This window comes from Myotis myotis, unplaced genomic scaffold (genome assembly GCF_014108235.1).
Source record: "Myotis myotis isolate mMyoMyo1 unplaced genomic scaffold, mMyoMyo1.p scaffold_m19_p_3, whole genome shotgun sequence".
In the NCBI taxonomy this organism is placed as follows: Eukaryota; Metazoa; Chordata; class Mammalia; order Chiroptera; family Vespertilionidae; genus Myotis; species Myotis myotis.
Genome location: NW_023416335.1, coordinates 161,872,188 through 161,940,550, shown reverse-complemented (window position 1 = coordinate 161,940,550; position 68,363 = coordinate 161,872,188). Strand labels below are relative to the sequence as shown.

The 68,363-nt window shown below is 50.3% G+C and overlaps 4 protein-coding genes across 5 annotated transcripts; all 4 read right to left on the bottom strand.

Moving 5' to 3' along the window:
• Nucleotides 1-9,756: 9,756 nt before the first annotated feature.
• KRT84 (keratin 84) lies at nt 9,757-17,571 on the bottom strand. Its single transcript, XM_036301023.1, has 9 exons — nt 17,083-17,571; nt 16,332-16,540; nt 15,654-15,714; nt 14,779-14,874; nt 13,671-13,835; nt 13,378-13,503; nt 12,653-12,873; nt 12,159-12,190; nt 9,757-10,895 (listed from the first exon to the last, which is right to left on the bottom strand). Exons 1-9 carry the CDS (start codon nt 17,563-17,565, stop codon nt 10,543-10,545), a joined length of 1,746 nt encoding a protein of 581 aa, XP_036156916.1. The 5' UTR covers nt 17,566-17,571; the 3' UTR covers nt 9,757-10,542.
• A 7,631-nt stretch (nt 17,572-25,202) lies between these two features.
• KRT82 (keratin 82) lies at nt 25,203-37,430 on the bottom strand. Its single transcript, XM_036301480.1, has 9 exons — nt 36,638-37,430; nt 34,645-34,853; nt 32,180-32,240; nt 31,406-31,501; nt 30,896-31,060; nt 28,644-28,769; nt 27,618-27,838; nt 27,358-27,389; nt 25,203-26,925 (listed from the first exon to the last, which is right to left on the bottom strand). The coding sequence occupies exons 1-9, from the start codon at nt 37,040-37,042 to the stop codon at nt 26,708-26,710; spliced, it is 1,533 nt and encodes a 510-aa protein (XP_036157373.1). The 5' UTR covers nt 37,043-37,430; the 3' UTR covers nt 25,203-26,707.
• A 1,464-nt stretch (nt 37,431-38,894) lies between these two features.
• Nucleotides 38,895-51,894, bottom strand: LOC118650886 (keratin, type II cytoskeletal 5-like). The gene is made up of 9 exons (XM_036299384.1): nt 51,392-51,894; nt 49,336-49,544; nt 47,042-47,102; nt 46,166-46,261; nt 44,276-44,440; nt 43,367-43,492; nt 42,666-42,886; nt 42,041-42,075; nt 38,895-40,807 (listed from the first exon to the last, which is right to left on the bottom strand). Exons 1-9 carry the CDS (start codon nt 51,860-51,862, stop codon nt 40,605-40,607), a joined length of 1,587 nt encoding a protein of 528 aa, XP_036155277.1. The 5' UTR covers nt 51,863-51,894; the 3' UTR covers nt 38,895-40,604.
• A 997-nt stretch (nt 51,895-52,891) lies between these two features.
• On the bottom strand, nt 52,892-64,052 carry LOC118650877 (keratin, type II cytoskeletal 75). 2 transcript variants are annotated; one of them, XM_036299370.1, is made up of 9 exons: nt 63,474-64,052; nt 62,685-62,899; nt 61,239-61,299; nt 60,797-60,892; nt 59,962-60,126; nt 57,931-58,056; nt 57,569-57,789; nt 56,174-56,208; nt 52,892-53,496 (listed from the first exon to the last, which is right to left on the bottom strand). In XM_036299370.1, exons 1-9 carry the CDS (start codon nt 63,957-63,959, stop codon nt 53,024-53,026), a joined length of 1,878 nt encoding a protein of 625 aa, XP_036155263.1. In that variant the 5' UTR covers nt 63,960-64,052; the 3' UTR covers nt 52,892-53,023. The 2 variants fall into 2 exon arrangements, with proteins under 2 accessions (XP_036155263.1, XP_036155264.1); XM_036299371.1 differs by having other exon boundaries at nt 53,354-54,044; nt 63,474-64,051.
• Between the last annotated feature and the right edge of the window lie 4,311 nt (nt 64,053-68,363).

Genomic DNA, 68,363 nt, shown 5'->3' with positions numbered 1-68,363 from the left:
CACTGGGCGATGGAATCAAAGTTGGAAAACCTGGTTCAAATTTGGACCCTTTCTAGTTGTGTGGCTTGGAGGAAATGCTGAACCTCTCTGAGCTTCTACTTGTTTTGGCCGTAATGTGGAATTCATCCTTACCTTCCAGGGTTGTCGGGAGGATTAAGTAGATAATAACACAAGAATGTGATTTGGGGACCAGAACATTCTGCATAAAATGAAAGGGACTCTTGCTTCCTGTCAGAAGGCCTCCCCCCAACCCCGCCCACTCCCACAGCCCCCTCACCCCTCCCTCAGCAGAGACTGGGCCTGTTCCGTGCTCCACCCACGACTTTCACCTCCTCTGCGTGTTTATGGCTTCTTTACCGTTCCAAGGCTGCCTTTCATGTTTTCTTTAACCTGATTTCATTAGTATAAAAATTTGAGGTGGAGTCTGGGGGCGGAGACAGGAAGCGATATTGAGGAGCACAGAGGATGGTTTCCCAGCCTCCACCCCTCAGCGGGGGCTGAGCTGGCCTTGGTCCAAGGGTGTATTTTGGTGCCTTGGACAGTGAGCTCACAGACAGTGTGTGGACCTGGAGCTGATGTGTGGGCCAAGAGGGATGCGGCCCTTTGAAAGTGGGGAGGAGGGTGGTGGCTGAGTGTGGGAAGGAGAGGAGGGGTGAGCTCTCTACTCAGCAGCCTCAAGAGCCCATAAAATCTCACCCTCTTCTCTTACCTGTGAGCGTCTGCTTCTTTCAGCGTATTGAAGAGGACAGAAGCAGACTATTTCTGCTGCTTCCTGGGGGCAGGAGGGAGTGAAGGCTTTTTTCTATAGGGTGGCTCATGTATCAGCTGCTCCCCTATGGGCCCGCCCTCCCCCTCCCCCCCCACACACAGATATCCCTCCCAAACCTCCACCCTGAATTGGACGTGGGCGCTGAGGATGGGAAAGAGGAGCTAGGGGACCAGGAGACCCAGGAAAGCCCCACTGCTTTCAGAAATAAGTTTTCCCATCCAGGACCAGCAGAACTATCCAGAACAATGGGCACCTGGGTAGGCATGGAGTAAGGGCAGGCCCAATCTGGCACAGGGATGCACTCATGGGCACTAGGTAAAGTTTGTGTCACTGCAGATGGCAGCTGAGGCCAGGCTGGGTGGGGCTTCCCAAGATGGCTGTCTGGATGGCACTTTGGATTGGAGGGGCTGTGCTGTTACCAGGTCACTCAGGGCAAATGAGAAACTCATAGGTCAGACCAGTCTGGCAGCTGCCCTGGACCCATGGCAGATAGGCCTTTGCCATATGGTTCACCCAAGGGAAGTATATAAAACCCATAGCTCCATGCCTCTCTCTGCCCATCACCCACTATCTGCTCAGTAGGACCAGATCCCAGTCCTGTGCTGTGATGGGAGTTGGTCCTCCGTTCCCTGGCCTCCTCCTCATTTCCTGCCCTATTTGCTCCCATACCCCAAGCATTCTCCCTGGTTACACTTTGCTGGGATGTCCCCGAACGGCCAGCCACCTCTTCCAGGAAGCCTTCTGAACTAGTCAGAGGGCGGCTGTGATTCCTCCCTCCCTGTCTCAGGAGGCAGCTCAAACAGTGCCCTTCCTGGGTAACTCCGATTATCCCCTTCCACACCCTTTGTCCTGGGTGTTGTCCTTCATCACCCTTTTGGTCTTGTACTCTCCTGTCCCCACACCTTTTGAAAGTCACACCCAGTGTCAGGAATCCCCACTCAAGAACCCATGTCCTCCCTGTAATTTAAAATGCTCCCAAGAAGTCACCCCTTCCAGGAAGCCTTCAAGAGTTAATTGGATGAGAGAGCTTGTTTACCCCACCCTGGAGCCCCAGGCAACTTCCCCCACTCCCTCTGAAGCTGCTTCCCTCCTGCGGTCCATTTCCTGGGGTTTCACCAGAGGCCTTTCCATTCCCATTGGATCCAGCTCGGATGAGTCATCCTCCTCCTGCATGTTACCTAGCTGTGATGCTTGTTGGGGGAATGCTTGCTCTTCCCGACTCTAGGGTTCACTATGTCCCTTCCCTTTTGCTGCCTCTACCTTGCTCTCCCCCACTCCCCCCCCCCCCCCCCCCACACACACACACCGGCTTGTAGAAATGCTTCTGGACTTGTCCAAAGATAAGGGAGCTCAGATACCTTCCTGTCCTGCCTGGTTGACCCTTGAGATTCTGTATTTGTATCTGCCAGGGTGCTCATGGATCATCTCACTGTCTTTGCTGGCTAGCTTTACGGAATAGACCCTATGGACAAGGCACGTCCTGAGCAGGGCCTTGGTGGCTGCCCAAATGGCTTATTCATGTCAGACATCGCCCATCATCTCTGCTGGTCTTCTCCTCACTTTTACTGTGTGTTTGAATCTGCACCACCTCCTGGTGCTGGGACACAGCTCTCAAAGAGCCTTCTAGTGCTGTGACACATTCTTTGGCTTTCATAAAACTTGGGCATGACTCAGAGACCCCATAAGACAGGAGTGAGGTTGGACCAATAGGAAGGAGCTGGATGAACCACTGGCCTATTCCCAACATAGCAGAAGCTGGGCCCCTCATCCAGTCGGCACAGCTGCTCCCTGGGAACTCAGAGGTTCTCTAGTCTCGCCCCAAAAGCAAGTCACACACCCTCCTGCAGGCTGCATTCCCAGTGGCTTTTCTGTTTCCTGTGACTACTTTGGGTCACATCAGGTGCTAAGTAAATCCAGAACCTCTAATTTCAGAAAGGGTCATACTAATGGTTTGAAAATTTTTTCTTCTTTTATTTTTAGCACTAGAATCATTTCCCTAAATCGTAGGATGAAAACGGCTATCTAAAACGGATGGTTGATGCTATCAGCTACTTGATGTGGAGTGGGGATGTTGTTTGAGCCAGACCCTCATGGCCCTGTGCTGGGAAGACACAGAGGGTCCATGTGGGACTCAGGCCCCCCAGATGTATGTCCTGGCCGTCAAAAAAAATCGGAAGTGTATACATTAAAGTAAAAACATTACAATAAGCTAAGTTCAATTTGTTATGGAAGAAAGAAAAGTCTTTTTGATAAACTTAGTGCAGCCTAAGTGTACAGTGTTTATGAAGTCTAAGTAGCATGCAGTAATGTCGCAGGCCCTCACATGCACTCACTCACTGCCTCACCCAGAGCAGCCTGCTGTCCTGCCAGCTCCATTCCAGGTGAGTGCCCTGTAGGGGTGCACTGTTTGTTGTCTTTTATCCTGTATTTTCACTGCTATGTTTAGATATGTATATCTACAGATACCATTGTGTTACAATTGCCTACAGTATTCAGCACAGTCCCATGCTGTATAGGCGTGTAGCCCAGGAGCCATAGGCTGCACCATATAGCCTAGGCGTGCAGTAGGCTGTACCATGTAGGTTTGTGCCAGTGCACTCTATGAGGTTCACACACCAATGAAATTGCCTAACAATGCATTTCTGAGAATGTATCCCTGTTGTTAAGTGACACAAGACTGTATATATAGTTATAAAAGCAGATAGGATTGAAACACTGGTCTCTGCTTGGCTTGGCTCCATCCACTCCATTATAAGCACTGGAGAGTGATCCCCTTAAAACATTAGGTTGGATTATGTCACTCCTCTGCTACAACACCCCAGTGATTCCCCATTTCACTAGGAAGAAAAGACAAATCCTAGCAGTGGCCAGCAAGGCCATGCACGCACTGGCTGCTCCTGCTGTCACCTCTCTCACCTCAGCTTCTTGCTCTTCTTGCAACCACACCGGCCTCCTGCTGCTCCTCAGACACACTGCACACTCCTGACTCAGGGCCTTTGCACTGGCTGTCCCTTCTGTCCAGAATGCTCTTCCCTCAGCCACACACCTTGCTCCATTGCCGCCTGTGGGTCTTTACTCAAAGACTGCCTCACGGAGGTCCCTGACCCTTCCTTTAAAAATGGCAACCTGCCCTTCCATTCCTAGGCATTCTCCATCAGGCTTATCTTGCTTGGGTCTTTCTCTATGTTCCATAGCACTTAACGCTCTAACACACTCTATAATTGACTTATTTATTGATTATAGTCAATCTTGCCTCTCACCCAAAAACAAACTCCATGGGAGAAGGGATTTCATGTGTTTTAGTCATTGATGGGCTTCAAGCACTTAGACCAGTGCTGGGAATATAGTAAGTGCTCAGTAAATATTTGTTGACTGATTGAATATATAAATGAGCGGATATCTTGAAAACTTTAGATATTTGATATTTGGCAGAAAATGCTACCTTGTGGGAAGCTCTGATGCTCAGGCCCCAAGGAGCACTCACTCCCAGTTTGAAAGCTGTGGGACTCAGAGCCCTCTGTGGGTTTTTCCTGCTTCGAGGCTGTGGTTTTCTGAGCACCTGTGGGAACAAAGACTGACGCAAACACAGAAAAGTGAAAACAGTGCTGTGCTGGGCTGCTGAGACAGGCCGTGGGTTTCTTTCTTAAAGTTGCTATTCATTGTTGTAGTGTTTGTGTCCTAAATACAATTTTGGAAGAAAAAATTGTTTTAAAAGATTCTAAGATCCCCTCCAACCCCATGTCAAATCGCCAAATACTTGGCTTTGGAAATCCCTGTGCATTGGCACCTTGGAAGTTGGCAGCCAGCAGAGGGCAGCAAACTCCCGGAGTTGGCTGGACAGAGGCTCAGCCTTGGCTACAGGAGTAGGAAAGGCCAGGCCTCTGCCTGCTTGCCTGTGACTCAAGGTTCAGGTACTTTGGATGCAGATGCTGGAAACAGTCATCTGACACTGCAGCCACCACCTGTGCTTGGCATTGTACTGGTTGAGCTGCTGAACAAAGCTATTCCCCATCTATACCAATAAAAGGGTAATATGCTAATTAGACTGGGAGACCTTCTAGGAGACCTTCCAGACGTCTTTCTGGACAAAGCCATGGTGGTGGGGCCAAGGCAGAGGTGGTTAGGGGCGATCAGGCCAGCAGGGGAGGGCAGTTGGGGGTGATCAGGCCGGCGGTGGGGGGGGGGAGGGGCAGTTGGAGGCAATCAGGCCAGCGGGGGGAGGGGGAGGGGCAGTTGGGGGCAATCAGGCCAGCAGCAGAGGTGGTTAGAGGTGATCAGGCAGGCAGGTGAACGGTTAGGAGCCAGCGGTCCCAGATTGCGAGAGGGATGTCCATCTGTCAGGCCCTGTGGGATTGGGCTTAAACTGGCAGTTGGACATCCTCCGAGGGGTCCCAGAATTGAGAGGATGCAGGCCGGGCTGAGGGACCACCCCCCCACCCCATGCACAAATTTCATGCACCGGACCACTAGTTAGTAATAAAACTAGAACCCCCCCCCCCCATCATCAAAACTATTGCAACCATTTATTGTGCACCCACTGTGTGCTAGACAAAGTGCCAAGAACTTTAATTATGCCATTGCATGTAATCTCCACAACAACTCTTTGACATTGAAAATATTTTTCCATTTTACAGAGAAGGCAAGAGGCTTATTGCTTCCCTCCAGTATTATTTTCCTTCATTCTGAAGAACTTCTGCCTTCTTTTTCGAGTAGGTAGGTCTTCAGGGTGCAGGTGACAGATTCTCTCAGTTTTCCTTCATCTGAGAATGTCTTTTTTTTTTTTTTTTTTGCATTCACTTCTGAAGGATATTTTTGCCAGACATAGAATTCTGGGTTGACATCACTTAAAAATGTCGTTCTAGCCGAAACCGGTTTGGCTCAGTGGATAGAGCGTCAGCCTGCGGACTGAAAGGTCCCAGGTTCGATTCCGGTCAAGGGCATGTACCTGGGTTGCGGGCACATCCCCAGTAGGAGATGTGCAGGAGGCAGCTGATTGATGTTTCTCTCTCATCGATGTTTCTAACTATCTCTCTCCCTTCTTCTCTGTAAAAAATCAATAAAACATATTTTAAAAAAAATGTCGTTCTATTCTCTTCTGTCTTTCAAGGTTTCTAGTGAGAAATCTGTGGTCATTTGACTTGTTGTTCTCCTATATGTAATATGTCATTTTATGTAGTTTACAAAATATTATTTTCTAATCTTCTTTTCTCTTTATTCTTCAGATTGGATACTTTTTATTACTATATTTTCAAGTTATTAACTCTCTTTTGTCCTCTCCTTTTTGCCATGGAGTGTATCAATGATTAAAAAAATTTTAATGTAGTATTTTTCAGTTGTAAAATTTCCATTTGGTTCTGTTTTTATAGTTTCTTCCAACATGTTTTCCGATATCTTCTGGAACAGAGTTATAATTGGCTTTAAGGTCTTTGTGTGATAATTCCAACATTGGTGTCATCTTGGTACTGACATCTGTTGATTTTCTTTCCCCTTCAGAATTGGTCACATTTTCCTGGTTCCTTGAATGTCAAAATAATTTTAGCTCATATCCTGGACATTTAAAATATTCTGATGTATAGACTCTTGGTCCTGCCAAACCCTCTGGAGGATTTTCAGTTGTGTTTTGTTTTAGTGGAGAATCAGCCTAGTTAGGTTCTGACTGCAAGTTCTGTCTCTCCTACATGGGAAATGGTTCCATACTTAGTTTAGTTTTCCAAGCCTTTGTTTACTGCTTTGTGTCTGTCCTGTGTATATGGTGCTCAGGGGTTTGCCTGAAACTGGGGCAGTGGTTTAACTCTTACCTCAGTTCTCTAAACCTTTGACCTGCTGCTTTGTGTCTCTTGTGTGTGCTGCTCAAGGGAGAGCCCAGGACTGGAGAGGACTTACACACAGAGGAATCCCTTCCTCCTCACCCCCCTTCCCCCTTTGCAGGGCCTCTTTTCCTGGTTCCCTCAGCCGGAAAGAGCAGGTTTCTCTTGGAGGTTTGCTGCCCAGGTCATTGCTGCTGCACAGCTCCACGACTGGGAGCTGCTCTTTGGGCAAAGCCGTGAGAGAAAAGAGAAACACATGAGCATTTCCCTTCCATATTTTCCAGCCCCAGGGGCCCCCTTTCCTGCTGTCTCTGGTTAGAAAGACGGGATTTCTATTGGAGAATTAGCTGGTCATACTGATGGTTCACAGCCCCACAGCTGGGGCCCACCCTCAGCTCAGAGCCACACGAGCAAAAGGGAAAACACACAGGCCACTTCTGCAAGCTTTGTGTTCCCGCCATGATCTACCTGCTTTTGTTCACTTTTTTGAGTCCTCTGAAAGTTTATTTTTAAACAATTTTATCCAGAGTTTTTTTTGCTGTTGTTGTTATTAGTGGGAGTGACAGGCTATCATAGGCTTACTCCATCATGGATGAACTGGAAGTCAACTTAGTTTTAACAGGATCACCTGGGCTGATTTTTTTGAGAATAGACTGAAGAAAGAGAGAGGAGTAGGGAGCCAGTTAGGAGGCTACTGCAGTTGTCCAGGCAAGAGTCATGGAAGCTCAGGCCTCAGTGGTCATCATGGAGGTGGGGGAAGCAGTTGGATTCTGGACATTATTTGAAGGTTAAGCTGATACAATTTGTGATGGACTAAATATGGGGATGCTAGAGAAATAGAGAGGTTAAAAATGATTCCAAGATTTTATTTATTTTTAATTTGTTTTTGCTTAAGCTACTGAATGCACTTGCCATTAATATGGAAGGAGCAGCACGGAGGGGAAGAAGGAAGATGAGGCGTTTGTTTTGGGACATGTTTAGTTTGAGATGCCCATTCGATATGCAAATGGAGATGTCAGAGCAACCTGTAAATACCAGCCTGTAGTGAACGGGAGGTCTGGGCTGGAGACATAAACTCAGGAGTTAATGGCATATGGATGGCATTTCAAGCCATGAGACTGGATGAGGGCACCTATGGGGTAGGATAGAGAGAGAAGAGGCCTGGTGGCTGGCGCCTGAGGAGCCCCAGTGCTGACTTGTTTGACTCGGGAGGTTGGAAGCAACGCCGTCCCAGTGGCATGTGTTAGTCAGGGTCCAATCGAGGGACCGTACCACGCTGTAACTTGAACAGAGGAAGTTCAATATAGACAGTGTTGGGGTGGGAGTCATGAGGAAAAAGAACTCAAAGACTATAGAAATGACTGATGTAAGGACTAGCAACTAGGGCTGTGATAGAGGCCCCAAGGAAAAGCCACGGCTGAGATCCAGACCTCTGGGGAGAGGGCACAGCCACTGCTCGCTGGGTTCCAGAGAAGTCACTGTGGTGCCCCACCAATGGGACTTGCTGGGAACCTTCCATCCAGAACCTACTAGTACACCCTTTAGGGTGCTGGGGAGAGCTTTCACAAGGAGGTGTCTTGCTGGAGGCACTTTGATATGTAATTGCCCAAGAAGGATGCTGAGGAAGCTCCTGGCTGCTGGCTGCTGTGCCAGGGGGCCTGATAGTATAGATGGTGTCTGCGCTGCAGGAATTTGCACTGGGGAAACGGCCGAGAGAGCACAGTGGAGGCAAAGTCCCCTACTTCTCAAGGTCTCACCAATGTTTATGGAAATGCCTACAGACAAGGCTTAACTTCATACCAATGGATCTAAGGGGATCAGCTCCATTTGCACAGAGTAGGGAATAAGGGTGAATCTGGAGCCGAGGCAATACATTGATAACTGGCACAGGTGAATGTGGGTCTGGCCTAGGAGAGGCACCAAGGCCAGATGGAGACAACCTTGATGTTGCTGTCACCTGAGGGGTGCATGTGATTTTACATGGGAGACGGGATGGGAAGTCAGGAGCCCCTGGAAGCAGGACAGGAGGTGGTTGGTGAGTCCTGGGTCAGGCAGGCCTTAGGCTGTGAGCAGAACAACCTGTATGTTCTCCGGTTGCTCAATGAAGTCTGAGCATATAAAGATGGAAGGTGTGCTTCCTGCTCCCTAAGGAGGAGCCTCCAGGTGAGACAGAGCGGCACCCAGTCCCTGCTGTGAGATATGCGCCCTAATGGGGCTCTGTCATGACTGCACTTTGGCTGACTCCGACCTGTAATACAGACAGATCTCCAAACTGGGCATGCTCTCTCCAGTCATGGCTTTTACACATGTTGTTGCCTACCTGGGGCACTTCTTCTTTGGTGTGGCTAACTCATCATGCTTCGCATCTCTGCCGGAATACTACATCTTCCAGGAAGCATTTAATGATGCCCAGTCTGGGCTGGGCCTCTCCTCTGTGTACTGTATCATCGATTCTACCCTTAACCCAGCATTTAGCATACCCAGCCACAAGTGCTTGTTTGCCTGTCCATCTATCAAGTGGGACTGTAAGCTCTCTGAGGATGAGGGCCAAATCTTGTTCATTGCTATTTCCCCAGCATTGGGCCTGGCAAGTAGTAAGCCCCTATCATATGTTGCATGAACAAATAAAGGTGGATAGGTTGAAAGCGGGGTACAAGAGAAGACGGAATGGCAGGGGGTGTATGAGCAGATCATTCAGGGATTGGATGCAATGTTAGGAAGTTTGAACTCTTTGGAAGGCAGTGAGGAGCCACTGAGGACTGTAAGCTGGGTCAGTTTTCTATATGAGAAAGACCTCTATAGCAGCCTCATAGTGAATGAGTTGGATGAGGGTAAGAGCTGGGACAGAAAAATGAGGATGCAGTGATGCCAGAGGAACAGGGTGTGGGGTTGGACCCAGAGAACAGATGGAAAGGTTCACCTTGGCCAGGAGAAGGGCACCTCTGGGTTGCAGGGCAATGCCTGGAGAGAAGTGGGATGTTTGGCACTTGCTTTCAGAGCCTCTGCTATAGGTCTTCTCTCCCTTGCTGAACTGTGAGCCCCTACAGGGGAGGGTCCGAGCCCTCTTTTCTCAGCACCCACTCTATACCCAGGATAGCCTCTGCCCAAGTCCCAGGATGGAGTCTAGGAGGAAATCTCTCCACGCCTAGCATGATCCAGAAGGAGAGGCCAGAGTCCTAGTGATGTTAGCTTGGCAAGTTTATTGAAAACCCAGGAACACAAAGAGCAGTACAAATAGGTCCCCCAACCCACCCCAGGCCTCCCTGGAGCTTGCAGAATAAACCCTCCTGCAGCGGACAGGGGTGGGCCTCCCTCACACCACCAACAGTTGTGTGGGGTGTAGCGGAGGTCACCCTCCTCATGAGCTCACATGCTGCAGAGTTAAACCAACAACCCAGGAAAAGAAGTAGCCAGGACGTCTGTCCCTGGAAGAAGAACCATCTCAGGGTACTAAGGGGTCCCCTTGGCCATCAAGTACTGTGGATCCTTGTGAGTCAGGAAACTAGGAAAACACCTTCTCCTGCCGGGGAAAGGAAGAGGAAGGAGGCCAAGGATGCTGGCCCAGCTGCACTATGGACAGTCAACTTCCCATTCTCCAAACTAGTCCAAAGCTGGGATGGTCATGGTGCCCAAAGACATTCTTTTTGGCTTTGGACTGTGTCTATTCTCCTCAGGCACAGATTTTTGTAATTGTATCAAATCTGAATTCTTGAAGCTGTTCAGATGGATGGTGAGGAGTGATCCAAAGGAAGGACATTGGGAGTCAGGGAGAAACCCATCTGGATGGGGCTGCGGATGGAGCATCCAGGCAGAGAAGAGTATCCCCGAGAGGACACAGGCCGGACAGAGCCCTGTCCCTTCCTGGTAGGAGGGGAAGCCCCCCGACCCCAGGGCCCAGGAGCCTTGGGGACAGAAGCAGGGGACACTGAGATGGTTCTTCCCAGGGCAGTGGCTGGCCATAGGCTCTCAGTACTTGGTCTGGCGGGAGGTGGTGGTGGTGGACACGAAGCGGACGCTGGAACCTTGGCTGCTGCGGCCCCCACTGCAGCTGCTGAAGCCGCCCTCGGTGGGCAGCGGGCAGGGGATGCTGGGGGCGCAGGGGGTGCAGGATTCTCTCATCAGCACCGAGCCTCCCCGGGAGCCTGTGCTGAGCAGGTCCCCGCTGCCCATGATGACCTGGGCCCCACCCAGACTGGAGCCACAGACGCCACCAGAACGGATGCTGCTGCCAGAGAAGGTGACTCTGCCGCGGGAGAGGGTAGAGCTGGAGACCAGGGGCTCAGGCCCACACACCAGGCCACCGCGGGAGCTGCTCACGGCTGCAGGAGGGAGAGATCATCAGTGAGGCTGCATGGCCTTCATGCCCCCTCTGTGGGGTGGGAGGCCAGGGCCCTGGGTGGAGGTGGTCCCTATTGTCTACACAGTCAATACCCACTTCTTCTCTTGTCTGGGTGACTCAAAGGCTGTGACTCTGCTAGTCAACATTCAGAGTAAATGGAAGGATTCAATCAATACCCCAGATGTTTGCGTAGAGCCATAGGTTGGTTCTCATTTATATCTGGCCAGTCACGCTGATTTTGTTGAGAGTATAGTGACCTGCATGATCCAGACAGTGGGAGCAGTAGGCTTTATAAATCACTAGGCTTCTGTCTTCCAATTACTCCCTGCCCCTCAGTGGTTCTCACATGGCCCCTCCAATAAGAGTCCCTTGTCATTTCTGTTCTGACCTCCGCTCAAGCCTGACTCCTGCAGAAAGCCATCCTGGCTGCCCACCCCTCTTGGCAGGCACTATCATCCAAGCACTTGCAGCTCTGACCTACCCAGGTTACACTCAGTTCAACCTCACATCTGTGTATATTTGTGCTTTTGGAGTCAGAGATCTGGTTTTGAATTCTGGTTGTGCCACTGACTAAATGACTTCTGGCAAACCACATATTTTCTCTGAGTGAGTGAAAGGTGGTTGCCAGTGCCTGTTCCTCCCCCCAGGGCTGCTTTGAGGGGTAGGCTGACAGTGGATAGGACTCATCTTCTCAAAAAGATTATAATTCTAGAGGCAGGGGCTAGGGCTCACCTTCTTTGTGCCTCCACCCTCCAGTGCCAAGCATAGTGCCCTGCAGTGCCAAGCATGGTGCCCTGCATGCTTTGGGTACAACCAATACTTTGTCTGGCAGCAGCAGCAGCAGCAGCAGCAGTAGGGGGACTTCCATTCAGCTTTGTCCCATCTCCTGCCATCAGGGGTGTAGGGAACTCCCTGGCAAATGTCTTTCATTCCTCCCCTGGCTTTTGTCCTTAAAGGACAAGGCCACTAAAAATGGAAGGGCTGCTGCTCTTCTGGAACCCTCTCCCACCCAGGAGGCTCTGAAAACCTTGGTGATTGCATACCCTGGGGAGGGTAGGCTCAGGGGAGATCTCAGACCTCTGCTAAGGGGATGCTCTAGCCCAGGGGCCAGATGGTCCCTGCTCCCCTGACTGTCCTGGTCAGCCCAGCCATGGGCTCCTGACCCAATGTGGGCCTGAGTTTAAAGGAAATTTGAAGGGCATCAGGAGAGAAATGTGTAGAGGAAAAGACTTCAGTTTCTTACATATGTTTACTGGTCCAACACCTTCGCAGAGCCTGGAGAGAGAAAGAAATAAGTCAGTTTACAAGTAGCGTTGTTCTCTGGAAACCCACTTGCTCTCAGAAGGGCTTTCCTGGCCGAGTAGACCAGTGGGCCAGTGGTTTTCACCCAGCTGCACAAGCATCCAGAGAGCTTTGAAAAGTGACATATTCCTAGACCTTACCCCAAAATGATTTAACAAGCTAACCAAATCTTTTAAACAAGCTAACCCCATCAAGCAAAACTCCGTTTCTGATGCAGCCTGTCTGCAAACTTGCATTTAGGAGGCACAGACTTAGAGTCGTCTTCTAATCCCTCGCCAGGGTCAACCCAACTAACATTTGCAGAAAAGGCTCTCTTACTTCTGGAGATGGCTATTTCAGCATTTCTTCATCTGGTCGCTGTCCCCTTCTCCCCCGCTAATTAGTCCAGATGTCCAAGTTCGACCTCATTCCCTCTTGTGCCCTGTGAGCACTCACCGGATCTCCTCGCCCTCCAGCAGGCGCCTGTAGGTGGCGATCTCAATGTCCAGGCCCAGCTTGACGTTCATCAGTTCCTGGTACTCACGCAGCTGCCTGGCCATGTCCTGCTTGGCCTGCTGCAGGGCGCCCTCCAGATCTGCCAGCTTGCATTTGGCATCCTTGAGGGCTGCCTCACCCCGCTGCTCCGCCTCAGCCACTGCGGCCTCCAGCTTGGCCCGCTGCAGGGAGGACAGTTTGTTGGTGGGTTTTGGCAGAGACTAGGGGATCCCGGATCCCCAGGTGGGGCTGGAAACACTGCCCCTTGTTAGTGGGGACACAGCCTGGTGCCAAGCCAGGGATGGAGCCCATGTGGCTGCTTTCTTAGGGACCGTGAACCTGCAGTTTGATGTCACCAGAGGCGAAGCATTGCTTTTTTTCAGTTTCTAATCCAGTGACTTTGCACTTCCTTATATCTGCTGCTCCAAGAGCCATGGGCTCCAGAGTAAAACTATTCTTTGCCCTCTACCTGCTCCTTCAAGTTGACCCTAAGCCTTTTCTTCTATATGGGAGATCCTCCTTTCCTTCCACATTTTCCTCTCCCAGGAAGTCTTTTTGTACTAATCCCTCCATTCCTCCATTTCTGGGTCCTGATGGTCTCCCCTATATCATCAGACTTGGAGCTCCCCAAATTCAGAGCCCTGCTTCTCCTTCCTCTGGGGCTTTCTCTATTTTCTTTTGCCCACCTGAGTCTTGGCGTGCTCGATCTCTGTCTTCAGCCTCTGGATCATGCGGGTCAGCTCATTGATCTCATTCCGTGTGTTGCGCAGGTTGTCACAGTGTTGGCCAGCTGTCACTCGCATCTCCTCATACTGTGGGGTGCGGTGGGGAGAGGGGGATGTTCTGAGGTCTCAAAGGTTGGATCAAGACCACAGCTTCAACTGAATTGGGGGTCTCGCACCTCCATGGGGCCCACTTTGTTGTACCTGAGTCTCACCCCAAGGCTACCTACACCCCTTCCCAGCCTGCCTTTGCCCACCTTGGTCTGGTACCAGGCCTCAGCATCAGCCCGGCTGCGCCTGGCAACCTCTTCATATTGGGCCTTGATTTCGGTGATGATGCCATCCAAGTCCAGGTCCCGGCTGTTGTCCATCTTCACAATGACCGAGGTCTCTGAGATGTGTGACTGTAGCAGCTGGATTTCCTGTGTTGGAGGATAAATAAGAGAGAGGGACTCAGAGTCCCATCAGTGACCAGGATGCTGCCACAGGGTCCCCAGGATGTAGTGTCAAGAGCAGAGAGTATTGCTTGTTTGTTCAGAGCAAAGCTATGGGGCAGGCCGTCCAAACCAAAGGTGAAGAAAAAGGCATGTCCAGAACCACTTCTGTTTGACTTTAAAGTCTTGTTATGTACTCAGAGACATCCCTTTACCACCCTAACTTTTGCTTAGGTGAATATTAAAACCATGGGAGCCTAGGCTTTAAGTGAAGAAGAGTGAGAGCTATACTAGGGATACACTTTTCTTTGGATTATCCTCAAAGTGGCTGTGCCATTCGTGGATTATTGAGAGCTGACAATATTTTAGAACATGATGGTCTAGGAATTATACACCTCAAGTCCTTAACAGAACCAGGGGACATGGAACTGGCCTGCGAGGTGAGGGCTCCAGAGGGAGCTTTCTTTAGGGTTCTCATTCAGAGCCAGACATTCAGCTCTGGCTGGGTCTGTATCAGACCAAACAGACCATTTATGAAGTAAAGGAAACCTAGTTCATTTGGCCAATTAGGTCAAACATGATTTTTTTTTTTTTTTTTTTTTTTTTACCTCTCCTAGCAAATCAGTTTTCCAGAGTCTTCTGATCAATAGATTGAAAGTGATATTCCTAGACCCAGATCTTTGGATTGGTCAACAAGGGGTTGTACCATGGATCCAAGAAGTTTATACGTAGATCTGAGTCAGGCTGCTGAGAAGCCTGCTTACCTAACCTTTTCCACTGGTAGATCTATTGACATATAGAGGATATAGATTTGAGTGGGAGGAAAGATGTATGATACCAAATATTAGAAAATGTGCCAGTTCAGGGGAAGCCCCCAGGGAGTCCAGGCTAAGCACTGATCTCATATGGCTGAGAGGGGATGAGCCCTTACCTCCATGTATAGGGTTTTCAGGAAGTCAATTTCCTGAGCTAGGGTTTCCACGTTGGCCTCTAGATCAGATTTATGTAAGAAATTTGAGTCCACATCCTGCATAAAAGAGAGAAGGATAAGATGCATATTACGTTGCACTGTTTAACCCCCGCACCTTGGCGGAGTCTGGGGATGGGTGGGAAGATCAGACCAGCCCCACAGGGCCAGGCCAGTCTGGGGATGGGTGGTAAAGTCACTGGGTGGAACTGCAGTTCAGTGACTGTGGCTCTTCTCCTGCTGCAGCATAAACACTCCCCTGGGGCTGCTGGATCTCTCCTGATGCTTATTTAGAGGCAAGGAGAATCTGGATAATCCCAGGCAAATAAATAATAAAAGGACATCTAAACAATTTAACCTGCCGTGGCTGGTTTGCTCAATGGTTAGAGTGTCGGCCCACGGACCGAAGGGTCGTGGGTTCAATTCCTGGTCAAGGGTGTGTGCCTCAGTTGTAGTCTGGCCCTGGTTGGGATGAGGGCAGGAGGCAGCTGATTGTGTCTCTCTCACATTGATGTCTCTCTCTCTCTCTCTCTCTCTCTCTCTCTCTCTCTCTCTTTCTCTCTCTCCCTCACTCTCTCTCTCTCTCCCACCCTCCCTCCCTTCCTCTTCTCTCTCTTCCACTCTGTCTAAATATCAATGGATTAAAAAAATAAATAAATAATCTAACCGATCTTAAATATTCTGAGACCAAATTAGAACTTCGAAGAGACCTTGTGTGACCTTAAGGGTTCCCCTCTGTGTGAGTGGTCAGAGACAGCACAGGGATGCCTGGGCAGTTTCCTGAGGGGTCTCAAGGACATTTGCCTGTCTGGAGAAGTTTACCTATTGCTTTCCCTTACCTTCTTCAGAGTCACAAACTCATTCTCAGCGTTGGCCCGGAATCCCACCTCTTCTTCGTACCTGGATGATTAGAATTAGGAGAGTGAGTTCTCATTCTGAACTGAGAGCCATTGACTTCCAACTTCCTAGTGAGCCTCTTAAGACCTCTCTGCTCCACCCAGGAGCGCAGCTTCCTGTTGTTACCTACAGGTTCTCAGCCATTCTGTCCTTTCTGTAAGACCTTACATGTACCAGTAGCCCTCAGTTTCTCCAAATCCCTTTAACATTCTCACATAGGATGTGGGGCCTGAAAACGTGGTCCATTTCTTTGCTCCTCTGCTAGAAAAGATTTAGAGTCATTGCACATGACCAGAGAGGAAGTAGGACCCAACTTGTTGCTGAATGTGGGCATGGTTCTCACAATCAGAGGGCTCTTTTTTCTGCGGCTAACTCACCCATTTCCACAGTGAGGATTAGGAAAAAAACATGCCCAATTCCAAGACTCCTTTTTCCTCAGGACCTATGGAGGGCCTCCTCCTGCTCCCTTACATATCACTGCCCCCACATCTGTCTACAGACTGGGTATAGAAACCAGCATTCAACCTTGACCCTTCCAGCTGCTCTCATCTGAGCTTGGTCACTGCTTTAGGGACCAGCCCATGCCTGTCCTTGGTCAGTGCGGTCCAGATGCCACTCACTTCTTCTTGAAACCTTCAAGGACATCCTGCATGTTGTTCCTCTCAGCCTCCAGACGGGCCCGGTCGCTGCTGGCTGCATCCAGCTGCCTCCGCAGGTTAGTGATGTAGCTCTCAAAGAGGGGCTCCAGGTTGCTCTTGGCACACTTCTGCTCTTGGAGGAAGTTCCACTTGGTCTCCAGAAGCTTGTTCTGCTGTTCCAAGAACCGCACCTAAACCCACAAGGGCACAGAAAGGAAAATTGAAGTGTTTGACAGAGTCACTTACATGCCCACCAGTTCTTCAGGTGGTCAGAAATGACTCTCGACACTGTGGTGACATTGTTCTCTCCTCTGTTGACATTAATTCCTGCTCTAATTCAGTAGAATATGGAAGAGCAGGCCCATGACCCCCTCTTCGGGCTCAGCCAGGCTCAGCTACAAACAGGCACTGTTCTAAGTGACTAGGTAGTAGGTCTAGTCACTAGGTAGTAGGTCTTAGTTTGTCCAGATGACCTCAGACTTGGCTGAAGGTTCCTCTTTCCTCCAAAAGATGCAACCTCTGTGTTAGTCTAGCCCTCCATGCTGCGCTCCTCAGGCCCATCCTTGCTCTACAGCAGAGTGATCCAGAAATCATACTGCAATACCTTTGGTTGACACCTAAAGGATCTTGGGGTCAAGGTCAATGCCCTAGGCCTGGGCTATTTCTTCTTAAGGGAAAGAACACCCAATGCATTTTAGCTCTTACCATCCCAGACCCAGGGATTGAACTATACCTTGTCAATGAAGGAAGCAAATTTGTTGTTGAGCGTCTTGATTTGCTCCTTCTCATCTCGCTTCACCCTCTGAGCATTAGGGTCAATCTCCAGGTTGAGAGGGGTCAGCAGGCTCTGGTTAACAGTCACTGCTGTGATAGACGGGGCTGCTGGGACTCCAATTCCTCCAACTCTGTAGCCAAAGCCATAGCCAAGGCAACTGCTGGCTCCAAACCCTAGACCAGCACCACACCCACCACCAGCACCAATGCCAATTCCACAGTGGATGGGACGAGAGCCTACAGCTGCTATCCGGGGTGAGCATGATCCATAGGTGATGACACTCCGACTACCAAAACTGCCAAGGCCTCGGAAGCTGGACCCACTCCTGCAGGAGACGGAGCTGGCTCGGAACCTGTTCAGGTTCTGCGGGGCCATTGCTGAGCAAGAGCTGAAGTTGCCCACACGGCGACCAGAGCTGACTCGGTAGGAGCGGCAAGACATGATGGCTTCCTGGATGAGAGCAAAGCAGCAATTGCAGAGTGTGGGGTGAGCTGGAGCTGGGAGTCCCTCTGAGGCTAGTGGATTCCTCTCACCCCTTTTATGTGTGTGGGGATCTGAGGATTGGCCCCATAAAAATGGAAAAAGCCATTTGGAGGCATTTATGAGCTTGGGTAGTTAGCAGAAATTCTTCATGCCTATAACCTCCTTGACAATGAGCTAATCTCAGGCACACCTATTCTCTTTGGGATTAGGGCTATAACATCAAACCTATAAATATTAAAAACGCATAAACACATAAACATTATGGTCCTATTTTTCCCACAAGTCCACCACAATTGCCATTATGGGGATATTAATTTGCTTTGGTCATAAATCCAATAGACTTTTGCATTGCAAATGTGGCTAACCACCAGAAAGTTAGGATGGTGGTAGCTCTAAAGTTAAGAGGCTCACAGGGATGCATCTATATAGACATATCCCTTTAAAGAGGTGAGATATGCAGAAAAGAGACAGGATCTGCAGAGCTCCAACTAAGAAATAATATGGCGCCCTGGCCGGTGTGGCTCAGTTGTTTGGGTGTTGTCCTGTGCACCAGAGGGTTGCCAGTTTGATTCCCGGTCAGGGCACATGCTCAGGTTTCATGCTTGAGTACCCAAAGGGGCCATGCAAGAGGCAGCCAATTGATGTTTCCCTCTCACATTGATGTTTCTCTCTCCCTCACTCTAAAAAGCAATAATACTATTTTTTTTAATAAAGAGAAAAAAAGAAATAATATGGCAAGAATACACTTTATTGCATTTCTGTAGGTGAATTAAATAGTCCAAAAACCTTTAGCGGTGCTTTATCTATCTTCTATGATCTGGTTTGGCTGTTTACATAGGAGTTCAATCTTCAGTAAAGCTGTTAGGGTAGATACATGCCTAATTTGAGACACTCAGAGGAGATTCATTCATTCATTCATTCACTTACTCACTCACTTAACAATTATCAGGTGCCTACTCTGTCCCAGTCAGTGTGCTTGGTACTGAAGGTAAAGAGATAAGAAAGATGGTCTTTGCCCTTTTGGTGGTGGTGGAAGATTAATCTTGAGGACTTCTGTTGCATAATTTGATGCCAAAGCACACCAATAATTTGGCCATTTATCTGTGTGGAAAGTCAGCCACATGATTTTGAGCCCCTCCATCCCCAATACACATGAGGGATTATTAATAGCTCTGTTTATTCAGGTTCTTTTAATTATTGATGAATTTTTGGTTAGGATAGTGAGACGCAAGCAATAAGTATCAATATAGAAAATGAAAAGTTCTAAGCAACTGGATATTGTTATCAATATTGCAGATATTTCAGGACCCAGAGGCAGGTGTTTACCTTTTTAATTCTAGCGGGTGACATGGTTGGTATCACCTGTCTTACCTGTGCCTGGAGGAACTTGTGCTTAACTGGACACTGGAATTTTGGGGGATACTTGGGATTCTACTTGGAAGAGGATGTGAGCTTTTGACTGGAACTCCTTTCTTCCTTCCTAATATTTATACCTTTTCTTCCCTTTTCTTGCCTTATTGCATTAGCTATGGTTCTAGTACGATGTTGAAAAGTAGTGGTGAGGGGACATCTTGCTTTATTCCTAATTTTAGTAGGAAAGTGTCAAGCTTCCCATCATGAAGCATGCTATTAGCTGTAGGTTTTGGGGTACATATTCTTTATCAAGTTGAGGAAGTGCTCCTCTATTCCTAGTTTACCACATTTTCCATAGGCCCAGTCACCAGGTGTATGTCTAATGGGAGAAGAAGAAGAAAAATAATAATGAGAATATTTCTTGTGAAGATTATTAATGACCTCCATGTTGCTAAATTCAGTGCTCTGTTCTCAGATCTCATTTAACCTGATTTATTAGCAAGTATTTGATATAGTGGATCATTCCTTTTCCTTGAAATACTTTCTTCTTTTGGTTTCCAGATAGCACAGTCTCCGATTTTCTTGCCATATTACTGGCTGCTTCTTTTTGGTCTCCTTAGCCAGTTCCTTTTCATGTCTTCAACCTGTAGACACACAGCACTCTTGGACTCAGCCCTTGTACCTTTTCTCATATTTATCCATGCTCATTCCCTTGGTGAGATCATTCAGCCTCATGACTTGAAATACTATCTATCCACTGATGACTGCCAAGGGCATATCTTTATCCTGGACTTCCTCTCTGTACTCCACATATATGCTCTGATCAATGTCTCTCTTTGGATATCAAATAAGCATCTCAACCTTAGTATCTCCAAAACTGTTCTCCCAAATGTTCATGCTAATATGTTCCAACTTGCTAGGCTCACCCCCCCTGCGGTAGCTCAGGCCACAAAATCCGAGAGCCATCCTTTATTCCTCTGTTTTCTCCATATTCCACATTCAATCCAGTGGCAAATCCCACCTTCATAACGTATCTGGACTCCTACCACCTCTCACTCTCCCCACTGCACCATGTGCGCCAGGCTTATCGCTTCTCACGGGGTGATTGACATAATCACCAGTCTGCCTCCCTGTGTCCTCCTTTGCCCCATCCAGTCTTTTCTTAACACCACAGTCAATCATCCATAAAAACATGTTAAATCATGTCATTTATATGCTCAAACCCTTCTAAGGGTTTCCCATCCGACTCAGAGTAAATGCGATATAAAATCTGCCCTCCCCTTTCATTGACCTTGCTGTCCTCAGCCACTCTGGCCTCCTGGTTGTCCATCAAACAGGCAGGAAAACTCCTGCCTCATATACGACACCCCCCCACCCCCCACGCCACCCCAATTGCTCTTTTCTCTGCTGGGAACTCTTTTTCCTCAAATGGCTACATGGTCAGGTCCCTCAATTCCTCCAGGCCTAGGATCATAGGTCACCCCCTATTTAAGCCCCTAAATCCCCCATGTGCTGCCTGTCTCCCCTCTCCACCCCCTTCTCTCCTCAGCAGCCCTCACCTCTGAGGTCCTCTCCTGGGTGGATTTGCTGGCTCAGAGTCTATCACCTTTGCTGGACTAAAGCTCCAGGAGACAGGCACCGTGTTTCCAGTGCTTAGTAGCGTGGGGCACATGATTGAATGAATGGATTACCCAAAGATTAAAAGCAGAGGAAAGGGGGAGACAGGAGCGGGGTGTAAAAGGAAGAGGGATTTAGGCATTTGGTGGTGCAGAAACTCAAGCGTTCACAAGGGAACCAACCCAGTTTGCCCTCCAGCTCCTGCCTCTTGGGGCTTAAATCTGGTGCTTGGAGGAAAGGGCATCCGACTCCTCTGGGGATCCAGGAGACTGGGGAGGGGACCCCTGTGGAGGAGAAAGGGAGAGGGGAGCTGGAGGGATGGCATAGAGAACACCAGCTAGTGTGCCAGGCCCAGGACAGAAGACTTGACCCAGCCCTTGGAGTTAGACGGACCGAGACACAGTCCCAGTGTGGCCACCTACCAGCAGTATGACCTTGGACAGGGTGCACCGAGGGCAGGGTGGTGGCAGGGTTCTGCTCTGGGGAGTAGGCAATAAGGAGTGCCTGACTATAGAGAACTTAAAATCAGTAATATAACCAACTAAAAGTTGATCCACTTTTTATTGTCACTGTGCACTGCTAGTCAGCAAACACGCTCCCTCAATGGTATACTAGTTACTTGGGGGGGATTATTTTACTTCTCTAAGCCTCAGTTTTCTTGTCTGTAAAATGGAATGATCCCTACTTCCCAGGATCTTGAGGATTAAATCTGAAAGCCTTTGAGTGTACACTGTGTGGTTCTTGTCATCCATTCACCCCCTGCTGTCTTTCCTTCCTCCTTCCCTCTTTTTCTTCTGGCCCTTCTCTCTCTTGCACAATCCTCCCTTCCCTTTGAAGCAGTCATCCTGTTCCAGCCCAGCACCCCACCCCCTTCCCGCTCCAGCAGGTGCTCATTACCCCATCAGCCATTCTGGGGCTGTCCCAGTGTGGGCTCAGCTTCCTTCAGCCCTGACCAGCCGGGCAGGGTGGTGGGTAATTGGGATCAGTCAAGCATAACCCCTGTTCTGGGATGAGCTGACACCATCAGCAGTTTATAGTTCTGAGGCATTATTTCGCCAGATCGTGCATAACACAAGCCTCAGTCATTTTTAGGGGGTGGCAGGTGGGGAGAGGCCGAGGAGTCACCCTGCCAACCCCAGGCTGAAGGTGTTGCTGCTCCCACAGTTTCTTCTTACTGCTGCCAGTCGGCCTGTAATGGAATCCTGAGATCTGCTGGTCGGGCCCAGCCACAGCACCTCACTTTGCTGCTGTGGTGTGGTTGCTGGCTCATCGCCGAGCTGTCTGTGCAGGGGGGAGGAGGGAAACTGCTGGGAGGGAAGAGAAGAGAGGAGGTGGAGGGAGGGGGCTAAGCCGGGTCTGGGGACCCTGGGCTCCCTGTGGCTGTGTGTGTGTGTGTACACACACGTACGCACTCGCATGGGAAGGAGAGTGACAGGGAAATCCCAGATGCTAAGAAGGCTTTGCTAAAAGCCACCTTCTTCAGAGTGTTTCCATTTTGCCCAGAGACAAGTTTGTGCTGGAGAGAGGCCCTCCCAGGAAGGTGTTCATGCTGAGACCTGCCCTGTGGGCAGGGAAGCTCTGGAGTCCCCTAGCAGGAGGAGGGGCCGGTAAGACAGGTTGAGCCCACCCCGGCCCTCTCTACCCCTCTGCCCTCTCAGACTGATGACCCTGAGATGGAATCTACACGCCTCCCAGGAGAGAGAAAGCACCCCTCTGGTTCGGGCCCATCCCCATTCTCCAGGTGGGATGATTTTTTTAGGTTTAATCCAAATTCCTCTCATTCACAGAGCTTCACCTGTCCAGGGTAAAAATATTGCATCTCATAGGCATAAGGTCAGTTTGCTTTAACAGACCTTTACTGGGCACTGATGTGTGCCCGGCATTGTGTTTAGGTGCTGGGATGGCTGGTGCCCAGCCCTCTTCCTCTGTCAGGCTCAGTGGTCCTATGTTTCCCTCCTCTGCTCTCAGTCCCATTCCTGAAACCAATCCAAGCTCTGGGTGGAGAGTGGCAGTAAAGGGTGCACCTGAGGCCACTGATGGGGCTGCGATGAGGAAGGGATCCTGGAGAAGTGCTTCTGGGCGCCAAGCAGAGAGCACCTGAGGGAGGGGCAGTGGGGGAAGGAAGGGTCTTGTCAGGGGAAGAGAGGCCCTGTGAGAAGGTAAGAAGAGGAACAAGGAAACGGGAGACCTTCTGGGAGACAGACACAGACACAAGGAGCTCTACCTGGATTCTCCCGCCCTCCACAGGCCTCGTTGGGTGGTTCCCCACCATTCCTCGCAGGGGCGCTCTGGGAGGCCTGCATTTGGGGTCCCAGGGGTGAAGAGAATATAGTGAGGCTTTAGCTTTACTCATCTGGGTCTCCTTTCCACCCCGGGGGAGGAGGAGGGGCCTGATCCTCCCTGTATCCCAGCACCTGGGAGTCTGGCCCAGGGAGAAAGAAGCCCAGGAGGTGTTTGCCCAGGTGATTGGAGTGTGAATCACTGGGCCACCACCAGGAGGCACTTTTCCCCACCTGCCTTGATTCATCCCCTGGGGAAGCAGGAAGGAGGGGGTCACTGCTGCACATCACTAAGGGGTTCCCCTAGTGGAAGTGCTGGAGGGGGTCTGCCCAGGCTCAGAGCTCACATCCAGGACTGAGCGAGGGCACCTTCACTATTGGGTGGAGTTGTGCCTCCCCTTCCCAGGGTCCTGGGCACTCAGAAATGGGAAGTTCCACATGGATGGTCCGCAGGCCCAAGCCCATCTCTCAGTGATGGTGGGGGAATGCACTCCTGCTCCTCCTTTATTCCAATGGGTGTTTCCTGGTTCCATACATAGTCATCTCTGGGATAGAGGTGGGTGGTCTATTGGGATCTCCTAGACTAGAGCTTTGAGTGATTAATCAGCAAGGAGCTTAGCTGGCTCTCAGGCCAGGTCCAGAGTGATGGGAATTCAAGTGGCAACTGAGGCTGTGTGGCCCCATTGTTCTGTCCCCTCCTTTCATGTGTCCCTGAATCTCAGACCTCACGGTGGGTGGTGTGCACCCCGGCTTCCCCTAAGCCCTGCTTGTCCTTCAGGATCCAGCTCACCTGCCCCTCCTCCTGGGCACCTTCCCAAGGCCCCTGACTAGGGTGGGACCCTCATATATGTTCCCCTTCACAATTCTCACATCTGTAATTTCCTGCTCCAGGTCTGAATTTCCTGCTATTTATCATTGAGATATATTTCACACAGCACATAACTCACTCATTTTATTTTATTTTATTTTTTAAAATATATTTTATTGACTTTTTACAGAGAGGAAGGGAGAGGGATAGAGAGTTAGAAACATCGATGAAAGAGAAACATTGATCAGCTGCCTCCTGCACACCTCCCACTGGGGATGTGCCCACAACCAAAGTACATGCCCTTGACCGGAATCGAACCTGGGACTTTTCAGTCCGCAGGCCGACGCTCTATCCACTGAGCCAAACCAGTTACGGCAACTCACTCATTTTAAGTGCACAATTCACTGATTTTAGTATATTCCTAGATATGTGCAATTATCATCACTGTCAATTTTAGAACCTTAAAAAAATCCTTTAGTTATCACCCCTATACTTTCCCCTCATCTCCTGTCTTCTCCTTCCTCCAGCCCTAAGCAACCACTAATCTGCTTCCTGTCTCTTAGATTTCTATATTCTGGACTTTCATATGAAAGGAATCATATACCACATGGTCTTTGTGACTTGCTTCTTTTACCTTCCATAATATTTCCAAGGTTCATCCATGTTGTAGCACGTGTCGCTCCATTCCTTTTATGACTGAACAATATTCCATTGTATGAATATACCACATTTTGATTATCCATTTGCCCATTAATGGATATTTGGGTTGTTTCCATCTTTTGGCCATTGTGAACGGTGCTGGTATAAACATCCACGTGCAAGTTTTGGTGTGGAAATGTGTTTTCCTTTCTCCTGGGTATATACCTAGGAGTGGAATTGCTGGGACATATGGTAACTCTGTGTTTAACATTTGAGGAACCACCAGACTGTTTTCCAAACTGCACCAGTTTACAGCCCCTATAATGGGCTCTAGGTGCTATGTCTACCAGGTGAGTTGGCCTGACTATGACTGTCTTGTTCACCACTGTGTCACCAGCCCCTCGGTGACCTGACTCAGCAGGTGCTTTGTAAATGCATATTGAGTGAAAGAAGTGAGTGGACGGGTTCTTTTGAATCTGCTGCCCATGGATAATGAACCTGAGACTTCCCTTCAGACTCTGCCCTTAGAATCTTCTCTGAATCTCTCTCTGATCCTCTTGCTGGGCACAATCTTGAGTTGCTCTTTCTCATAGCCTCACACTCCCTGGCTCTCCTCCTGTGTGACGCAGAGTCCCTCCAGGGTTCAGAGGGTCTTAGTCACCCCTGTACCACCAGCTCCTCATGCAGGGCTTGGCACAGAATAGATGCTCTGTGAGGGGAGCCACAGGGGGAATTTGTGGTGGGGGGTTGTTTTGGGTAATCAGTGAAGCAACAGGGAGAGTATCTGGCCCCACAGAGGGTGAAACTGTTGCTACCAAGTCTCATTTCCAGTCCTTGAGGCTCCCTAGAGAGGAAAAAGAGATGGAGGGCTCTCCTCCCTGGCTGGGCTGCCACTCATCTTCTGTGCTTTCCCCGGACCAGGAATGTCCTGCACAAAGACTGGTCCACGATGGGGAGGCAGAACCCAGGCTGGGAGCCTGATGAGAACAGACATTATAGGGGCCCCATGAACTTTCTCTAGGACACGTGCAGGGGGCCATGCGGTGAGGAGGCCTATCTACAACAGACACGTGGTTTTTTAATGTGGCAAGTGACTTGTACACTATTGGGGTGTGATGTGCAGTTTTTAAGTCTAATTTGTATGGGTCCACGTTTATTCCACAGGCCACTAGCAAATTGTTCATATGTAGTTTTCCCATTTACATAACCACCTACCTTTTCACCCCAAGTTCCCAAGTTCCCCAGCTTCCAGCCCCAAAGGCGGCTTATTTGTTCTCCCTCAAAGGAGGTTCCTCCTCTCAGACCCACAGAGCAGGTTGAATCATCCTGATTGCTGTAACCTGTGACCAGTTAGTTTATTGGGAACAGACAAGCCCAGAGGCTCTTTGGCAGAGACTTGGATCCCTGGGAGGGTGAGGCTTCTGTGGAAGCAGCCCTAGGGGCGGGGCCTCTGGAGGGATGGGGTCAGCCCAACACCTCCTCCTCCCTCAGCCCCTGAGCCAGAGCCTCAAGTTGGCCGGTCAGCCCCCCATCGCTGCAGCCAGGAAAACGCATTCATATCAGACCCAAAGCAAGAGGGAGTAAAGGGAGAGGTGGCTGTCTACAGAAGTGGGGGCGGGGCTTGACTTCTTTGAGCAAATAATGTCAGCTCTCAATTGTCCCTACATCAAGTGAAAATTCCATGTCCCCTTGCCTTTGTTCTAGGCGTATCTCCACCATCAACGGCCAATGGGAGCTCAGGGAAGAGACGCATTTTCATAGCGTGAGCTCAACATATTTGAGCAGGAAAACCTAGGGCTAAAGGCCACCTATGGATTCTGTGTTAACTGAGAGGGCCTGGATAGGTCCTGAGTGATCCCCAAATCCTGGCTTTGGAATTCAGAATGGGATTTTGGAATATCTCCTTTTGACATTTGCAATAGTGCATTTTTTAGGTGGGTGTTAAAAGAAGTTCACTTTTCTTAGGTGCATGAGAATCAGAGGTAAGGGAGGTGGGAACCTCCAGGGTTCGGGGGAGGCTGGCTTTGTGGGGAAACTTCCATGATTTAATCCGCAAAGCAGAACTGTGATGTGCGCAGTTGGCCTTCTCATCCGCAAGAGAAGTGGTCAGTGGCTGTTGCCATTCTCTTGGCCACACTAGGGACTGACTGTCAGCAGTCTAGGGGGCATAGCGATGCATTCTCTTTCCTTACATCCCACCGCCGCCCCCAGGGCCTACTTCAAGTCTGCACACAGATAAGTAAAAATGACTGATGTGATGGACCTGAGGAATGGCTCCCGGGGAAAACCTGATACAGGAAGGTGAGGTTTGGAATGTCCTGGTGTGCTGCCCTGGTAAGCGTGGGCGACATCCAGGCTGAGGGCTAGTGCCTTGCATCCTGGACTCCCAGCCTCTGAGGCAGTGCTAACACTTGTGGCAGGAGGAGCTGCCCCCAGTCCCTAGCTTCATGCTGGAGCAGTCCGGGCGCCCCTGTGGCTCACAGGGGATGTAGAGTTCACCGGTGCTCATGGCGCTGCAGCCCCCACTGCTCTTGAGGCCGCTGGTGCAGTATTCGGTCCTCAGCATGGGCGTGCTGACCACACATGGCTCGTACAAGACCGCACCTTTTGAGCTGCTCACAGCTGCGGGAATAGAAAAGATGCTCAAGGCCCCGCACTGCATGACTAAGGGCATTGCCCCGATCCCTTCAGTCAGGCCATGCCCCCCTCTTGCTGCCACCACCTGTAAGGAACCCTCCCCTCTCCCCACCCCCACCCCCAATTCCCACTCCAGCTACAAGTGCCTATAAGGTCCCCAACCATTCTCTATTCCCAGAGCCCTGACTTCTGTTTCACCCTCTCTGTTTCCACTTGTCTGAGCTGCTTCAAATCCTCTTTCTCCAGAAAAGCATCCCGTTGTCAGACCTGCTCCTCATTCTGACTCCCAAAGACTTAGTTGCCCTGCAGGAGAGCTTCTCCCTCTGACCAGAGGTCCCGGCAGGAGGCAAGCCGAGGTCTGGTCAGGAGGTTGATTAGCCCCCAAGACCCCAGAGCCCCAGAGATGCATCTACTCACAGATATTCACAGGCCCAGTGCCTTCACACAGCCTGGGGTGAGAGGAAAAAGACACAAAATCACTGTATAGAAGTAAACAAGACCAATAACTCTAGTGCTCCCCTCTCCCCCACTTCTTCTGTCCAAACCACAGACCACATCCATGAGAAGGACCCTCAGACTGTGAGCTGTTCTGGGTTTTCTATGACTGCGGGATGGGCTATAGCAACAGCAACCTGAGGACAGAGAGTATCCACACCTGGGGCCCACTGTTGACTAACCTGTGCTCCTCGCCCTCCAGCAGGCGCCTGTAGGTGGCGATCTCGATGTCCAGGCCCAGCTTGGAGTTCATCACCTCCTGGTACTCCTTGAGCAGGCAGGCCATGTCCTGCTTGGCCTTCTGTAGGGCGGCCTCCAGCCCGGCCAGCTTGCACTTGGCGTCATTGAGGGCTGCCTCACCCTGCTGCTCTGCCTGGGCCACAGCAGCTTCCAGATTGCAACGCTGGGGGAGAGGGCACAGAGGGCATTATTGGGGGGTTAGGGGCCCTGGGCTGACTCTCAGAGAGAACATGGCTAGTGTGAGATAATAGAGTATATATACACAGAACTCCTAAAACCCTTGTGATTTCCTAAGTGATAAGAGCATTGGAAATACCTTTTGTTCTAATATTTGGTTTTGGACCCAGAGCTCCTAAATTCCTTGGGATTTCCTGAACGACAGCGGTGTCTTTTGTCCTAATGAGTGACTCTGGGTGGGCCTCTGGGTGGTGCCTTGGTGAGGGTGGGTCAGAGAGACCAAGCCATGATTACAAGCCTGGAATTTTCAGTCTCACCCTCCATCCCCCAGACTGGGGAGAGGGGCTGGAAATAATATCACGCCCACATGAGGAAGCCTCCACAAAAATTCCACATGTGGGCTTCCGAGGCTTCCAGGTTGGGAAACACAGGGAGGGGTTGGAACAGTGGTGCCCTCAGGGCACGGAAGCTCTGCGCCCCTTCCTACATACCTCCCCTATGCATCCCTCCCATTTGCATGTTCATTTGTATCCTTTATCAGCTCCTTTTATTACAAACTGGTAAACAGCAAGTAAACTGTTTTCCTGAGCTCTGTGAGCTGCTCTGGAAAATGAATCAAACCCGAGGAGGGGCTTCTGCTTTACAGCAGATTGGTCAGAAGCTCAGGTGACAACCTGGACTTTGGGGCAATCTTGAGGCACTTGGGGGAGAGCCTTACCCCGGTGGGACCTGATACTCTTCCCAGGCAGTGTCAGAACTGAGTTACATTGTAGGACCCCAGCTGGCCTCACCTGGGCTTTGACATTCTCGATTTCTTGCTGCAGCCGCTGGATCAGCTTGTTCATTTCCTGGATCTCATTCTTGCGGTTGCGGAGGTTGTCACAGTGGGTCCCGGAGATCAGCCGCAGCTCCTCATACTGCGGGACTGAGAGGTCAGAACCCTGGGGCCTTGCTGTGGTCCCTCCCAGCCCCCTTGCTCACTGCCTGAGTCTCTCCTCCAATGACTTCCTGGCTCAGGCGCTCCCTGGATTCTCACACTTGCTCTGTTCCCCATCCCGTCTCCATTTCTGGTCAGTCTCTGAGGTCCTTTTCTGGGCTGCTCCTTAGTTCCTTCTCACCTCACAGCCCTGCACAGTCAGGCTTATTAAAATGTCCTCCAATCTCCAAGCTCCCCTCCTCTCTGTTTAGCTGTTCTGAGGCTTGTCGTTTTCTCTCTGCACCAGAGCCCAAAGGTCTCCCTCCCTTTTAGATGTCCCTCTGGACTTTAGAAAGGGTTTCTGTGCTCCGTCTGGGATGCCTAAGAGACAGAGGACTGAGGAGAGACTATGTCAGCCCAGGGTGAGCACGATTGTATATTCTCCTCCAAAGCAATGGGAAACAAAATGAAACGTTCCTTTGACATAGGGGTGACTCAGTTGCCATGTTTCTTTTGCCCTTTGCTCTTCCTTCTGCCTGAAATGAGCATGTGGTATGACAGTCATCTTGAGACAGGAGGCAACCATGAAAATCAAAGCAATGTGAAGGGTGGCAGAACAGAAAGCTATAAGGAGCCCGTGTCCCTGAAGGTGACATAGACCCCCTGGGTCATCGTGGGTAGTCTATTTCTGTACTTCAAGTTATTTGAGAAAAAAAGTGAAAAATGAATTTAACTATTTAAAAAAATTTGAATCCTCACAGTTAATTATAATTTAAAAATAATAGAATTGACTTAGGAAGATGGGAAACAGATTGTTTTCTCTGAGCCACTTGACTGATGAGCAGCCCAGGAGAACAGCGGGAGGAGGGACCAGCCACCTGGTGTGGATGGGCCACAGAGTCCCTGGGAGCTGACTTCAGGCCAGCGTTTGATACCTTTGTTCCAGGGCAGAACCTTGCTGGAGGCATTCTCTGGGCCCCATTGCCTTCAGAAAAGAAGTCCAACGCACTTAGCACAACTCTGAAGAGTTGCTGCCATCTGGCCCCATGCTACCCCATCCAGCCCCATCTCCTTGTGGTGCTTCATACTGGAACCTCACTGTCACGCTTCTGCATCCTGCTCGGCTGCCCCTCAGCTGGACGCCCCTCCCCTCATGCTCGCTTACTGCACTCGTGCTTGGCCTTCAAGGCCCAGGTCAACACCGCTGCCTCTGCCTTTCCAGACACTTCCTGCGACCTTGCTGTTCTGTTTGGTTGGTTACACGTTTCTCTCCCGTGGACTGTCATCTCCTGTGCACAGGGATGGTCTGACTCCTAGTATCCTCATGGTGCCACACCCCTCGGTAAGGCCATCCTTCCCTGACTACCTTACTGGAAATCATACTCCCACAGCACTCCCCATGCTTCACCCTGGTTTATTTTCTCCGTAGCATGCATCACCTTCTAACATACATGTACTTATTTGTCTTGCTCGTTGTCTGTCACTCCCTGGCCCTGCCTCTAGAATGAAAGTGACACGAAGGCAGGGATTGCTGCCTGTTTTGTCCCGGTTTAGAATCCAGCATCTAGAACAGCGCTTAGCACATGATGGATGCTCAGGAAGCAGTTGTTGAATGAGTAAGTGGATGAGTGAACGAACGAATGAATTAATGGTGCCTTTCACAGATAGGGCAGGTGAGACTGAGGTGATAATATTTGTTCAATCAAATTAACCTTGGGGACACCAACTATCCTTATAGCAAGCCCCTAATTACCTAAGTCTGGGGCCACCTTAATCACCTTCCTGCTCCACCATTAGTAACCACTCCATGCCATTAGCCTCCCCTGACTCCTTGAAGCCCAGAGCCCTCTTTGCCATTATTGCCAATTAGTACTCCTTGAATTTATGTTGAGGGAGTCTGTGAGTAAATAAAGCTGGGGCCCCCTGGCACCCTGATGACAGGCCTGGGCAGCCTGTGGGGTCCACTCCCACACGTTCCGCAGGCACCTGGCCCGGGGCCTGGCAGAAACAACAGGGGCTAGGATTTATGGGGTTCCCTGTCTTTGTGACATGGCATGACTCTCTCATTATCTTCTCACCCACTTTCGGGGGAAGTGGTCTAGGGCGCTCTCCTCCCCCGGGCCTCACCCGGCACTGGTACCAGGCCTCCGCTTCAGCTTTGCTGCGGCTGGCGATTTCGTCATACTGGGCCTTGATATCAGCGATGATGCTGTCCACGTCCAGCACCCGGCTGTTGTCCATCTTCACGATGACCGAGGTCTCTGAGATCTGAGACTGGAGCAGGCAGATCTCCTGCGGTGGTGGGGGGTGGCGGTGGGGAGGACCAGTGAGCTCTTTGAGGATAAAGGGGGAGGACCTGCTCTGACCTTCCCATAGCAGCTTTGCACAGACTTTGTGGTGGCTGTGACGGGCCTTCAATCACCAACCTGCTCCCTGTCCCACTCCAGTTACACAGAGACCCGAGAGCCGAGGCCTGGGCGTCGGACTTCCGGGGTCTCACTGCTGAGAGCCAGCTGTCCCAGGCCGACTTCTCAGTCTGCTTGCCCTGAAATGTACCTGCTGGGCTGGAGCTCTCCCACCATTGTCCTCACGAACTGGCCCTGATCTACCACCTGTGGGCAGCGTGGCTGCAGGTACCTCCTCGTACAGGCCTTTCAGGAAGTCGATCTCCTGGACCAGAGCCTCCACGTTGGTCTCCAGGTCAGCCTTCATCAGGAAAGCCGTATCCACATCCTGTGATTGGAGCATTGACAACTGTAACCGGGGGCTGGGGGAATGTGGGAGGGCCACCCCTCCACCCGGGGGGCCACTCCCCGCAAGCTGGTGGCAGGTGACAGGTGTGGGACCCACCTTTCCTCACAGAAGCTCATGTGAAAGTGAAGAGGTCACAAAGCCGAGAATGGAGGGAGGGGTCCACAGCCCCAAGACCACATGCCTGGGCCTGGCCCCCTGTTGGGGAAGGGCCTGGAAGGTGTGGAGTTTAAAGGAGCCTTGAATGCAGTGTCTCTGCGCTCACTGTGTGGGGCTCAGGCCAGAAAGTACCTCGCTATCTGTCTGAGAGCTCGGGCAGTGGTTTTCGTCTTTTGGGGCTTGAGTTGAGAGTTTTTGTTTGGATTTGGCATCAGCTGCATGTCCAGCTTCTTGGGCAGGTGTGGACACACCCTGACTAGCTCTGGCCCCTGTGAATTAGGAGGCAGAAGCCCGGTCAACCACCACCCCTTTGAGCAAAGGGCGGGAGAGGAAATGCTGGCCCCCTCTTTCTCAGGGTCACTCAGGCTGGCACCGGGGCAGGAGGGGGAGAGACCCTTCTGCGGTGGGTGGACTCGTTTTGACACAGCCCAGTGGCTGAGTGTGCTGAGGCCCGCTGGGCCAGCTCCGGGGGCTTCCTCCCTCTCTGAGCCAGCTCCTCACCTTCTTTAAGGCCACGAACTCATTTTCCGCACAGGGCCGCAAGGCCAGCTCCTCCTCATATCTGGTGGAATGGGCAAGAAACAATGTTTGAGTCAACCCGTGGGCTTTGGAAGGGGCCTTGGAATCAGACCTGAGGGAAGGGGCCTTTGGGCACATCTGCCTTGCACTGACCGCATGCCCCCAGGAGTCGCCAGGTGCAGCCCTGTCTCTGGACACCTCTAGCTGCTCCAGCCATTCCAGACTGGTGATTAATACCATAGCCTGTCATTAGCCACATTGCCAGTTTACCCCACTCCCCAGTAGCCTGCTCCTGTGACGAATCATCCTCTGGGAAGTCCTTCCTCAGGCCAACTTCATTCTGTCTTGGTGCTGAGGAAGCCCACTTTATCTGATCATTTCTTCTGGGGGGTGGTGGAAGCTGGCGGCCTGTTGCTGGCAGAGCTGTCTGTGCGGGGTTGTTCTGAGAGCTGGTTGTAGTCACTGAAATCCCAGCTGCCCCCGTGCCCTCCTCACTGGAGAGTCCTGAGCCTGCCTCCTACCTGTAGCTCTGTTGCAGAGGTAGCAATTACCAGGTTACCAGACCCATAGGCACAGCCCAGCTATTTGCTATAGGTCCTCGCCCACTCACTGCCCCCTAAGGCAACGGAATCAGGGTCAAGAGGTACAGTCTGGCCAGAATGACTCAGTTTGAAGAGCAACTTTGATCCATTAAAAGCTCCACTGAGCTTCCTGACGCCCAGGCTTCCTCTTCCCCACAGTGCTCTGCTGCAGCTGGGCGCTCGCTGCTGGAGCTTATGCCCTGGTGTGAATCCCCTGGTGTCAAGTGCGAGTCCTGTGACTTTCAGTAAGTGACCTGGCTTCTCTGTGTCTCAGTTTCATATTCTGTAGAATGAGGATAACACTGGTCCTGGCTGTTGTGAGTTAACATATCACATGAGTTAATATCTGCAAAGTACTAAGTCTGACATGGGGTACGTGCTATGTCAGCGTTGGTTATTGTTGTTAAAATACCATCCAATGTCATCCTTCTGCTGTCCCACTTTTAAAATCCAGAGTCATTGTCTTCAGCTGCAAGCCAAGTCTCTGACCACTGTGTGTCTTACCCCTTGGAAAGGCATTGCTCCTGCTGAGAGGGCTGGCCTTCACCCTCCCCCGGCCTTGCCACACATTGCCTGTAACAGTCTGCTGGAGTTGTCTCCTCTAACTTGTCTCACTCTGGCCCTTCCTTGTCATCTGCTCCTGTCCTTTCTCCTTTTCCAAGGTCTACTCTGGACTCTTCTTCTATAAGAAGTAACTGCAATGAAACACATTCTTCAAGGCCCTGAGCAAATGGCACCTTCCCCAGGATGCATTCGTAGGCCCCTTCTGCTCTCTCATTCTCTTGGGATTCCTCCACCATTCTGGCCTGCACCACCTTGTAGCTATCGGTGTGTTTACTCAAAGGTCTGTGCTTACTGGGCTGGGGCATCTTGAGGGAAGGAGCCAGCCTTTTCCATCAATCATGAGTAGGCATGTGGTTGACACCTGCAGCAAGAGTGTCCCCTATGTGGCTCTACTCCATTGACCCACGTCCCTTCTGAACTGTTGCTCTTAGAATACTCACACCGTTTCTTGTTAATGGAAATGTGTCTCTCTCAACCTTCCCCCAGCAACATGTGCTCCATAGGATTCTGATCCTGGGAGAGACCCACTTAGGACTATTAAGCAATTTACTTGGGCTTCAGCTTCTTGTAAGCACTGGATCTACAAGCCTTCAAGGTCTTCATTAACATATGCTCATCAGTCACCTTCTCCTGCAGTGAGTCAGGACAGAGCTGCAAGTCTAGCAGGTTAAAGACCTTCACCAGGAAGAACTGGGCCAGGAGACAAGGGAGACAGAGGATCTGCTAGTGACAGGAGGGGTGAGGACTTCCAGCTGTGACCGAGGAGGGGTTGGGGGAGCAGGGGGGGGCAGAGTCAGGGGGTGAGAGGAAAAGTGAGATAGATTAGTCTGAATGTGGTTCAAAGAGATGATGAGAGGAGGCTTATGAGAAGAAAGAACAGAGGGAACAAAAGCTTGGAAGGAAGAGGGTTTGGGGATCTGTTTGGGGAATAAGAGGTAGTTCAGGAAATGCCAGGGGATTGGTGGAAGATTAAGTGGAACAGGTGGATTGGAGCAGAGCTCTGGAATGCCAGAAATGGCAGGAGAAAAGATCATGTTCTACTGAGTGGGAGGACGGGCCTTCCTTTGGCAGGGTGGTGGGAAGGGGGATGAAGACAAATGCACAACCTCAGAGTTTCTACCAGGTGCCACATGGGCAATATCCTAGAGGCTCTGCCTATGTTATCCTACCTTAGTGTTCTACCAGCTGTGAACCAAGTTTTAGGTTCCCCTGAAACTTTTTGTGGATGGGGAGACCAAGGCCCAGGTTGTTTACATAGCTCGCCCTAGGATCCCTGGCGGGGTGAAGTCAGAGCAGACTCACTTCTTCTTGTAGCCCTCCAGCGTGTCCTGGAGGCTGCAGAGCTCCGACTCCAGCCCGGCCCGGTCCCTGGCCACGCAGTCCAGCTGCTTGCGGAGGGTGCAGATGTAGGCTTCGAAGATGGGCTCCATGCTCTTCTGGCAGCACCTCTGCTGCTGCATGAACTGCCACTTGGTCTCCAGCAGCTTATTCTTCTGCTCCAGGAACCGGACCTGCAGTCAAGAACAGGATGTCACCGGGCAGCGGGTTCCCTGGGGACTATGGCTCAGAGAGAATAAATCAATGGTGGTGTGGCAGTGAATCAGTTTCGGCTCTCTCTTCTGACACACCACTGCCGATATGCTAAACTGACAGTCTCTGCATAGACTGGCACCTGAGGTTATGTCTCTGTGTCTCCCCCACCTGGGGGAGCTTATAGGACCCACCTTCCACCCAGGGGTTGCACATTGTAGTGGAAAGAACACTGCACCAGGAGGCCTGGGGCAGGTCCTCCTTCCAGCCCTGCCTGCCTCCACCAGCCTTGTAAACTTGTCCAGGCCACCCCATCCCTTTAAGCCTTGTTTTCTTTCCTAAAGCTCCTACTGGGGGTTATGCATAGGAAGCACTTTAAAGATCTTCATACTAATGTAAGCAGGTGACATTCCAGCTGGGAATAGTCAGGCTCTCTTCAGTTACAGCCCAGGGACACTTGGGGGAGAAGGTCCTATCAAAGGCTCTGTCCCAAGACTTCAAGTTTCAAGCTCTTTCACATGCTGCCCCATCCTGCATGGCTGCATCCCAAACAAGTCCCTGTTGCAGTAACGTGGTGAGCTGCTGGCCCCCTCCTCCATTTCTGTGCTTGGAAACCTAGATGAGGAGAAGCTGAGTGAGTTGACCATGGTCACCCAGCTAGTCGTTGGCAGAGGAAAACAGTCTCCAGTCCTCGCCCTGGGACTTTGCATATGGTGCATTATTTCCCAGGAGAACTGTAGGGGAAGTAACATGGCCCTACTTCTGGTCAACGCCATGTCACCAGGAGGCTTCCAGCCCCACAGAGGGTGGTGTGATGTTGCTGACAGCCAGGGCCCGTGTTCTAGAACTTACGGGTTTTGAAAATTAAACTGTGTGACAGTTCCCATTTACTAAAACAAGTTCCCTTTTGGAAGGCTTTTGCATGTATTACCTCCTTTAATTTTCCCACCATCATTCCCTTTCTTCCCCGCACCGTCCCCCGAGGCTGGTTTGCATGGGGCCTCAGAGTCACAGTCAGTAGTGAAGCCAACACCTGAGTCCAGGTCTCCTGATTTCTGGCCCAAGACTCTTTGCACTAAACCTTGGGGTCACCAGAAATGCCTGTTCAGGCCTTGGCATGTGTCCTGACCCCCAAGAGACTTTCTGGGGTGTGAGGACAGGCCCAGAGGCAGCTGAGGTTGACAGGCCAGTATAGTGCCTCCCAAAGATAGCACACGACCATCCCCGAAGGTTTTCAGAGTTGTGGCTCTGGGGTTGGCAGATATAAGACTTTGCTCATGACCACCTTTATCCCTAGCTCTCACTGCTCCACCTTCTCCTCATCACAGGCCTAAGCTGATGGCAAATTCCGAAGTCAAAGGCCCACCTCCAGGCCCAAGGGTCTTTGCTCACCGCTAGGCCCAAGGTTCTTGCCCCAGCTCAGGCAAGAACTGCTTAGAAAGCAGTTCTATTGTTAAAGCCTCATCAAGGCCTCTTAGGTCGTTCCTTTCAGTATCTATCATCGCTTTGGAAGTCCCTCTTGTAGTCTGACCTCAGGCAACCTTGGTAATTTTATCAGATAATATCCGGAGAGAGATATTAAAAACAAAGGATCTGCAAATAGAAATATTGAGTGCTGAGCCTGATCTAACCAGCTTTCAATGATTAGTGCTCATGAGTACAGGAGAGGCCCATAGATGAACTGGCTTCTCTATGGCCAGTCTTTTCCTGTCTCCTGGACCAGACACAAGGTGTTCTCTGCATCCCATGGTCCTGGACCTCTTACCTTATTGATGAAGGATGCAAAGCGGTTATTGAGGCACTTGATCTGCTCCTTCTCATCCCTCTTCACATTCTGCACAGTTGGGTCAATTTCCAGCTGAAGTGGGACTAGTAGGCTCTCATTGATGGTGACGGGAGTGATGCAGGCAGGAGCCCCACAGGTGGCCCCCACTCGGTATCCGAAGCCAGGAAGGCCACACCTGGAGGCAACCCGGGGCCTCCCAAAGCCCACGTTGCACAGGCTCCGTGAGCGAAGGCAGCCCAGGACCCGGAGGCCCCCGCCACCCCCAGGCTGGCATGCCCCCGAGCTCACTGCATAGTGGGTGACCCTCTGGGGGAAGACAGCTGAGCATGAGCTGAAGCTCCGACTGCCACATCTGGAGCCCTGCTGGTAGGATAGGCACGACATGGCAGGAATGAGAGGCAGAGAGGCAGGCCCTGATGGGGAGAACGGGAAGCAAGAGCTGTCAAGTCAGCTCAGCTCCCACCCTTTTATCTGGCAGGGGCTGGAGGTCTGAGCTGGGCCAGACCCCCAATCACCATTAAATCAGGTTTATGAGCTTGGGAGATTGGCAGCTCTAAGTACCCAGGTGGATAATTAGGGTAGCAAAGAGTTGAAAAAAGGAGCCAGTGGTCAGTGCTGGCGGCCCTATAAAAGTCCCATGTATCCTCCTTCCTTGTTAACAGGGGTGATGAAAGGGGCATATTCAGAGGGTCAGTCTCAAGGAAAGGGAGAGTTGGGACTTTATGCCAGTCCAAGGGAAGGGGCATGAATTACATTCCCTGGCTGCCCTGGCTCAGAGGCCAAGTTGGATATGCTTGAGGATGCTCTCTTTCCTGAAGGATGTTTTTATGTTTCTGCAGATGCTCCAGACCCAAGTCCCCTAAGGACTTCTAGGGGATCCTGGGAGTTTCCAGGGCAGAAGGGTTTTAGGTGGGAGAAGCCCTCAGGCCAGCCGGAGTCCTGTCTCTGGCTCCCTTAATCTCCTGTCTCCCCAAGGGCTCCTGAGATAAAAGACTCCAGACACCGAGTCTTGTCTCTAGGGCCTGTTTAGTCCAGAAAGGCCATAGGGGACTCAAGAAGAGCTGCCTTGTGCTTGAGGAGAGGAGAGGAGAGGAGAGGAAGGAATGCTTTCCCCCAAACATGCATCGATGTCAGCCTTTAGGTTGGGGTCCATGTGGCTGTTTCTTTCCCTTCTTACCCACCCCATCCCAAGCCTCCCTGAGGTAGACAAAGCCTGCTCTGGCCCGAGGACATCTCTGGGGACAGTCGCTGCCCGCAGGAATTGTTTAAGTGTATTTGGGATAGAGGCCTTCTCCCTAGCATCCAGGTCACAGCTCTTTGAAGATGCTCCAACTACTACCCCCATTCTGTTCCCTCCCTCTTTCCATCAGTCCCATCAGTGAAACTGCAGCTGTGGCTAATGGGTCTTTCCCTTCTACATGTGACTTTTTCTAGGTCAGAATCAACTCAATAATAATAACAGTAAGAACATTTATTGGGTGTTTACTCTGTGCGGGACCACCCTGACTTCTACATTTATTATCTCATTTAATTCATATACTAGTAATGTCACCACGATGGAGTTTCTAGTTTACAAATAAGGAAAGTGAGGAGCAGAGTGGTTAAACTCTGCCAAGGCTGCATCAATCCCATTCTTTCTGATGTCACTGTGCTCTGCTGCTCCTTGGCTTCCACGCCTCTAGATTAGGAGACTGGAACTCAATCAGAAATTCTCAGTCTAACTGTGACATTTCACAGTGTCCCCTTTTGCGGAGTCTTGACTTTGGTCCCAGCACGCTGAGGAGGGAAGATGGGGGCTGGGGCAGGTGAGGTTTGTCATGAGACGATGGGTGATGATGGTGTTGGTCCTGTGCATGGTGCAGCGGAAGGGGATCTCACTGTGCCCTGTAGGAAATGTCACAGAACTGGTCCCTGGAGGTGGTGTTAGTGTGGATGGTGATGCTGAGAAGCCAGACGAGGGAGTAGACTCCCTCCAGACTCTTGTCAGAGGGAATGAATGAGATAGTGGGCAGACCTGCGAGACTGGGTTCACTGGGGCAGTGCAGACACTGGAGAGCATCCTCCGGACACATCCAGGCCAGAGCATGGTCTCAATGACCATGTTGGACTCCCTGGAACCAGGACCAGAGCTCTGGGGCAGAGAGTAGGGTAGTTCATTGGAAGGCACCTGCTTCTGGAGAACACCAGGTCCAACGTTGCCCTTTGAATGTGAGATAAGACAGACTCGGTCAACACCCAGAGAGCTCGGTGATATTTTATTGAAGCTATTTCAGGGAACAGGCAGGTACAGGGAGCCAGTAGTAGAGAAAGGTTTGAAAGGATTATCATGGGAGTGACTGTTCTCAGAAGCAGTGGACGCTCCTGTCTTCATGCTGGCAGCACGCAGCCCGTCTCTCCTCGCCTTGTGAGTGCTTTTTTTTTTTGAACACATGGGAGGTGTGTGAGGGTTTACAAGTCTTCTAGCTAAATAGGAAACCACCTGCGATGGCCACCTCAATATTTCTGTGCCTCCGCTGCTCCCCTATTCCACCGACACCCTATTTCTGCTTCCTTCAAGGGGCTGAGCAAGGCATCCTCAGGGAACACCTAAGGAAGAGCTGCCTCGCTTCTGAGTCTGCTCTCTTGGGCCTTCCCTGTAGGGCAGGGTGTTTGATGGACTGACTGCTTTCAAGAGTTTCAGTGGCTAAAGCTGCGGATGGGCAACGCCACAGCTAGACATTTCAGAGACAGGAGTATAGAAGAATGGCCAGGAGAGAGAAAGAGCAGGGACTGTATTGCCAAACAGAAAAGAGGGGAAGTGAAAGGAAGAAAAGAGAAATAAGGAGAGATGAGGAGGGGCGCGGGGGAGAGAGGAGAGGTGGCAGAGGATGAGTAGAAAAGGTCTGAGGGGGGAAAGAGAAGGTGGAAAGAGCAGGGTAACAAAGGGAAGAAAACTTTCCAGAAAAGAGGTGATGTGGCAGCACAGAGGAGGAGAAGTCCTGTGCCTGTAGGTCACTGCAGGAGGGCTCTCCTTGGGCAGTTCTAGGACAGGCTGATTGGGTTCTTTCCCATGTGTGTCTGTCGTAGGCACCTGGTGCTGAGCTGTCTCCCACACCTTCACGTGAGCCTGCCTCCTCGCCCTCAGCATCAGGACATTTCTGTTCAGGCCCATAATTCTAATGTTGGCTTAAATGAAGCAGATTTGGGAAGAATGTGGCTATAAAATATTATCAAATGCAGCCCTGGCCATGGAGAACGTTTGGATTCTTGATACAAGTATTTCATTCTCCTATGAATAATCAAGAGTTGGCAATGTTTTAATGGGTGTTGATTTCTCTCTCAAATAGTCTGCTGGTGGTGGTTGTCAGGGGTAGTGGCTGGCATCCTGGGTGAGGACAAGAAGGAAGGAGGTGAGGAGGCCATATGTGGGCAAGGCTGGCATTACTTCCTGGTCTCAGTGGCCTGCAGGAGAAGTGTCTGTCTGTGTGAGAAAGCTCACGTGAGAACTCTGGCCTAGACTGCACTCAACTTTCTTGGCGCACCAAGGTCAATTCTAAGCTTCCCATGAAAGACTGTGGTTACAGTGGACCTGTCTCAGACAGGAGGAGGGAGACCCAATTGCATCCCCGCTCTGGAAGCTACTGAAGGGCAAAGTCCCACCCAGCCCAGGTCTTGGCTCAGAGCAGTTGAATCAGCGTTAGCTAGAATGGATGCCCCTAGCCCCTGGAAGGCCCTGGGATGGGGAGTGAATGGGGTCCCTCTGTGGGGGCCTGTCTGGAAGCAGAGGGATGGACAAGGTGACCCTGGAATGCACAGGCCACTTTCCCACTCCCTATGTGAACTACTGCCAGGATTGACTTTGTGCAGGGGGTGTCAGCAAAGCGGCAGGCCTTGGGGCTGGGAACTGGGAGTCTCGTGGGGTGGGGTGGGGTGGGGTGGGGGAGGCAGCAGAGGCAGGTGGGGCTTTTTAGCTCCTATAACTCTTCTTGGTGGACGACGTCTTGGAGATGATGCGCATGCTGGAGGTGCTGCCACCCATGTTGCGGCCACTGGTGGAACTGAAGCCCCCGCTGCCACTGCCATAGCAGAGGCCGCTGCTGTAGCCGCTCCCGCCCACACAGAGGCCGCTGCCCCCGCTGTAGCCTGTGCCTCCAGAGGAGGAGACCACGGCTGTAGAGAGAAGGCATGGGTCACACTGGCAGTCTCCTCCCGTTTCCCAAGACCCACCCTCCCTGGGTCTGGTGCCCATGGCACTTCCTCAGGGCACAGGAATCTCCTCAGTCCCCCAGGAGCAGAGTCTAAGGGTGGGCATGAGCTCCCCGTCCCCATCGCATGCTGCTCAACATGAGCATCTGCACAGGACATCACACTTTTCAAATGCCTTCACAGCTGCGACCACATTGTCTCAATAGGCCTGAGAGGACACTATTACTTTAAGCACCCCCATTTACAAAGGAGAAACTAGAGGCACAAAGAGATTGAGTGGCAAGCCCAAGGTCACCCCTGCCAGAAACCAAGGCCTTAGGCTCCTAGGCTGTGTTCACTCCTCATCTACACCAGGGGCTCTCACTGAGTGAAGGCCCCACACTGTGAGGGGGTCATAGACTTCCAAGTTGGAAGAGGCTGGAGGCCATTCAGATGACCCTCCCCAGGAGTTGAGTCCCTTCTACAGCATCCTGAGTCTACCTCTGCTCAGATGCTTTCAGCAACAGGGAGCTTACTATCTCTAGATGCAGCTCCCACAGCCTGTCAAACATGTGACATCCCTCTGAGTGTATGTTTCTTTAGGGGAATTATTCTAGTTCCTTCTATTAAGCTCTCCCCCATCCTGGTTCTCCAGCCTCTCTAATTCGGTCTGACCCACATGGGGCCCAAGGGATTCAACTTCCCGGACACAGGACTCCATGAATGCCACCTGCTGGGACATTATGCGAGATGATTCCTCCCCATCTCCCTGCCATTGCCTGAGGCCAAGCCAGGCCAGTCGCTGCTCTGCTTGTTCCATTAATTTGCTCGACTTTTTACATTTAACCTATCTGAGAACCTCTTGTCAGTTGTGTGAGTTTGAATCCCTGCCAGAACTAGCTGAAAAATCAGGGACCCATTGCTCTGCTAGTAGACCTGTCCTGTAACTGGGGTCCCCTGGGGCCTGGGTGGAGTCATTCCTGTGGACATATGACCCCACTGGAATGGGCCCTAGGTATGAGAAGTCATCACAAGTCTCTCTTGACCCACTGGGAGGAAGGGCCGAAGAAAAAAGGGGTCTCCACAGAGCCCCTAAGAGGGTCTTAATGACGTCCCTAACCCACCCTGTTCATTTTCTAGTCATCAAGTCCTTGTTAGTGATGCTCTTAGCTTCCACTTTGTCTCCCACTTTCCTATCATCTCAAGGCATTTACTCACAGATGTTCACGGGTCCGACACCTTCTCCAGTGAGTCTGTTGCAGGTGGGAGAGAAAGAGAGACATTTGCTGAGACTTTAAAGAGCCCTGGGTTCTTTTTGTTTAGAGTCAACAGCACAGAGCACTTACTGGGTGCCAGGCACTGTGCTTACAAGCTTTCCATTCATCTCATTAGCCTAAGGAAGTTAATGCGAATCTGTCAGGGGGCATCTAGGAGATAAACCCAGTCAAAATATGTAGAGGAATGGGGAGAGGGACCCATGCTCACTAGATAGAGAGGGGCAGTTAGATTTGGGCAACACAGAGCCCCTGAGGCTTGTCCCAGGTGTGGCCTCATTTGTCTTAGGGTCTGGGCAGACATGGCCTTGCTTATGGTCTTCCAGGTAGTCATGGGCTACTTTTCCCTGACACCTTCCCCCTTGGTCTCCTGCCCTGGGTCCAATAGGAGCTGTGGGAGGGGCTGTGATCTCAGGAGGCCTCCAGGGAGCACCTGTGTTTTAACCCTGTTTCTACCCTTGGAATTTCTCCCTGGGGCTTGACACTGTGGGGCTCTTGGCCTCTGTGGCAATACTCTAGTGCTCTGGTGGAGTCTGTTTGAGCTATGGTGGGAGGAAAAGGTAGCCCACCTGCACTCCTCGCCCTCCAGCAGCTTCCTGTAGGTGGCGATCTCAATGTCCAGGGCCAGCTTGACATTCATCAGCTCCTGGTACTCGCGCAGCTGCTTGGCCATGTCCTGCTTGGCCTTCTGCAGGGCCTCCTCCAGCTCGGCCAGCTTGTGCTTGGCGTCCTTGAGGGCCAGCTCCCCACGCTGCTCAGCATCAGCGATGGCGGCCTGGAGCGCGGCACACTACCAGGAAGACACAGGAGTTGGTGAAATCCACAGAGAATGCAGAAAGATGTGGGCTTCAGGTTAAAAAGATGGAGGGCATTTTTTTAAATGGACTTCATGCAAAGGAGGCTGGAGCTTCATCATATTTAAAAATAAGATTAATCTCTGTCCCCCTTGGATAATTTGGGACTTAGCCAGGATAGAGACAATGATTTGGGAGGTCCTTTTCCACACTGAATGTCTCTGGATAGTGGATAAGTAAAGCTGTTCAAAGTTTTTCTTGGATGCCTCCAGAGGACAGAGCCCTTCCTGGAAGAATTGATGTTGGACAGAATTCAGGAAGAAGGTTATAACACCCCTAGAGAGGCAGGAGACCACCTTCCTGGGTGGTCATTCATCTGACGAGGCTTCACTCTGCATGGGCTGAGTTAAGACCAGGCCTAGGTCTGCCTGGGTGCAGGGACTTAGATGGGATGACCTCTGGGAGGTCAGTCCTACCTGCTTCTTCAGGTTATCAATCTCAGAGCGCAGCCTGTGCATCAGCCGGTTCAGCTCAGAGATCTCCATCTTGGTGGTGCGGAGGTCATCCCCGTGCCGGCCAGCAGACCGCTGCAGCTCCTCATACTGGGGAGAAGGAGAGGCAGAAGGCAGGCAGATTCAGGCCAGAGACAAGGAAGCGGTGGTTTCCCAGGGCCCAGAAGGCTTTCCATATGCCACTTGGAGGCCCCTCCCTCTCCCACCCCATTCTCCATCAAATCCATCCCCATCTTCCCTGGCTCTGCTCTCACTCTGTGTCTACAGCTCCGCACCACAGTTGGACCTTTCTTCTTGGATCCCATCTTTTGTCCCTCTCCCTTGGCACCAGGTAGCTCATTCTCAACCTGTAACTCTCTGCTTTTAAAGCTCCTTTGTGTTTGTTTTTCTTGCACCACATCTCATATCCCCAGTGATTCCCCAGCTCAGTGTTTGCTCTAACCTGGAAAATCTCATTGTGTGGCCCAAATCCAACCTTTGTCCCCGCCTCCCCTCAAGGCCCTCAGCTCCAAACAGTTCCACCTTTCTCCTGTGGTTCCAGGAGGCTCAGCCTGCCTTTGTTCCCACCCTCCCTCTCTCATTCCTCCTGACACTGGTGGCTGGTACTGTCCAGCTGTCCCTTGCCTGTCTTCTACAGGGTGTTGAAGGTGTGTCCATACTCCTTGGGGCAGAAGGACTAACTACCTCTTGCCTTCATATGGCTATTCCCCCAGTGTAGCCCAAGAATAGTACAGAGGGTAAACCCCAAGCTGAACTCAGATCTCTTCAACCCCATCAGATTGGGGCATATGAGAGGACAAGGCTCTTATCTAAATTGCCTTTGGAATCCCAGTTCTCCACAATTATTTCATGGACTTGATGTTGACACCTCACCTTGGTCTGATACCAGGACTCAGCCTCGGCCCTGCTGCGGTTGGCGATGTCCTCATATTGGGCCTTGACCTCGGCGATGATGCTGTCCAGGTCCAGGTTGCGGTTGTTGTCCATGGACAAGATCACAGAGGTCTCAGAGATCTGGTCCTGAAGCTGAGCCAGCTCCTGTGATGGGGTCCAAGTGGGAGAACTGAAGCAGGGTGCAGGTGTGTGTGTGCATGTACTTGTGAAAGCATGTGTGTGTGTGTGTGTGTGTGTGTGTGTGTGTGTGTGTGTGTGTGTTGTATGCATGTGTGTTGGGGCACTGTGATCAGGCCCCTGGAACAGATCTTGGTATCAAGGGCAACACATGCACTGTTAGGGTGTAGCATCCTGCTAAGGTCTAAAAGGGCTGGGAAGGATATTAGGGAGGTCACTGGGTTTACTTCCATACTTTATCATCAACTCATCACAGATAACTTTAGCTGCTCCGTCACTCCTGTTGCCAAGGGAATGCACCTTGTTGTAACCTGCCAGTGCCATGATGTCTCATGTTCTGAGGAAAAGAGCCTTTCACACTAAATAAAGAAATCATCTTGTGAAATAAACTGAGTCAGAAGGAGCCAGAAAGCTTTGCTACATCTCAGTTTTGTTTCCCAGCTTCGCTCCTCCCAGCTCCTTGGGGGCGGGAAATGGACACAGCAGAAAGGGCACCAGACTGAAAAATTCAAGTCTTGGATCTTCAAAGCAGGTTAGATAGCATCTCTGTCCCAGGGAGGAGCATTAAATAGTTCATTTTGATGTAGGATGATTTTTGAAACAATAAACACACAATTAATTTGTTAATGATCACTCCTCAGATTCCTCTAGAGCAGTGGTTCTCAACCTTGGCTGCACATTAGAATCACCTGGGAATCTTTTTAAAATCCTGATTTCTGGGCCTCATCCTCTGGAAATTCTGTTTCTTTGTTATGGGGTGGGGCCACAACATTAGTAACAAAGAAACAGAACTTCCGGAGGATGAGGCCCAGAAATCAGGATTTTAAAAAGACTCCCAGGTGACTCTAATGTGCAGCCAAGGTTGAGAACCACTGCTCTAGAGCATTAGTTTAAAAAAATATGATTCTCAGACCAGCAGCATCACTGTCACCTGGGAAGACTGGGCCCCACCCTAGATTTGCTGAATCAGAATTGATGTTTTATTAAGACCTCTAGAAGGCATTGTGAAATTTGAGAATAACTGGTCCAAAACATAAATCTTAAAAAATAACCCATCCTTTCTTTATCAACAATTGGTACATACATTTCCTGCTTCAAGAAATTATTGTTTTGTTGCTATGTCCTGCAATTCCCCATGTGGTTTGTTGGATGGACATTGAACCCATCCAAAGACACAGAGCTAATGATCCTGTCCTTAGAACAACATGACCAACTTCTGTTGGGCACAAACATATGTAACCCCCTGGACATATCGCCTGTCCTTACCAGGCCTACTTGGAGGCACACAATATCTGCTACACTCTCTCCCTGACATCACTGATCCCATCTCTACCCTCTCCCTGTCACTCCCTCTACTCCACCCAACTTGGCCTCTTCTTTGTATTTCTGGGTCCTCAGTTCCTCCAGATTTCTCTTCAGATATCACCCACCATCTGACTTGCCACTGCTCCTTTTGTCATGTTTTTATCATCCGTGGTCAAGGTTAAATTTCTCACCTCACCTGACTCACAACTACCAGATGGAAACTCATTTCCTCTCTAGGTAGGGAAAGTAGCATCTGCTCCATGAATTCCAACCCAGGGATGGGGTGGGGAGCAGAGAGGAGATCAGAGCAGCAGCTTGTAGCCTCTGTGCCCCGCTGAGGCCCCCAGCCTCGAGCCCCTCTGAGGGGGCACAGTGGGCCCTACTTACCGCTTCATAGAAAGCTTTCAGGAAGTTGATCTCGTCCATTAAGGCGTCCACCTTGGCCTCCAGCTCTACCTTGTTCATGTAGGCGGCATCCACGTCCTGGGCACAGAACAGGCCATCACTCTGAGTCTTACCCAGTCGAGGTTAACCAGCTCCTCTGTCGGGCGGGAGAACTTCAGCTCCCAGGAATGAAAGCAGTGCTTTATTCCAGGCTATGGAGTGGGACTGGCATGGGAGGGGGTCTATTCCCTGAGGACCAGGGCTCTCAGGGAATGCCCACTAGGTCGTCAGCTATGCCACCTCCATGTGGTGAGGACAACCCCATCCTGAGCCTCTGAGCTCTCCCAGCCTCTCCCTGAGGCTCTTGGTGACTTCTCCCCCTCCTCATTCTCTCCACCCCTTCCTCCCCTCCATACACCACTGCTCCATTCTCCTTCCTTCAGCTCAGCTCCTGGCTGATTCTTCCCTCCCTCTGTCACCCTCCCCAGCCCCACTAAGCAGGAAGGTCCACAACTCTATGAAACTGATCCCTGTCTTGTGCCTGTCTCCCGAGCCTGCCTTGACATCCCGGAGACTCAGCTCAGCATAAGGCTCATTTGCTTCACCTCTCACTGCACTGGACTCCACATGGGGAGGGGGCTGGTGTCGGGACTTATGACTTGGACTTTGAAGCCCTGGGTCCTGAATATCTGGATAACCTGGGGCAATGTGCTTAACCTCCCTGATCCTGAGTTTTCTCACTTCTAAAGTAAAACCTGTTCCCAAGATTGGTTGCACAAATTAAATAGCCTTGTATGCAAGGCCACTAGCTTAAGTTGCAGCTGTCACTCCTGGAAGGGGCTGCCTAAGGTTTAGAAGGGAGCATCCCTGTCCCCTCACCTTCTTGAGCACCACAAACTCATTCTCCGCCACTGTGCGCTTGTTGATTTCATCTTCGTACCTGTGGGAAGGGTCAGACGTGGACTGATGTTAGGCACAGGGGCTCTGGGAGTGAGGTTAACTGGAGGGCTGTAGGTGGGTAGGAGATGGCGGGTCTGCAGAGCAGACCTAGAAAATGTGCTGCTATAGCAGAGCTCTCCTGCCACACATGTGCCCCCCAAATCCCATATCAACCAACACCCACTTACCCCTTCTAAACAACGCCCAAACCCCAAATAACAACAACAACAACAAAACCCAGCCCTCATTCTTCCTGAGCTTTTCACACAGCTTCGCTCCTTAGAGAGCTTAGGTCCCACGAAGGGGCATGCATGTTTCCTTTTATACCCTGCGGTCTTGTCCCAACCCAAACAGAGGCCATGAGGGGAGGAACAGAGCGAACAGTAGGAGGCGTGCAGTCCTAGGCCTCAGCGGCTTCTGCACCCAATGATGCCCTCCTGCCTCTCTGTTCCGTTCTCAGCCACATTGACCCTGGCCTAGGAAGCTGAATCTTCAGGCTAAGAGGAGCGACCCACCCCCCTCTCCAGTTTCCTCTCTTCCCCTAGGCAGCATCCTCCTTGCTCACTGATCTCTGGGGTGACCCATTTTCTACCCAACCTGTCTAAGTAGTGGGGAGTCCCACCTGCTCAGTGGCTCTGAAGGCTGTGGTTGGGCTTTGTCTCCTTGACCTTCCAGCCCAGTAACCCCAGGCAGGTCACTCAACCTCTATAGATGCCCCTCCCATCTATGAAATGGCATGTCGTTATTTTTTTTTTTTTTAAACCACAAAGCACAGTCCCACACGATGCATATAACCAGATCTACCCTGCTTTTTTATTGCCTCTGCAGTCCAGTAGGACCTGAGACAAGCCTTTTCCTGCCCGTTGATTTATTTTTCCTTATTATTTCCTTGCATAGCCTTTTCACTAAATATGGACATCTGTTCTTCACCTAATTCCATACTGTCCTTGGTCTCCTGTGCTTCCCAGCTCACAGGCCCTCTGCCAGAGGGGGAGCACCAGGTGGTCCTGCACAGGCCTCTTAGTCACTTGCCACAGGAACATCACCGGCTATTAACTAGGAGCACATGCTCCAATACTCCCCCAATTACTCCTCTGTGCCTCTTTCCTTCTCAACATTAAGCTTTCATCTCTTCCATGAAGCCCTCTTGGATTGAAAACCTGTTACTCCACATTTGCACACATATTATAAATTATCCATTTGTATTTGCTTTTCTTGTCACTACACACATATACCTAAACATCAATACAATAAAATAACTGACACTTAGTAACAATTTACTATGTGCCAAGCAGTGGGCACCCTACCAAGTAGTTTACATGCAAGTTTTGATTTAATATGCTCATACTATTAATATGCCCTTTAACAGGCAAAGGGCCTGGAGCTTACAGAAGTTAGTTTTCTTTAGGTCTTTTAGCAAGTAAGTGGTTGAGCCAGGATCCTATTGCCACTGACTAGATTCTATACTGCTGTCCAATAGAACATTCTGTGATCATGGAAATACTCGGTACCCACATCCATTAGCCATGTGTGAATTGAGCACCAGAAATGTGGCTAGTGAGATTGAGGAGCTGAATTTTAAATTTTATTCCATTTCAATGAATTTAAATTTAAATAGGCAGATGTGGCAAGTGGCTACCATATTAGTGCAACTCTAAAGCCTTAACTCTTACTATGTTACACACACAGTAACTAAAAAAATGACTTATTTTGTTTGGACCAAGACAATTAGAAATAAATTAGAACAATAAAAAGAAGAAATTACTTATGTCTATAGGCACAAGATACTATATGTTTAATGGTGTGTGTGTGTGTGTGTGTGTGTGTGTGTGTGGTTCCAGGGCAAAGGCAGCATGTATGGGTCTTTCCCTGCCCCTTGGCCAGCATTGGGGCAAATGCATGGACATTATGTAAATTAGCAATGGGACTGAGTGAAACAAATGTAAGGGTGAGATTATATAGGCTTAATTCTTAACTCACAAGTTGCCACTCATGTCCAACATGAATGAGTCAGTCACTCTCTCAGAGCCTTATTTTCCTCAACTGCAGAATCTTTCAGGTTGTGTATATCATGCTCTCTGTGCCCATGTTAGTTATCATCCTGTATAACCCCAGCCCTTCCCCAAAGCCCTAGGGTCCCAGTTCATTTTCCGAGTAACCTCGGTGCCCAAAGTGTGTCCCATTTCCCCACTGAACTGGGCACTTGTGGAGGAGCTGACTGAGTGTCCACTCACTTGTTCTTGAAGTCCTCCACCACATCCTGCATGTTCTTCAGCTCCGTCTCCAGCCTTGCCCGCTCCCCGCCCAGGCTGTCCAGCTGCCGCCTCAGGTTGTTGATGTAGGCTTCGAACATGGGCTCAATGTTGGCCCTGGTGGTTTTATGCTCCTGCAGGAGGCTCCATTTGGTCTCTAGGACCTTGTTCTGCTGCTCCAGGAACCGCACCTGCCCCAGTCAGAGGTGAGAGACTGTGAGGGCTTCCTTACAGCAACCTCCCAGAGAGCGCTGCGATCCAAGACCCTCCAACAGTGCAAGGGGTGGGGCTGTAAGACCTCAGAGTCCAGGTAGCAGGCTCCTTCTCATCATTCTCAGCCCAGAAGGTAGAGAGGCAAGCAAAGATCAGTGTGATGGGGGAGAGGTGGTGATTTGATTTGGAGGTGGGAGAAGCAAGGAGGGCCAGAGGGACTGGAAACTGTATGACCACACCAAACCATGCTGATGTGTCTTAGGTGAAGAAAAGAACACTCCCCCATCACATTACTGGGTGAAATTTTGATTCCCATTAAATGGACAGGAAGTTCTTAGCAGAACATTCAACCTGTCTATTTTCTTTCCAACATGATTTCTCAAGATCTAGACTCTGGACTCAGTTGCCCACACCCTCCAGGAATGCTGGAATGGGTCACTCTAGAGTTGTATTGAAGGAATTTGGACACAATCCCACCCGTGTCTCTCTAGCTGTGTGGCCTTGGTAAGCCCTTCCTCCCTCTGCTCTCTCAGGTCCTCTGTGCTCCTGTGCTACAAATTCGGTTTCCTTGAATTGCACTCATCTGCCCCTCAGCCTGGAAAAACATGCAAAAACTTTCTCCCTAAGCAAAGTCCTTTCACTGGGAGCAGCTGGAATGACACACAACCTCAGAGAATGAAGGAACAGAGCCTCCAAGACTTTGGAGATGGCAATTTGCCTGCTGAGGGTCTTTGACAAATGCACCCACCCCACCAGCTTTCTCTTCCATTGCAGAGGAATGAGGGCAGTTCTGGCTCTAAGTCCCTCCCTAGTTACCACCCTTTGGTTCCTATGTGCCTTCCTGATCAATCTAAAATAGCATTTTTTCCCCTCAGAGCCAGGCTCCTGGAAATCTCACAGCTGTTGATGCAAACACCAGGCCAATTTTAAACACATGGGTGATAAAATTGAAGAACCACTGCCTCAGTGGTTAGGTTTTACACATTTAAAGATCTGGGTCCATATGATGAGGCATTTATAGACTGTTAGACCTGCAAAGGCATCTCAGAGTCCATCTATCCAACCCAACTGAGGCCCAAGAACTTAGGGATTCTCCTAGCAGTAGAGCCAAAAATGAGACCTGGGTTGGTTGTCTCTTTAGCACTTTCTTCTATATCCCAGGTGTGGAGTCTAAAAGATCCACATTCTTGAATTGGTTCTTCCCAGACAAAAACAACCAGCTCAGGTGTGAAGCAGGGGTGATGAGGCAAAATAGAATCCAAAATAGAATTATATCTTTCCCCAAACTGGAGAAATCCCTAGGATTCCAGGCCACATAGCAAGGGGGGACCCAGGGCTGAAGTCACAGCTTTCCTCTCTCTAAAAGAAAAGAGTAAAACACTTTGAACAGCCCCTGGCCAACCACCCAGCTTCTCAGACATGCCCAAATCACCAGGGGGGTTGTCACAGAGGGCTTGCCCCTATTACAGTCGGCAGGAAAAAGTGACCTCAGCCCACTTCTGTGGACCGACCTTGTAATCTTTCTTTCCTTTATCTCCTTCCCTCCAAACAGATGCCCTTTCACTATCTAATTGTAAGCCCAGTACACGATCACAATCCATCAAAAGAGCAATGTCTTTGCAGTGGGTCAGAAAGCTCAGGAGCTTGGAGGTAGACATTTTTCTGCTCCCACCTCAACAAAGTGGGAAACCACCCCTCCTCCACCCTGTCAGCAGTCTTCCCACCCCAGGATCACAGGTCTTGGGCAAGACACAGTTGACCTCAGAAAAGCACAGAGAGCAGAGATCCCCCAGCGTTTCTAGTGGGGATCCCACTTGCCTCTCACCTTGTCGATGAAAGAGGCGAACTTGTTGTTGAGGGTCTTGATCTGCTCCCGCTCCTCCTTCCGCACCCGCTGAAGGGAGGGGTCGATCTCCAGATGCAGCGGCGTCAGGAGGCTCTGGTTGACAGTGACCTCCTGGATGCCCCCAGATCCAGGCATCATCCCACCTCCATACCCGCTGCAGGCTCCTACTCTGTACCCTATGCCGCCAAGACCCATCCCATAGCCAGCGCCACCGAAGCTGCCCCGGCTGGAGCGGTAGCCCCCACTGACGGAGATTCTCTTGCTGCCCCCAAGGCCATGGAGACTCCTGCTTCCAAAGCCACCCCCAAAGCCACCTCCAAATCTCTTCCCGCCTTGGGTCATGGAGACAGAGCTGAAGCTGGTCCGGGAGCCCGGGAGGAAGTTCGCTGAGGAAGTACTGAAGTTCCGAGTGCCCCCTGACTTGATGGTGATAGAGGATCGTTGGGCCATGGTGGGAGTTGTTGGCAGAGGGTCAGAGGAGCAAAAATGTCACAGGGATGAGGAGGCTTCAGAGTCTAACTGTCCCAAAGTCTCCTTGGCTTTTATCCCCTTAAGAACTGGGCTTGGCCGGAGAAGATCACAGACCACTGTGTTGAGTTCATCTCAATGGCATGTCTGGCCACGGCCCATCTTCCTGCCCCGCTAATAATCATGGGAACTCCCTACCTAGGGCAGGACTGGGCCTGGGCATTCGAGCCCTGGGCAGGCCTGGGTCCTGAGGCCCCCACTTGCCCAGGTTCTCTGCCACATGCTGTTGACACTCCCACTGCGTCTCATCGGCTCCTCTCTTCTTGATTTCCAGGTCTTGGACTTTGAACCCAAGCACTTCTTATCACTTATAAAGAAACCCCATTTGTTGAGGACTCAATCTGTGCAAGACCATGTGGCAGGTCAGTTGCAATGATTGTGTCATTTGATTCTCATAATAACTTTGTGAGGTAGAGGGCAATAAAAATTGCTAACATTTCCTGAGTGGCTGCCATGGGTAGCTGTTTTACACCTGCCTTCTCATTTAATCTTTACACAGCACCACGTGGTGGCTATTACTGTTCTTGTTTTGCACATGAAGCAATTGAGGCATGGAGTAGTTAAGAGACTTGGCAGACCTCAGATAGCCAGTGACTGCTGAGCCAATGTGGGGGCCCAGTGGCCTGATGCACCTCATAGCGACGGAAAGAGGTGGCTTGTTACAGAGAAGCAAACTCCTGCCCCCTCTACTCCTCTTGTTCCAGCTCTTAACTTGATCCTCCCCCTCCACCAGGGATGTTTAACAATTGTTCTCAGTGCCATTTCTCTCCTTCTTGCCATCCTTTCCTTTTCAATCCTTCCCAATTTTCCCTGATGAGAGGGGTCCAGGAGACTGTAAACTCAGGAATGTGGGTGCTTCCGGATGTCTCATTGCTGCAATTATGGGCCTAAATGTCTCCTGTGCTAAGTGAAGGTGCTGCCCCGGGGCTGGCTTTTAACTCCGCTTCTCCCCTGTGATTTCTCTGCTCAGGTCTGCAAGTTTGAAGCTGTCAGGGAACAATGGTCCCTTTGCTGGCAGAGGGCTGGGCCCCCCACCCTACGTCAGTGTTTTGGAGAAACAGTCTGGCTTTGGGAGGTATGGCATCACCCTGCATGACATACATAACGGGGAAGCTGGGCGGAGCTTCTGCCCAGGGGCTGGGGCTTTTCAAAGAAGACATCCCAATGAGGGGTAGGAGGAAGTGGGCAGAAGCTTGGGTGCGGAGTCTGCCCTCCTGTCTTTCCCATATCCCTCCAGTCCAGCTTTCTGAGCTCTGGGGAGAAGTGGGGAAGGAAAGTCTGATGTGCTCTGGGTACTCCTTGTGTGAGGCCTTGTGCTGGGAGGAGGAAGAGGAGGAAGAGGAGGAGGAGGAGGAGAATTGTTCTGTGCTCCGTCACCATTCCAAACAGAGGGCTGGACACCAAACACATTACACATACATTTAATTGACACATTCCAGAGAGGGGAGAGAGGGAGCCTTCACTCCCAGCAGGCAGCTTATAAGCACCGTGAGACAGGGGGCCTGACAACCTGGCATGAAGATGGTCTGGGAGACACAGACTCCGCATTTCTGCATCTGGAGGGAGGGAGGGAGGAGGAGCTGAAGGGGAGTCTCTGCAAGACAAGCCAAATGTGAATCTTGAAAGTCTGTGCTCTGGCACAGAGAGGGCTCCAGGGGCTGTCTGGGGGACTGTCAGGAGGGCAGAGGCTGGCTCAGGTTGGAGATTGGGGTTTACCAGGATGCCAGGCTTCCTAGCAGCACAGGTGGGCCTTGTGACGGGGAGAAGAAGGAGAAGGACCCAGGTGTCCAAGGGTGTGTGCACACAGGCCAGGTCAGTGGGTAAACCTGGTTTCAGGACCGGGGTGAGCGAGTGGGTGGCTGCACTTAGTGTTTATAGCTTTTTCGGCTGGAGGACGTGGTGGAGACAAACTTGACACTGGAACCATTGCCCCCAAGGCCCCGGCTGCTACTGGCACTGAAGCCGGAGCCTCCCAGCCCCATGCCCAAGCTGTGCCCACCACTGGTGGTGAAGGAATAGCCACTGCCCCCACCGAGACCCAGGCCTCCACCTCCAATGCCGCTGCCACTGCCGTAGCCACTGGAAACAGTGGAGGTGACCACAGCTGTGGGAAGAGAGGAGATGTGGTCAGATTCAAAGGCAGGAGAGAAGACACTGGGGGTGTCAGGGCCTGTGCCCTGAAGTTCCTGGTGGGGGGGGGGGCAAGGTAGTCTCCTCAGGCAGCTGTTAGACTCCTAATTTTCCCGCCCGTGTAGTGGGATCACTGTGCTGTACCTCAGCTGGGTCCTCTCTGTGCAGCAGTTCCGCATCCTCCCAGTCTGGAATGGCTTTCTGCCTCCCCGCCACTACTCCATGCCTCTCTCTTCCTTCCAGAACTTAATGGAGACTTCTCTCTTCTGGGAAGCTGTTCCAGTCCACCTGCCTTCCCTTTTGATCCCGCCCACTCCCCCCTGCTGCGCTGTCCCATCTCCCCCTGCGGACTTGGCTCTGGTGTCTCCCTGATTTCTGGAAGCTCATAGGGAGGCACACATGTGCTTTCCTTGGTGTCCCCCAGCCTCTGTGCTCAGAATCCCAGAGGGGGGGTGGCTGGAATATTCTTGATAGACCAAGTGACAGCCAACCCATTGGCCAGCCAACTATTCTCGTCCCAACCTGTTCTTTTCCTAACTTTTATAACCACCACCACCACCACCACCTTAAACATCTAGTCTTCTACTTTGGGTTCTTGAGAAGAGAAGTTGAAATAAAAAATAGATTCTGTTATGGGATGAATTGTGTCCTTCAAAAAATATGTTGAAGTCATCACCCCCAGTACCTGAGAATGGGACCTTATTTGGAATATTTGCAGATATAACCAAGTGAAGAGGAAAATCATTAGGGTGGGCTCTAACCCAGTATGACCAGTGTCCTTATAAGAAGAGGGAAGGTATCCTAATGTGAAGACAGACACACAAGGACATGGCCTTTGACCACAAAGACAGAGATTGGAGTGGTGAGCCAAGGATTGGCAGCAACCCCCAGAAGCTAGAAGAGGCAAGGGGGCATTCTGCCCTATAGGTTTCAGAGGGGGCACGGTCCCGCTGGCACCTTGGTTTGGGATTTCTAGCCTGCAGACGGTGAGACAATAAACATCTGTTGTTTTAAGCTGCCCAGTTTGTGTACTTTGTTGTGGCAGCCCTCGGAAACCAACACAGACTTTCAGGTGCTTTCAAGAGAATGGAAACTTTAGAGGTGGTGCCGTCCATTCCCCAAATTATCTTTGAGGATCTCTGGAGACCCAGTGGTTCTCAATCTCCCTAATGCCGCGACCCTTTAATACAGTTCCTCATGTTGTGGTGACCCCCAACCATAAAATTCTTTTCGTTGCTACTTCATAACTGTAATTTTGCTACTGTTATGAATTGTAATGTAAATATCTGATATGCAGGATGTATTTTCATTGTTCACGACCCACAGGTTGAGAACCGTGGACAAAGACATCAAGGATGGACACCTGGGTGGGTGAGAGCTCTGCCTTCTAGAACCATTGGCTAATATAACCAATTGCTTTTGTGAATCTCACATAGAGAAACAAAACTCACTTGCAGAGTGTATGTTGTAGAAGTAATTTCTGTTGGCCTCAAGGTGCCAGCACTGAGCTCCGAGTGACACTTCTGCTGGGGGCCGGGCCAGCTTGCGAAAGCTTCTCATTCCTTGGCCGCTGCACCCCCTGCTATGTGTATGGTGCTCTCACTGCCCTGAAAACTCCTGGCTACTCTCTGTGGTTATAATCCACGAGTCGAGACAAGCAGAAGGGCTTCTTCCCAAATCGTTCCTGGAAGAGGCTGTCTGAATAACAATGCCCTTGTGCTCAGCATGAAGGCTCCCTCCAAAGGCAAGAGTTTTCATAAAGTCTGTCTGCATCGGACACTCGTCTCTGAGCCAGACTTGCAGCCCCATGGAGAACAGTGTGAAGTCCTGGGAGAGGGGAGGTGTGGCCTATGGTCTTCTATGCAGAAGGAGTTCAGCAAACCTCCCAGTGCCACTTTGTGGCACTCACACACTTACAAAGAGGTCAGTATTGTGACATGGAAGACTCTCTCCTAAGATGGCTCTCTTTTTAACAAATTCAGAACGTCAAACCTTCTCAAAATGAACCCTTTTGGTGGGATCCTCTCCAATGCCTCATGCGCGCCCACCTCTCCATCCCCCAATCACAAACACTCCAAATGATGCAAAGAATGTCATACTCACAGATGTTAACTGGAGAAACACCCTCTCCACTCAGCCTGATTGGAAGGAGAGGGGAGAAAGAGGTTACTATTGTGTCCAGAAGTTTGTGGGTATTTAAAATGACATTTTTGTAATTGTTTTAAATGCATTACAAACCCTTTATTTTTATTGCAGAAATAGTGGAGGTTGAAATTATTTAAATACTAGTAATATTAAATATAAGTAATAATTTAATGAATGAAATAATGTGGAGTTTGAGGTTCATAAGAGTAAAACCTGTAATCCCAGAAGCCCATTTTTGGTTTAGACTAAGTAGATACCTTCTGAAAATTAAAGCCATCATACACTGGTGTCATTGAAAAGGCAGGACTTGTCATAGAACAAGAAGAATTCTCTCTGAACAATGGACCATTGTCGTGCACTGGGCAGTGCTAAGGTTATTATAGGTGTGGAGAGGAGCCTGAGTCATAAACATAACACTTGCAATAATCAGTCTATTATCGTGGTAGCAAATAGAGTAATTTTGTTTTAGCATCTTGAGGACAGAACTGGCATTCATTTATAAATACACACTTAGAACATTAAAAGAGCTAACAATTATTGGGTACCTGTTACCTACATTCTGCCACTTAATTCTCTCAACTCCATTAAGTAGGTGTTATTATCTCAGTTTTACAGATGGAGAAATTCAAGCTCAGAGAGGTTAATTAATTTGTCCAGCATCACAATTTGAAGCCAGATTCATTTGACTCCCAAGCCTATAACTTTGGCCACTAAATAGAATGATAACGATTATTTAATGTACACTTTTTGTATACCCTGCATTATTTTAAGAGCTTCAAGTATAGCCCCTGTATTAACACTCTTAAAAACATATGAGCTAGGAACTATGGTTATCCCCATTGTACAGGCTGAGGAATGGGGAAGTTAAATAATTTGCTCTGGGTCACACAGCTGGTAATTGGCAGAGCACAAAGCTTCCACTGAGCCAGGTCATGTGACCTGCTCTCTATTCTATCTTTGAAGAAACTGAGTGTCGGAGAGGGGATACTGACTTTGCTAAGGTTGCATAGCCTATTAGTTAGCCGAACTCCTAGGACAATTTATTCTCCGTCTAGAGCCTGTCATACCACACATCCAGCCCTGCCACGTAACCAGATTTCTCCTTTGATAGAACTTGATGACTTAGACCTGATCAGGTCCTAGATTTCGATGGGGTGCTGTAGGTCGTTGTACCTCAAACATGGGAATTTGATAACGACTCACTAACATGAAAAAAATTGCACCTGTATTCTTTGTCATAATTCAATCCCACCTGCATTTTGCTCTCCTTTCCAGGTGAGGAGAGGGCTGCAGCAGCCTGAGGCCCTAGGAATAGCCAGGCAGCTGGGATGGAGTTACTGCCTCTGCCCTCACCTGCACTCCTCGCCCTCCAGCAGCTTGCGGTAGGTGGCGATCTCCACATCCAGGGCCAGCTTGACATTCATCAGCTCCTGGTACTCGCGCAGCAGCCGGGCCATGTCCTGCTTGGCCTTCTGCAGGGCTTCCTCCAGGTCCACCAGCTTGGCTCGTGCATCCTTGAGGGCCAGTTCTCCGCGCTGTTCTGCGTCAGCGATGGCTGTTTGCAGGCTGGAGCACTGTGAGGAAAGGAAGAAGCTGAGAGCCTTCCTGGTAGCCCCTGGACACGTGGTGCTTCTTGGTTGGAATCCTATGCACATGGCAGAATGACCCAGGAGGAATGAGTATGCAGGGAATTCTTGGCCATGCCTAAACTTTACCTGCTTCTTCACGTTGTCAATCTCGGTTCTCAGCCTCTGGATCATCCGGTTCATCTCAGAGATCTCTTGTTTGGTATTTCGAAGATCATCGCCGTGCCTGCCCGCCGTGACCTGCAGCTCCTCATACTGAAGGAACCAGAGCAGAATCAGTCATCTGGTCAAATGCCAGGGCTAGGACTCCCTGTATGCACAGCCTGGCCATCAGCACCACAGCAGGCCCATCCATTCACTGATCAGTCACACATTCCTTCACTCATTTATTCAGGTGGTATTTCTTGAGCACGTCTACTTGATGGGCATGTACTAGGCTTTGGGAATATTGTGAAGAACATAGACCCCTGCTTACAGTTTACTGGGGGAGATAGACATTAATCAAAGCAGCATATTATTGAATATATAGTTCCAAACTGAGAAAAGTGCCTCTTAGGAACTTAACAAAGTCTTACCAGAGTGTAATAAAGGAGTCTGACCCAGCTATGGAAGTGGGAGAAGCTATCAGGGCAGTCTTTCCAGGGATGGAGATGCTTGAGCTGTGCTCAGAAGGATGGGAGGGAGGGAGCTAAGTGACTGGCTGGGGGGAGACCACTCCAGACCGGAAACAGCCTATGTGAGGACCCTGGGGCTCGAAGAGGCGTGGTGAGCTCTGGAAATGAGAGAGACTTGGTCACTGTCCTTGGGTAGCTCATGGTCACAGAACATACATCCAGACTGATTGTGATCATGAATTTTGGTAGCCCTCCAGACACCACTGCTGGGGAAACGGGATGTCATTGCAAGGAAATGGTGTTGGGTGGAGCCAAGGCTGTAGAGGGCCCAGTTCTGAAGACTTTGTAACAGAATCTCCATCTCAGGTAGCTCCCCATCTCATCTAGGTGCGCATCCAGGACATACTCATTTAGGAGAAATAAATGCATCCCGTGTTGAGTGGACTGGAGTGAAACCCACACCATTTCCAATGAAAGAAGGGCCCCTGCCTGAGCAATTATCTGTTGGATTTTGAAAATGCTGAATAGCTCAGCTCCTGATTTTGGATACACACAGTTAAAGGGAACAACAGCATCACCAACAAAAGAAATTGCTGTAAATTTCAACCACTCCACTTGGGGGTTAAGTGCATTTCACCTCCACTCACCATCAAAGGGCTGCCTTTGCACTGTGCACCCTTGTCAGCTGATTACCTCTTCCTTCCCACCACCTTGCAGGGGTAGGGACTAAGGTATGAGTGCACAGAGCAGAGCAAGGGATAGGAGGCAGCCTGTAGGTGAGCAGCTGCCCCCTGAAAAGCGTCTGAATTTGTCAGCGTGCTCATCCCCTCCACTGGACTATCCTGCTTACTATAACCTCCAAAGCCAGGCCTTTTTGCCATCTGTACTTCTGGACAGTAGCTCTCTCTGGTTGTTCCAACCTCTCTCTTCCAGATACAAATTCTCTTGCTTAGCAAAGTGCTAATTTCTGCCTTCCAGCCCCACAGAACTTCTTGCTCAGCCCTGAACACCTTGCTCAGCACTCTTTTGTACCTTGCTGCTTCCAAAGTGGATTGAAAATGCACCTCTTCTTGGAAGCTTTTTGTTAATGTTGTCTTTTCCCTTCCAAGATTGTCTATTCAGTTCATGGTCTCCCAGACCTTGGGTTCTGTTTGCAGTTTATTAATTTACAACTCTGTAATCTCCTTGGCATATTGTAGGATCTCTATAAACATGTACCGAATAAGTAAGCCATTTAGAAACAGCTTTATGACTGTTTCTGGGATGTTTTAGAGTGTCACCCAACCCCTAATCAGATCATAAGTGATGTGGGGGTGGTGGCTGTCCTGAGCGCCTAGCATCGCCTGACCCCATAATAGTGTGCATGAGTGGGTTTCCATACACATTTTGAGCCAAGTTTTCATAGGATCAGAGATGCTTCTGCCAAGTTGAAAGAGATGGAAATGCTCACATGTTTCTGGAAGCTTGTGGCTAATAAATTAAATGATGATTTGGGGCTTCAGAAAACACTAGTCCTGACCCCTATCACAGAGGTGCCCACACTCACCTTGGTCTGGTACCAAGACTCAGCCTCAGCCCGGCTGCGGTTGGCAATGTCTTCGTACTGGGCCTTGACCTCAGCGATGATGCTGTCCAGGTCTAGGCTGCGGTTGTTGTCCATGGACAGTACCACGGAGGTGTCGCTGACCTGGGTCTGCATCTGGGACAGCTCCTGCAGGGTCAGTAAACTCAGGGTCATCAAGTCATGAAAAGAAGGGATCTTGAAATCATGCAGTTGACCACCCATCAAGGTCAGGAAGCCCTCCTTTGGCATTCCTGGCAGGGAGTCTTCTGCTCTTCCCTGGGCACTCCCAGCATTTACTGGGTTCATTGACAATAAAGGGTTTCTTTAGGATCAGATGATTTTTAGAGCCCTCTGCCCCCTGCACAGTATGTTTTTATCCCTCCCTGCTTCTCTCTCCCTCCCACAGGCCCAGGTATCTGGTCTCCTAGTACAGTGCCCAGAATGAAGTGTCCCCAGAGGTCAAGAAGTTGACCAGTGAGTTGAGGCACAGCTTGCCTTTCTGAACTTTTCTGGGAGCAGGAATGGAAATGTGAGTCTTGATCCCTTGGGAATGCTACCCAGTAACCTGGGATTCAAGAATCAACACTCTTTCCTCAATATGCTATGGGGCGGGGGCATAAGCCTCACAGCTGGAGTAGGCTTTAGTGTGGCAAGATTTCAAGCAGTTCTCCTGGGTCCCCCGACCTTCCAAACCCTAGTTTGGAGCACCTGGGGCACAATGGCAGGTGGGGCCACTATGGGTATGATGCTCTCTGAGGCACCCCTTTCTTTCCAGAAGCCAGACCTAGGGGGGATAAACACATTTGCAGGCTCTTACTTCCTCATAGAGCATCCGTAAGAAGTTGATCTCGTCGGTCAGACAGCTGACCTTGGCCTCCAGCTCCACCTTGTTCATGTAGGCAGCATCCACATCCTGGAACAACAGCACAGGGTGCTCCTCTGAGACACCTGCCAAAAGCAGCAAGTCCCAGAGAAGCTGAGCAGACTCCTCTCTGGCCCTTCTAGGTTGGATTTTAGCAAACTCTGCATCTGGGGTTGGGGTTGGGGTGGGTGAGAACTAGAGGTTTGAGTTCCCTGGGCTAACAAAACCCTAAGCAGGGGCAGTGGGGCATAAATACAGAGGGAGCATTTTGGCAGGTTTGAACTCTCCAAATATTCTCCAGGTCATGTGACATTTCTTGAGTGGCCCAAGGGTTGGGTCGCCCCACACTCCAAGATTCAATTTTGAATCTTCTCCTTTGAAAGACATTTCCACCCACCTTCTTCAGGGCCACAAACTCATTCTCAGCAGCAGTGCGCTTGTTAATTTCGTCCTCATACCTGTGAGCAGAAGAAGGGGGTGTGCTATTGAGCAAGGCTTTGATGGAGTTCTTCCCAGGCTGAGGAGGAGGGTGCTGGTGCAACAAGAGTTAAGAGACCTCAAATCCCCTCCAGCTCTTCTGCTCGCCTGTGCATGACTTTGGGTGATTTACTTAACCTCTACTTCTCCTATAAAAGGAGAATAATTTCTTCTGCTAGAAGGTTACCTGTCCCCCTGCCCCCCCATTCTTCTTTCTTTTCTAAGACTAGAAGGTGAGCATGGAACTTACGGAAATAGAAATATGTATTTATGCAACTCTATCTTCTTAGAGATGTACAATTCGAATTTTAAAAATTTTGTTGCCTCTGCCAGGCTGGCATGGCTCAGTGGTTGAGCATCAACCTATGAATGAAGAGGTTACAGTTTGATTCCCGGTCAGGGCACATGCCTGGGTTGTCAACTTGATCCCCAGTGTGGGGTGTGCAGGAGTCAGCCAATCAGTGATTCTCTCTCATCATTGATGTTTCTCTCTCTCCCTCTCATGTCCTCTCTGAAATCAATAAAAATATATTAAGAAAATTTTTTTGCTGCCCCAAGCGCCTGCTGTAAACTTTGTTCAGGACAGTGTTCCTGGTACATTTGGGTATATTTTCACTGAGCCTCAGGGCAGCTGTTTGAGCAGTATGCTTTTAGCAAGAAGTGTAGCTCTAACTCAGAAACCAAGGGTAAGGCAGCTAAAGGGTCAGTGAGGACTACCCCTTCCCCCTGGATACCTCACCAACTGGGGCCTGGGTGATTGCCAGTCAAATTTAGCCTTCTGAGGACAGTGGTTCCCAACTTTCTGGCCCTTTAAATACAGTTCCTCATGTTGTGACCCAATCATAAAATTATTTTCGTTGCTACTTCATAACTGTAATGTTCCTACTGTTATGAATCGTAATGTAAATATCTGATATGCAGGGTGGTCTTAGGCGTGCCCTGTGAAAGGGTCGTTCGACCACCAAAGGGGTCGCGACCCACAGGTTGAGAACCGCTGCCCGAGATGGACCAGATCACTTCATTTTACTCTAGTGTGCATCCTGGGAAATGCAAGCCATCTTAATAATAGAGCCCGTGCCCAGTGGAGTTAAATCACATGCTCACCTTGAAATAATATTATGCTTTCCAGAGTAACAATATTCTGTTAGGTGATATAGATACCCCTTTGTAGTTGTGTAGACAGGGAAGAATAGGCTTCTTATAAATAGTGATACATGGGATGGGGGTACCTCTGCCACCTCCCACCATGCTGTCTTCATCTTATGGGATAATGACTGCAAGTTCCAAACCTCCCAGCTGATACTAGCATTTGCTCTTTTGCACCCAGAGATGACTGCGTGTGACCAGAAACCCATCTCCCACCTACCTGACTTTGAAATCTTCTACGACGTCCTGCATGTTCCTCAGCTCAGCGTCCAGCCTGCCCCTCTCACTGGTGACGCTGTCCAGCTGCCGGCGGAGGTCATTGAGGTAGGCATCAAAGAAGGGCTCCAGGTTCTGCCTCACTGTCTTAGTGCCCTGCTCTTGCAGGAGGCTCCACTTGGTTTCCAGGACCTTGTTCTGCTGCTCCAGGAAGCGCACCTAGAGTGGGAAAGAAGAGAATGAAATCCTGAGAAACTGGGGAGACTTGAGAAATTAGTTGGAGCCAGATATTCCAATTAATGAGGGAAAGAAGAAAAGTATACTTCTCACAAGACACCCATACACCAACTATTTAATTGACAACTCCAAGTCAAGATGAGAAAGCCCTTGAAGCTACCCCACAGTGCTCAGGGGCTTCCATAGAACTAGTATAGTGGGGCTTGGAGGCCTCTATGGGGAGCCTCTATTCTTGGGTTGACAGTCTCGACAAAGCCTGCTCTGGGTTAGGTTAGTTGGCTTAGTGGAAACTCCTCCTGCAAAGAACAATGTAACTTTCCTGGTGTTGACTGAACCAGCCCACATGGCTCCCAAGCAGGATACAGAGAAATTTTCACAAGGTCCCTTGGAGCAAGCTGGTCCCACTTGTAAATATCTCACCCCACTGGAAGGCACCTGCTAATCAGATGTGCTTAGCAGGGAGGTTATTGCGTTGCTGCTTCTCCTCTGATCCAGGGGCCACTCCAAGAGGTCCTGCCAGCCCAACCCAATGGAGCAGAAGCAGCTCCTGGCTCACCTTGTCGATGAAGGAGGCAAACTTGTTGTTGAGGGTCTTGATCTGCTCGCGCTCCTCTTTCCGCACTCGCTGGATGGTGGGGTCGATTTGCAGGTTGAGGGGAGTCAGGAGGCTGTGGTTGACGGTGACTTCTTGGATGCCTCCAGGGGGGCAGACAGGGAAGCCAGAACTCCCATAGCCCCCGCCCACTCCACCCCCATAGCCAAAGCCACTGCTGACCCCAAACCCACTGCTTGCCCTACCACCAAAGCCACTTCTGAAGTTGTTGCCACTCCCACTGATGGAGACCCTCTTGGTCCCCCCTAGGTTGTAGAGGCTGCGGCTTCCAAAGCTGGCCCCTGGACCACTGATTCTTCCCAGCCCTCCACTGCCCCCTGTGGTGCGGGCCAGAGAGGCTGAGCTGAAGCGAGGGCGCCCGGAGGCTGAGGTGGTGCTGAAGCCCCTGCGGCTGCCGGTCTGAAAAGTGATGGTGGACTGCCTGGACATGGCTGCTGAGAAAGGGGGGCAAGAGGAGCTCCTGGCGCAGATGTGTATGAAGAGGGATAGAGAAGACAGGGTATCTGGGGAGCCCCAGGCCCCATGGCTTTTATGGGCCTCTGGGAGGGGCGGGGCAGTGCTAATCAAGACCTCTGATGGCATCTCTTAGGCATTTCCAGCCCTGAGCTCACACTCAGCTCCCCTCTGGAAATGGTGTAGGAGCCACTGGTTGGTTCCCTGGCGCGCCTCCCCCATGTGCAAAATCCTTTCCAGTCGCAACTTGATCAGCAAGTGAATAAGAAGCACATTAATTGCTTTCAGTCATGTCTTAATCATGCATCTGATAATGGACTCAAAAAACACTGCCTCATTTCTAAACCGCTTTCTTAGGCCTGGGACCGACTCTCTCCTGTCCAAACATCTTGTGTCATTACAAGTGACTGCGATTTATTGTTTCCTGTTCCTTCTTATCCCTTAGCTGTGCTTCCCACCCCTGAGCATTTTCTCAGCTATTATTGCCCAGTGTCTCGCCTCCCACCAAGCTGTCTCTCCAGATCTTGAAAATCCTGCTCTAACCTCATCTTTCTCAGGAATCCACTGAGTTTTGATTGCCCCTTTAGTTTACTCTTAAGCTTCCATCTCTATTGTTCAGGTCACAGGAAATTCTGGAGCACGAATGTGCACGTGCATGTATGTCCTGTCTATTCCAATGCAACGTGACTAAAGACCAAGCCCTCTGTCTGCCCTGGAGAGAAGCCATGAGAGTAGACAGACAGGGTTGAATCCCAGGTCTGCCCTGTACTCGTTGTGAGACCTTTGGCCAACCACAAATGTCTCTGAGCCTCAGTCTGGATGTCTCTAAAGACGGGTTTCTGATGAGTATTCATGTGTGAAAACAGCTTTTGCAATGCCTTAATCATGTGAGTAAATGTTCAGTCTTCTCTCCTGACACTATCAAGCGAGTATAAATGAAGTGCCAGTCCATTCTATGGTGAGTTCGAAAGAAACACAATACATGTTCTTTTTCTTTATAGGAAACTCGTGGTCCTGTTGGGAAGATGACTGTGAAGCCCACTAGGTAATTTATGAAAAGGTGGTAGACAGCAAAGCACTGCCTCCCTGCTGTTTGAGGCTGCTTAATTCCAGAAGTCCCCCAGACTGGCCACTCCTCCTACTGAAAGCCAGGGTCCTCCCCCTTTAATCCTTCATCAAAGAGTTCCAGTGGTTGCACCAAGTAGAGGATTTTTCCTTTCCCCCTTTTTCCTTATTGACTATGCCCGCTCTCCTCTGTTGGCTAAAACTGAAAAGTCTACAAGGCTCCTTGTTCCCCTTTTATCTGCCTCTCATCCTCCTGTCTCTACCCTGGGGGAGTAAGACAGAGACATTGTTAGATCCCTTTCATCTTGCTGACTTCTTGCTCCTTGCAGTGGTTTTGGAGGGTGGCAGAGTGAGAGAGGACCTGAAATGCATTTAGTCTCCTTTTTGTGGATGAGGAAGCTGCATCCCTGAATGGAAAATTAAACAGATGGACATTGTCTAGCTAGAAGTAGAGCAAGATCCCATGGTCTTGCCACACAGGTGCTCTTCTTAAAGCACACGGTAACTGATGGGCTGGCAGACGCTTGGCACCTGGAATGGCAGCTTGGCACTTAGAGGTGCGGATCTCTGTTGTCTGAGTTATTTCCCAGGAGGTGGGCCTCTCCTCCATCAAGAGATTGTTTGAGAGTCTCAGTTTCCACCGGAACCTATGAATCATAGCTTTTGTTGATATAGGCCAAGAGGAGCACAGGAGTTCTCACCTGGTGGCCAGTGCTCCCAGGTCCTAGCTGGGGTGGTGCATGCGTCTAGGGTGGAAAGAATAATTGTCTTTGTTTTCTGTACTCCTTGCACGATCATCTTTCTCCCAGAAGAAGGATGCTTGTTTTCTGAGCCGTGCTGACTAAACCCTTCAGAGCTTCCTGTGAAACAAAGGGTCAAGGTCTGGGAGTGCCTTAGTGGGCATGCCTATGGGAGTGGGAACTGCCACAGCTTTCTCCCATCAAGCCTCCTGAGCGGAAGCTGGCTCCATCTGCCTTTCTTCCTGGGTCATTCATTTCCTGAAATCCCCCCCTACCAGGTCCATCCAGCCTGCCATTCATCCCTTTCCATTCTTGTTTCTCTCAGTCATCAGTTCTTGTCTGGAGTGGCCCACTTCCTTCCTTCTTTGCCCCCTCTCTCTAATTTTTTCACCTGGATTGGTGTTTCCAAAGCTGGATTGTCTTACTCACTGACTTCTGTAATATAGATGGAAATAGATAAGTCTTTTACTTCCCTTTCTTCCTCACTCCCTCTTCTGTGACCTTTGACCTTCGTTGTCACCTTTACCCTGGTAGACAATGTCTACCTGAACATCTAGACCTTATAGCCAATGTCACTACCTCCTTTAAAACCTCAAAACTTAGAGACTAGGAACACCTTCTTTTCTTCCTGCCAAGGAAGGTTTCTTTGTTTTTATTTTAACCTCCAGTTTTATTTTCACCTCCAAGAAGCTTTCTCAGATAAACTGTGCACAGGCACTAACCCCTTTACAGTGCTCCCTGAGAACACCCGTGTGTGGCTTGCACATCAGTGTATTTTTCCACCTGCATTAGTTTTCTGGTGGTCTGGGTGTGAATTTACCTCTGAGGTTTAGGGTGTTTCACAGATAGAATTGTGGCAGAAGTTCAGTTGACACAGGTTTGCATTCCTGTCTGTTCTCCAGGTCTCCTGAGTCTCCAACTTTGTATTATTGGGTCTTTCTTGGAGGAGTTTCCTTGAGGTTTTGGGGAGTGGTGGGTTCAAGAGTGATGGTATGTGCTCTGGTGCCCAAGGCTGGGAGTGCCAAATTCTTTGATGTCCTTGTTCCCTGCCCGTCCTTCTCAGGGTTGTCTCTCCCATCCTCAGAGGGACCCTGAGGCCATTGATTGTGGTGGATTTCAAGGAGACTGGGCCAGGTGGCAACTAGGGCTGTGGAGGTCAGTGGAGGTATGCCTGTCCAGGTGAGGGAGTGGAGGGCGCACCAAGAGGAGGGCCAGAGGAGGGTAGGCTTGACAAGGACAGCAGGTATTAGGTAAACCCCTTGAGCAGGCTGACCTGCTGCACAGAGCCAGGGTCCCTAAGCACAATGTCTAAGGACTCAGGCCCCTTCCACCTCCCTCCCCCAGTCCCTCAAAAGCTAGATCCCTCTCAGACGGCACTCTCCTACTATCTTGGGGAGTCCTGCCTGCAGTTCATAAATGTTTATTAGCAACTACTAAGTGCCAGGTGTTTGATGATCTAAGCACAGGCAACAGAGCCGTGAAAAGGAAGACAAAGCGCCCCCCCGGAGCTCACAGTGAAAGGGCAGCGGAGGCCATTGGAGGTGCAGTCATAACCTGGGTCTCCCAGTTTACAGCTCCTAGAGTGTAGAGAAGATAGTTCCATTGTGGTGACACCTGAGACTCCCAATCAGAAACACTTTTCACCTTGACTATTCATGTCAGGGCAGCAGACTTCCTCAATATTTGGAATCTGTAAGGTGCACCCAGCCTCTCTATGGGGGTCACACCCTCCACCTCACGGAGCCCTTTGTTCCTGCATTCAGTGGCAATATTGTTCCCCAAAGGGACTAAATGTGCCAGTTGACCTCAAGAAACCACCAAGATTCAGGACTTGGGACATGTACTTGCACATGGCCAGACCTCACCTAATCTTCTCCCTTTACCACCCATATAGCCAGGCATTTCACTTGGGCACAAATTTGATGGGCAGGTGGGTGCAGAGCTTTATGCAGGTCAGCAGGCAACCCTCAAGTTCCCTTCAGTCAATTTAAGCAGCAAAATTGGGTGCTTTTTCCATTCAAACATGTGTTGAGGGTAAACAAGATGGAGCAACCCCTTCCCTCCATGGTCAAATCCTTCAGACACATCCAACAGGTGTGCACGTGCAAAGCATGGACTCACGTGTCTTAGGAACATGCACAAAACAATAATCCACACATGAACATGTTGTCGACTGGGTGCATAGGACAAAGAAGTAAAGCGAAGGTGCAGAATCAGTCTTTTAGAACCTGAAGGAGACCTTAGAGATGAGGACACCAAGGATAAGAACATACAGCCATTTGGTGGCCGAGGCAGGGCTCCTGATTCTTCCTGATGCCCATATTCACCCCAAGCTTCCCTCACATCATAGAGCTCAGGGAGAAAAGCTCCCCATTGCCTGGAAGCACACTTGGAGACTCTCCTATAGTGAGAAGATTGGTGCAATGGTAGCATCTCAAGGGCCTCACATTGTAACCTCACAGAAAACACCTGAAGGGATTTAGACAAGAGGATTCCAGGTGCATCTTGGCCATTCCCCTTTGACCACTCTAATGGCCTCATTTGTTCCCAGGACTGGAGCATTTCACTAAGTCTC

Bases quoted from the DNA above. Each gene is read 5' to 3' on its own strand.
- KRT84 (XM_036301023.1), bottom strand. From the start codon at position 17,565: ATGTCTTGCCGCTCCTACCGAGTCAGCTCTGGTCGCCGTGTGGGCAAC. The intron at 16,541-17,082 runs GTATAGTTCAAT...TTGTGGGTTTAG, and splicing joins TTGCTTCCTTCATTGACAAG to GTGCGGTTCTTGGAACAGCA. The intron at 14,875-15,653 runs GTAAGGGAAAGC...TCTTTTATGCAG, and splicing joins AGTTTGTGACTCTGAAGAAG to GATGTGGACTCAAATTTCTT.
- KRT82 (XM_036301480.1), bottom strand. From the start codon at position 37,042: ATGTCGTGCCTATCCTACCAGCAGGGCTCCAGATGTGGCAGTCGGAGC. The intron at 32,241-34,644 runs GTGAGTCTGCTC...CCATTCCACCAG, and splicing joins CTGGAGGGCTACAAGAAGAA to ATATGAGGAGGAGCTGGCCT. The intron at 27,390-27,617 runs GTTAGTCAACAG...CTCTCACCCCAG, and splicing joins CTGGAGGGCGAGGAGCACAG to GCTGTGTGAAGGCACTGGGC.
- LOC118650886 (XM_036299384.1), bottom strand. From the start codon at position 51,862: ATGGCCCAACGATCCTCTATCACCATCAAGTCAGGGGGCACTCGGAAC. The intron at 47,103-49,335 runs GTGAGTGGACAC...CCCTTCCCACAG, and splicing joins GTGGAGGACTTCAAGAACAA to GTACGAAGATGAAATCAACA. The intron at 44,441-46,165 runs GTAAGTAGGGCC...ACCCCATCACAG, and splicing joins TGAAAGCTTTCTATGAAGCG to GAGCTGGCTCAGCTTCAGGA.
- LOC118650877 (XM_036299370.1), bottom strand. From the start codon at position 63,959: ATGTCCAGGCAGTCCACCATCACTTTTCAGACCGGCAGCCGCAGGGGC. The intron at 61,300-62,684 runs GTAGGTGGGAGA...TTCTGCTCACAG, and splicing joins GTAGAAGATTTCAAAGTCAG to GTATGAGGACGAAATTAACA. The intron at 60,893-61,238 runs GTGGGTGGAAAT...CTGTTGTTCCAG, and splicing joins AGTTTGTGGCCCTGAAGAAG to GATGTGGATGCTGCCTACAT.